Below are 70130 nucleotides of genomic sequence, written 5' to 3' on the forward strand. Positions count from 1 at the left end.
GAAAAGGAAACTCCAGTGGGAGTGCCGGTAAATATTTTTGTGATAAGAATATATGAAGCTTCCCTCCTTCCCCCGTTTTTAGTACTAACATGTAAAATGTTCAGGCTTTTGTGAAATACCTTATATTTTTTAAGAAAAAGGTTTCTATCATGTCCTGTTTGCTTTTGTGCAAATTATTTTTGTTTAATGTATTTTATATCTTCGTTGCATTCTAATTTTGCCCTTCTTTAAACTGCTGGAGTCTCTTCTCACTGCTTGTACATTTCATCAACTTGTATAAAAACTCTCCAGACTAAAAGATTGCCCCTAATGTAAATAATAAATATTTATGAAGTAGTTATTTTTTAAATTTTTATCGTGTTTAATTCTGGCTTTCTCTGAAATCCACTGTGATTTCAGCCAGGTCTGTAATGACGCTGGACAGAAACAAAGAAGGCTAGAGAAAAAGCCATCATTCGAAGAAATTTCCCTTGAGCTCAACCTGTGCAGTGCCCGAAAATATCATGGGGGAAAGGGCCCAAGCAGTTGGAAGGAAAACAAGGCAATTTAAATTTAGAGTTTATGATTTGAAGTTGTTTTGTTTGTTGTCTATTTTGTTTTTGTAAATTTCTTTGACAGACTTTTACTAAAAGGACATGTAGTTTCCGTGAAAGTAAAAAAAAAAAAAAACAAAAAACAACCCACATATACTGTAGCATTTTGTCTTTATATTGTTTTATTTCTACAAATCTGTTCATTAATATTGTGCTTTAAGGCTGAAATGAAGTATATTATGAATTTTTTTTAAGAAAACTCATCAAATTTCAGGGTATCACAAAACTTTATTATATTATTATACTGCCCACTATTTATTATATGTTATAGATGTCTGAGAGGTAAACCAAATATTTTATTTTTAATGTTAAAAAAACATCAAATTTAACTTTATTAGCATATTTTAGCAACTTTGGGATAAATATGGACTTTTACTTGATTTGGAAATAATCCCAGTGTAGGCCCATGTGCTGGATCTCTTGGATGCTAGAATATGGGCTTTGAACCTAATACAAATATATTACTAGAAAATGCGATTTTTTTAAATGCCAAGTAAATTGATATTAGTGTATGAATTAGTCGTATTTTAAAACATTATGTGGTTAGAGAAATGCAGTTTCCTGCCATGAATGTTAAGTTGCAAATCAGTGGAAATGGAGTCGACCTCTTCGGAGTGCAGGGTATCATTGCCCTCCTTGTTCAAGAGGCCAGAATTTTTCTATCCCTGCAAAGAAACAAAGCATCTATGTTGAGATATGTGTTTTTTTGTTTTATTAATTTGAGATCATTCTAAATACTTTATACAATATTTTCACATGCACAAAAATGCGCGTTAGTGGTTTTTGGAGAGGGGTGAGGGGAGGGGGAAGTGCAAAATAAAGATTATTGGCTATTTCATAGTTTGCTTTTCCATTTTCTTTATTTAGGATTTAGTTCCTTGAGGCATGGTCCGTGATCTGAAGTTGCCACGTTTAAGTGAGCAGGTCGCACTACTGAAATCAGAATGGAGGTGCCTATATATCACTTTCCCCCCAATCTTACTGTCTGAGAGACTTCAGCCCATGCTACATTTAAGGAATTTCAATCAGTTTGTTGTCCCTTGCTATTTCATGGTTGCTTTCCTAAATCCAGTTCATGATTTTATAAATGGTCTTTGCAATAATAAAACCAAAGAATCATTTTCAGGGGGCTGGAGAGCTCGAGGGATTAGTAATGGAATACAGAGCCTTTCACCTCTAGGTCAGTGAGTCGGATCCAGTCCAGGTCACTAGAGACCAAAAGTTGTCACCATCTTATGACTGTTCAGTGGCCTGTGTGAAATGAACTGGTGGTCTCAGTCTCTACTGGGTGGCTGGCTGTGACACCAACCAAAGGAAGTCCAAGAAACTGCAAAAAGAAATGTGGATTAGAAAATAAAACATCCACGTTACAAAGAAAAAGTTAGGAAGTTGGGCATAGTCATTCTCCAGAAAGTAATACTGAAGAAAAAAGAGCAACTTACAAATACCACAGACAAACGGAGATTAATTTACTTTCCTTAATGGAGTCAAGCAAAACCAGAAAAGAAAAGCCTATATTGGGTGAGAGGGGAGAGGGTTAAGTGGGGAGGATGAGCTGATCAGAAGAAAAAGTTTAGGGACCCAAACATTAGGAAAAAATGGGTTTTGACTTTTGAGGGAGAAGGAAATCCCAACAGCAGCAATTTGAGGAATTACTGTAGCAGAATTAGACACAAAGGAATGAAAAGTATTTCCCTTTAGAGGGTTTGCAGTTTTCCAGTTGGAAGCAAAATCCTGACCAGTTTTAATTTAGCCCAGCACTATCATTTGAATTGCATCAATACTTTGTAAACAGAAGTAATAGGGGCAGGGGGGGATTGTCCTGACTAGTGATGTTATTGAGGGAGATGGTATTTGAGAAACAGACCCTCACCTCATGAAACCGAGACGCTCTTCTGGTGTGATAATCTGCCGTCAGAGCCAGATGGAACTGGCAGAGCTTAATTTCTGTGGCTGACAAGGTGTTTCTCTTCCTAAGGTGTCTACAGTGAGGCACAGTGGGGATCTTTATCCCCTGACTGATTTGTGGTTCCAAATGTCCTGGAGAAAACCAGAGGCTATCAGAGTATTCTGACTTTGTCGGGCTTTTTTCAGAGATAAAATACAGTGCATTACTCTCCTGTATCACCTAAACCGCCTTTGTTCTCCTTTCAATGGGATGATTAAACAAAGACCTACTAACCAAATTAAAGTATAAAATGAACACTGAGATATGGGAACCTTGCCACTAAGAATGCTAATGAAGAAAGTTCACTAAAGCCACGCTGGCTACGTTTTCAATACAAATAGTTTTATGGCCAATCTCTTTAGATCATAGCTGTTTTCTTTAGAAGTGTAAGTCTAAAAGTAGATGAGTTACCTTGACCAAAGAATGAAACAGATAATGTCCTGAATAATGTCTCTTTCCACAATGGTATCAGTCATTCTGTTAGGAAACTATTTCTTTGAGAATCTTGCATTCGTTGCAGCCTAAAAAGTATAAAGTAACTATTAATCCATGTGTGCAGGCCAGTAGGTGACATCGAAATGAGATATTTAGGTGGACGGCTTGTTCATTTAATCTACATATGAGTTATTAAAATGGCTACTGGTTTTTTTTCATTCTGGGCAACTCAGTTTTAAATTTAGTTTGAAGAACATTGTTAAATGGTTTCATTCATTTCGTCCACATTTGCTAGGCGCATTTTATGGAAATGGCAATGATGTATCAGAACCAAGTTCATTTCCAGTTGTCTGGTTTCTGAGCTGCTCTAGCCCTTCCTCTGGCTCCATGATTTTGGAATCGTTCCCAAAGTTACTATGTATTAAAGTGTATTACATCAAATTCTAAGCATATTCCATATTACTTTTTTCCCATTTTTCCATACATAATCTTTCTATCCACCTTAGACTGCAACTATTTTTTAATGTTACTAGAGCTTCATGCTTTTAAATTTTACATTCATAACAAAATAAGAGCTTAGTAAATGTTTGCATTAATTATCCTAGGAATTAGCAGAGTAGACATGATATGAGAAAATATATGTAGATAGATATATACCACAAAGTTTGTGTTGGGCTTTCAGAACAGAAGTTCATTTTAGGTACATAGCCCTAAGCAATCATTTCCTACCATATCCTTAGAACCTAGTCAGTATTTTCACCTGTTGAAGTTTCTTGGGTTTTTTTTTTTTTTGGTTTGGTCTTGTTTTTGATTAATGAAACGTTCAGAATAGGACTATCTTTTAAAAAAAAAAAAAAAGCCACAAATCTGAAGAATGTCATTGTTATTATCCTTAATGAGTTAACTATTGCCAAGTTAAATGGTTTGAAGAAAATGTTTGTTCTCATCTAGTTAACTCATTTAGTGCATCAGAAGTGCTTGCCAGAAGAAGTTCAAATCATCCAAAAACATTGTCAAGTTATAGTCTGATTGTTTCTTATTATACTGTTTGGGATGTTGATTAAACTTTTTTCTGCTAGCTTTTAGAAAGTGAATATTTATTTATTTATCTATTGATTTATGAGACAGGGTCTTACTCTGTCACCCAGGCTGGAATGCAGTGGTGTAATCACAGCTCACTGCGGCCTTGACCTCCTGAGCAGCTGGGACCAAAGGCATGTGCCACATGTCTTGCTAATTTTTTATTTTTTTGTCGAGACAGGGTTGCCCAGATTCGCGTCGAACTCCTAGGCTCAAGTGATCCTCCTGCCTCCACCCAAAGTACTGGGATTATAGGCATGAGCCACTGCACCAGGCCAAAAAGTGAATTTTTTTTTTCTTTGGAGACGAGGTCTCTCTCTGTCGCCCAGGCTGGATGGAAGTCAGTGGCGTGATCTCGGCTCACTGCAACCTCCGTCTCCTGAGTTCAAGTGATTCTCCTGCCTCAGCCTCCCGAGTAGCTGGGATTACAGGCACCTGCCACCACACCCAGCTAATTTTTTGTATTTTAGTAGAGATGAGGTTTCACCATGTTGTCCAGGGTGGTCTCGAACTCCTGAGCTCAGGCAATCCACCCGCCTCAGCCTCCCAAAGTGCTGGGATTACAGGCATGCACCACTGCGCCCAGCCAAAAAGTGAACTATTTACAGCTGATTTCTTGATAGCCAATTCTTCATCTTTCCTTTATTTTATTTATTTTGACATTGTTATTTACAACATTCACAAAAACAAATATTAGGCCCAAGATGTCCCACACTTAGCCATATTCATACATTTCTCTTTTTTTAAATTTTTTTTTTATTTTTGAGACAGTCTCGCTCTGTCCCCCAGGCTGGAGTGCAGTGGCGCGATCTCGGCTCACTGCAAGCTCCACCTCCCGGGTTCACATCATTCTCCTGCCTCAGCCTCCCGAGTAGCTGGGTCTACAGGCGACCGCCACCACGCCCAGCTAATTTTTTGTATTTTTAGGAGAGATGGGGTTTCACCGTGTTAGCCAGGATGGTCTCGATCTCCTGACCTCGTGATCTGCCCACCTCGGCCTCCCAAAGTGCTGGGATTACAGGCGTGAGCCACCGCGCCCGGCCCATATTCATACATTTCTCTAAAAAATGTTCATCAGTCATTGCTCTGAGCAAGAAACATTGTGTACTGTGGGGATACAGCGGTGGAGGAGACAGCCTGCCCTGGGGCTGCAGAGAGCTGTCACAGGCTACGTACCCAAAGGCAGGACACACCTCAGAAGTGGGTGCAAACCAGAAGTGCATTGAAAGGCGATTGTTTCTCCCTTCAGTTTGACCAATGTTCAGCTGTAGGTCAATGAGACTAAGGAGATAGCACAAAATGTAAAGCAACATTGAACACAAGGATACATAGGATTCCGGCTGGGCACGGTGGCTCAAGCCTGTAATCCCAGCACTTTGGGAAGCTGAGGCAGGTGGATCACCTGAGGTCAGGAGTTCAAGATCAGCCTGACCAACATGGTGAAACCCTATCTCTACTAAAAATACAAAAATTAGCCAGGCATGGTGGCGGGCGCCTGTAGTCCCAGCTACTCGGGAGGCTGAGGCAGGAGAATCGCTTGAACCCAGGAGGTGGAAGTTGCAGTGAGCTGAGATTGTGCCACTGCACTCCAGCCTGGGTAACGAGCAAAACTCCATCTCGAGAATAAAAAGAATACCTAGGATTCCCTGTACAGAAAGTTTTTAAACAGACTGAACCACACTGTCTTGTTTAGGGATGCGTGCAAAGATAGGAAAACAAGAGTTCCTAATAAAAGTGAGGGTGGCGGCTGCCTCTGGGAAGAAAGGGAGTTTTGATGGGAAAGGAGTGAGCAAGCTCAGGGCAGCTTCCCGGGGACAGGGAACATCTTGCCCCTTGACCTGGGCAGTGTTATACAAGATTCTCTTTATATCTGTTTGTTAAAACTGTGTATATCAGTTTTAGCCATTTTTCTGCTTGCTGTTTTACAATTAAAACAATCTAGCCAGGCGTGGTGGCTCATGCCTGTAATCTCAACACTTTGGGAGTCGGGAGGGATTACTTGAGCTCAGGAGTTTGACAGCAGCCTGGGCAACATAACAAGACCCCATCTCTACAAAAAAAATTGTAAAAGTAAAAACCAGCTGGGCAAGATGGCACATGCCTGTGGTCCCAGCTCGTCTGGAGGCTGAGGTGGGAGGATGGCTTGAGCCCAGGAGGTTGAAGGTACGGTGAGCCATGATCATACTACTGCATTCCAGCCTGGGTGACAGGGCGAGATCCTGTCTCTAAATAAATAAATAAATAAATAAATAAATAAATAAATAAATATGGCCAGCAATCCCAGCACTTTGGGAGGCCAAGGTGGGTGGATCATGAGGTCAGGAGATCAAGACCATCCTGGCCAACATGGTGAAACCCCATCTGTACTAAAAATACAAAAAACTAGCTGGATGTGGTGGCACACACCTGTAGTCACATCTTGGGAGGCTGAGACAGGGGAATCGCTTGAATCCAAGAGGCAGAGATTGCAGTGAGCTAAGATCACGCCACTGCACTCCAACCTGGGTGACAGAGCAAGACTCCATCACAGAAAAAAAAAAAAAAAAAAAAAAAAAAGCTTTGGTCATATAAAACCCCCCCCCTTTTTTTTTAGTAGAGATGCGGTTTCACCATGTTGGCCAGGCTGATCTTGAACTCCTGACCTCAAGTGATTGGCCTGCCTTGGCCTCCCAAAGTGCTGGGATTACAGGCATGAGCCCCCATGCCTGCCATATAAAAAGCATTTCACATGTGGTAAAAACTCGATAAATGGTATTAATCGCTATAGTATCTATTGTGGCTTTTTTCCCCATGTTTTCCTGAATTCCGGGTTTTCCATGAGTCTCCAATTCTAGATTTCAACATTTCATACAAATAAGTGATCTTAATATTAACAATCAAGGATTGGGAAGCTGGACAAGATGTTCATTCACTAGGCAGTTTGTGTGAACAAATGACTGATTGGATACAGGAGATGGCCAGAAGAAAGAGGCTTTCTCCCAGTGCACTTCTGAGTGGGCAACCAGTTGGATGTGACACATGTCAGTGTGGTACCGAGGTGAAGAGCAGAGGGATAGACACGACACAGCCCCACTCCTAGGAAATGCAGCCAATAGCAGGACTCATGACCAATGTGAACAGGCAGCAGGTTGATGTGGAATGGATTTGGCTATGGTGTTTTGGAAGCACTGCACTCAACAATCTCTGAGGACTCAACGGAATAATAAATCATGGAGAAAAGGCCAGGGGTAGGCCTCCCCTACATTCTGCAGGTCCATACTTGTATTTCCATTCTCAAACAACCCACACAGTAAACGCATCAGATAAAGTAAGAACCCAACTTACGCTTAAAATGAGGAGAGATTTTCAAAGCATTTTCGATGTAGGCCAGTTGTAGGGATGCATTCACTTATAGAGTAGAGGAGATATCATGGCACTCCTTCTCCCTGACTGATATTTAGGGATCTGTTCAGTATACAAATGTTTGTATTATATATTTTTTAAACGGAGTCTCACTCTGTCATCAGGCTGGAGTGCAGTGGTGTGATCTTGGCTCACTGCAATCTCCGCCTCCCGGGTTCAAGCAATTCCCCTGCCTCAGCTTCCCGAGTAGCTGGAACTACAGGCATGCACCACCATGCTTGACTAATTTTTTGTATTTTAATAGAGACGGGGTTTCACCTTGTTGGCCAGGATGGTCTCGATCACCTGACCTTGTAATCCGCCCCCCTTGGCCTCCCAAAGGTGTGAGCCACCGTGCCCGGCCCAAATCTTTGCGTTTGAATCATTGTGCTCAATGCAGGGGCTCAGGCTGTCAACACAGTTTTCTGTGACTATGGAAGTGCTCTACAATTTCTATGCCTTCCCATCAGCAGCCACTGCTACAGGTGATGATTGGAGCCTTTGAAATGTGGCTACTGCCACTGAGAGACTGGTTTTTAATTTTTTAAATTTAAATTTGTTATTTATTTATCCTTTTTTAAAAAATTTATTTTGAGACAAGCTCTCAGCCTGTTGCCTATGCTGGAGTACAGAGGTGTGATCATGGGTCACCACAACTTCAACCTCCTGGGTTCAAGCAATCCTCCCACTTCAGCCTACAGGTGTGCACCACCAAGCCCACCTGATTTAACTTTTTTGTTTGTTTGTAGAGACAGGGTTTCTCTATGTTGTCCAGAATGATCTCAAACTCCTGAGCTCAAGCAAACCACCCACCGTAGTCTCCAAAAGTGCTGGGAGTACAGACATGAGCCACCGCACCAGGCCTAACTTTAATTTTGACAGCCACTGGTGGCTAGGAGCTGCCATACTGCACAGTGCACTACTAGAGCAGCCACAAAAGTAGATACACCTTGCTCCTTCATTGTCATCCTAATCTTTCCCATGGCCAGGAAGGAGGCTGGTCCAGGAAGCACTCATATCGCAGCCACACTTCCTCACCAACTGCATGGCCTCACTCTCCCAATGGCCTCAGCACTTACATTCTGAAACCAAGAGGTCACATGAGATCTCCATGCTCTTGTAGCTGTAACATTCAGTGTTTGAGATTTGAAAACTTATAAATAAATCAGTTCTGTGTCAGAGCTAGTGACTCCAATGCCTGTCACAACTGGAATCAAGAGCTGAAGGGATAAGTGTGTGGTGTGAATGGAACCACAGAATCGACTTACCTGAAGTTTTTCAAATGTGAATTTGGTTGAATTAAAGAATAGGCTTAAAGTCAAAAAGAAATAAGGGGCCAGGCACAGTGGCTCACGCCTGTAATCCCAGCACTTTGGGAGGCCAAGGCAGGCAGATCACAAGGTCAAGAGATCAAGACCATCCTCGCTAACACAGTGAAACCCCGTCTCTACTAAAAATACAAAAAAATTAGCCAGGCGTGGTGGTGGGTGCCTGTAGTCCCAGCTACTTGGGAGGCTGAGACAGGAGAATGGCGTGAACCCGGGAGATGGAGCTTGCAGTGAGCCAAGATTGCACCACTGCTCTCCAGCCTGGGCGACAGAGCGAGACTCCGTCTCAAAAAAAAAAAAAAAAAGAAAAAGAAATAAGGGCCGGGTGCAGTGGCTCACACCTATAATCCCAGGACTTGGAGAGGCCAAGGTGGGAGGATCACTTGAGCCCAAGAGTTCAAGACCAGCCTGGGCAACATGGCGAAACCCTGTCTCTACAAAAAAAAAAAAAAAAAAATTACCCAGCATGGTGATGCACACCTGTAGTCCCAGCTGGAGAGGTTGAGGAAGGAGGGGCATTTGAGCCCAAGAGTTTAGGGCTGCAGTGAGCTGTGATCATACCACTGCACTCTAGCCTGGGGCCACAGAACAAGACGCTGTCTCAAGAAAGAAAGAAAGAGGGGGCAAGTGGTGAGAGAGAGAGAGAGAGAGGAAAATGAGGTTCTAAAAAGGGGGCACATACGCCATCCTTCCCGGGTTGGTTACCTCTTGCAAGAGCAGAAGGTAAAAACAGGAGCAGGAGAAGGAAATATCTCCAGCTGTAGAAATGGCTGTCTTGGGGGTGGAAGTGGAATGACAGAGCTGCTGAGGGAGTGAGAGCGTTTAAAAAAATTCCTCCACCGCGGCATGTCTAATTACAAAAGGCTGGGCAAAACAGGACAGAGGCATTTCTGTTGGTTTATTGTCAATAAAATGAAAGATGGGAAATGGACAGAGAGTTTGACATTTTCAACTTACTAACAACTTTTCATTAAGTGTGTATTTTATGTATCCAGGAGCCTGAACTTATATACAAAATATCAGTTGTCAGTGGTTTGTATCCAATGGTAGTGAAAATTCTCTATTTTATGTATCCAGGAGCCTGCACTTATATACAAAATATCAGTTGTCAATGATTTGTATCCAATGGTAGTGAAAATTCTCTATAGCCTTGATTTAACTATTAATGTGAACATAGATTGACTTGTTCCTATACGAACACTGAAGCTACGGGCATCTCAACTGCTTCCGTGCTGTTTCTAGCATTTAGGAAGTAATTTAGCCATTTTTCAACATCTACTCCATTTCTTGAATGGCTAGTTATTTTCCCAAATGTTTTTATGTGCAAATCATTGTCAATAAACTTTGTTTCAAATCACTAAAAACAATAAAGAAGGTTTGCCTTTGGATTACAAAATAGCAAAACCTGCTTGAGAGCTTCAAATTACCAGACTGCCCGAACAAAGGGAGCCCCGTGTTTCAGTGTATAGTCACAGACAATACAGTAATTTAATGCAGTAGGAATTCTGGCTGAATTCAGAAGATAGTATTTGTGCCATAAGGGGTTATTCAGCCCCTTTCCCAAGTAACAGTGATGTCTGACACTTGCCCATGTGGTCTTGCAGAAGCATACCTACGTTTGTGTGTATGGATTCATGTGAAGGATGTTTGTGTTAAAATGCAGAATGTAATCACTCAATATAGCTGACATCACTTCGTATTCTATACACTTATGGGAAGTTTTTGCAGTTGTGTAGTTTCCAGATACAGAAGTCACATGACATGGCAATAATTTTTTTTTTTTTTTTTTTTTGAGACAGAGTCTCTGGCTCTGTTACCCAGGCTGGAGTGCAATGGCACGATCTCAGCTCACTGCAACCTCCACCTCCCAGGTTCTAGCAATTCTCCTGCCTCAGCCTCCTGAGTAGCTGGGCTTATAGGTGTGTGCCACAAGGCCTGGCTAATTTTTATGTTTTTAGTAGAGATGTGGTTTCACCATGTTGGCCAGGCTGGTCTCAAACTTCTGACCTCAGGTGATCTGCCCACCTCAGCCTCCCAAAGTGCTGGGATTACAGGTGTGAGCCACTATGCCCAGCCGACGTGTCTGTAATTTCCAGTATGTATAATGCACTCAGAAACAGGCGTGTGGTTGATGAGAGTGTGCTCAGAATTTTCATTAAGTTCTTCATCGTGTTTCGTTAGTGCTCAAACATTGGAGGAAAAATTAAAGTTTTGGAGCAAAACTCAGGAAAGGCCCAGATGAGTCCCTCCCCTCTACCCTTCAGTCACTGCTCTGGTGTGGGGACAGCGCACGTCACTAAAGCAAACACACCTTTACACAGCTGTCTGCTTGTCTTTACTGGCATTGTCTGATTTTTTTTTTCACAAGAAAAGCTGATCTTTCATATTAAGAGGAGTGATGTCAAAATTAGGCAAACGGTGTGTGAAGGCAACTGGAAACAGTTTTATGCAAAGAAACAGCACAAGGTTTCAAAAAGCATGCTAGAATTTCAGCAATTTTTAGACTCAGGCTAGGACGACAGATCTTTGAGCCAAAAAAACAAAACCAAAACCAAAAATCAAACACCAAAATAAGCCATTAATCGTGTTCTACCCGAGCCAACCCACGAACTAGGGATAGAAAACAGAGAGTGCTAAGATAGGAAGGTACTATAGAAATACCGCCCTATCCTGGCCGTGAAAGTCAACATTCCAAATTCCCCGACTCTCTCACACCTAATCTGATGGAGCCACCCAATGGCTTTACACAAGGTAAGTGGAGCCGGCTCCCCTCGGCAGTCTAGCGCGGCCTTTTAAATGGACTTCTATTAAAAAGCCGAGTTGAGCTATCTCTTGGGATCAGTGTGGCATTTAGTTGCTGCCCGGCCCCAGTAGTTCCAACCACCCCTACAGCAAACTCCCACTGTGATGGGAAGCTCCACGTGGTCACTAAGGTCCGCCCTCCTCTCTGTTTTCAAGGTCTTTCCTGAAAGTTGGCCACAGAGATAACCTGGTTTCCATGCTATTATTGCATAGGAAGAAGGAAGGGTTGAGCCCAGCCCCTTTGAGAGGTGAACTTGTGGTTCCAGGGAGTCTAGGAAGTCAAACCTGATGCTTTTAGGATGAAGCTGCCCCACAGAATGACTCAAATTGGAGTTTTCTCTGAGAACCAAAAAGGGAACTGAATTACAATAGCTCTTTCTTATTTGTGACCCTTTTTTTTTTTTTTTTTGGAGACGGAGTCTCGCTCTGTCACTCAGGCTGGAGTGCAGTGGTGCAATCTCGGCTCGCTGCAGCCTCCGCCTCCCGGGTTCAAGCAATTCTCCTGCCTCAGCCTCCCAAGTAGCTGAGATTACAGGTGTGTGCTACCACACCCTGCTAATTTGTGGCACATTTAAACACACACATACACACACACACACACCCTTTTCCTAGTACTTTAGAACATATTTAACCTGTGGCTTTTGGGAATACAAATTTTTCAACATAAAGAATGAATTTATTGGCCGGGCGTGGTAATCCCAGCACTTTGGGAAGCCAAGGTGGGCGGATCACAAGGTCAGGAGTTTGAGACCAGCCTGGCCAACATGGTGAAACCCCATCTCTACTAAAAATACAAAAATTAGCTGGGCGTGGTGGCAGGCGCCTGTAATCCCAGCTACTTGGGAGGCTGAGGCAGGAGAATCGCTTGAACCTGGGAGGTGGAGGTTGCAGTGAGCCAAGATTGCACCACTGCACTCCAGTCTGGGTAACAAGAGTGAAACTCCGTCTCAAAAAAAAAAAAAAAGAAAAAAAAAAGAATGAATTTATTTTAATATTCTTTTTATTAACTCAAACAGCATTTCATCCAGGACCTCCATTTACTGGTGGCAGATCTGGTTAACTTCGGAGGCCCAATATCACTTCTTCCATCAAAATTGATTAGTCTGCAGGTTCAGGAAGATTATAAGGTCGGGTCAAACCCCTCCCTCCTCCCGAGTGTTTTAGCAAAGATAAAATTCAAACGATGTTTTTAGTAAAAATGATTGCCTTCTTTTAAAAGATGGCATTAAAGATAACAGTATAATAATACTTTTTTCAACAGCACAAAAGTTTGCTCTCTTTGTAACTGGATTCGTGAAACAGCTGGCTCCACTGTGCTTTGAGACTTTTGTTTTGGGTAGGTTCTGGGCCTAGCAGGCCTTACTCTGTCACTCTATCTCATTAAAGGAATGACATGCCTCAGTAGACAAGACATCACTTTCAAACAGCAACAACAAAATAAACAAACAACTTACCTCCTCAACCTTTTTTTTTTTTTTTTTTTTTTTTGACAGAGTCTGGCTCTGTTGCCCAGGCTGGAGTGTGGTGGTGCAACCTTGGCTCCTTGCAACCTCTGCCTCTCAGGTTCAAGCAATTCTCCTGCCTCAGCCTCCTGAGAAACTGGGATTACATGTGTGCACCACCATACCCAGCTAATTTTGTATTTTTAGTAGAAATGAGGTCCCACCATGTTGGCCAGGCTGGTTTCGAACTCCTGACCTCAAGTGATCTGCCCACCTCAGCCTCCCAAAGTGCTCAGATTACAGGTGGGAGCCATCATGCCCTGCCCCTCCTCAGCTTTTAAAAATCAGTCCTTAATCAGCAATTGGGGCTGGGCATGCTGGCTCATGCCTGTAATCCCAGCACTTTGGGAGGCTGAGGTGGGTGGATCACTTGAGGTCAGGAGTTCAAGACCAGCCTGACCAATATGGTGAAACCCTGACTCTACCAAAAATACAAAAATTGGGCCGGGTGCAGTGGCTCACACCTGTAATCCTAGCACTTTGGGAGGCTGAGGCCGGCAGATCATGAGGTCAGTTGTTCGAGACCAGCCTGGCCAGCATGGTGAAACCCCGTCTCTACTAAAAATACAAAAAATTAGCCAGGCATGATGGTGCCTGCCTGTAATCCCAGCCTCTCGGGAGGCTGGGGCAGGAGAATCGCCTGAACCCAGGAGGCGGAGGTTGCAGTGAGCTGAGATCATGTGTCTCAAAAAAACAAAAAACAAAAAACAAAAATTAGCCAGGCGTGGTGGCGCATGCCTGTAGTCCCAGCTACTCGGAAGGCTGAGGCAAGAGAATGGCATGAACCCAGGAGATGGAGGTTGCAGTGAGCCAAGATCGTGCCACTGCACTCCAACCTGGGTGACAAAGCAAGACTCCATCTCAAAAAAAAAAAAAGAAAGAAAGAAAATCAGCAATCAGTTTGGTGTAAGACTTCACTTCCCACATTGCAGGGACAAGTACCTCTGGCTCTCATATGCCTCACAAATGTTAAAAAAGCATATTTTTATATTTGTACCTGTTTCTAGTTGCTAGAAAAACATTTGCATCAATTTCTCAAGGTTCTGCCAATCTTTTGAAGACTTGTTTATAAAATGCCATTCTTAGACTGGCTCAGGTTCCATGTGATGGGAACATAGCATACCCTGTAAAAGTATCAAGGGCCAATCTGGTTCAGAGGTTCAGCTGATGGTTTAAAATTATTAAGAGAGGCTGGATGCGGTGGCTCACACCTGTAATCCCAGCAATTTGGGAGGCCAAGGCAGGAGGATCCCTTGAACCCATGAGTTCAAGACCAGCCTAAGCAATGTAGAAAGACTGTCTCTACAAAAAAATTAAAAATTAGCCAGGCATGGTGGCAAATGCCTTTAGTCCCCGCTACTCAGGAGGCTGAGGTGGGAGGATGGCTTGAGCCTGGGAGACCGAGGCTGCAGTGAGCAGTGATCACGCCACTACACTCCAGATTGGGTGACACAAAGAGATCCTGTTTCAAAACAAAATGAAAAATAAAAGTATTAACAGAAAAGCAGATGTTGGTGTACAAGGACATGTATAGATAGTCACACTCAGAAAATACTTCTTCCTCATTCAGAAAAGCTAAAAATGTAGGCCCCCTTTCTAGCCCTTTAAATAAAGTTCGCCATTCCAGGAGTATTTATCATGGTTAGTGGTTGCCATCAGTCATGGAAAGTTAACAAAGACCTATTGGGTTTATCTATAGGCAGCTAAACAAACATATCTTGCTGTTCTGTTATCTTCTTGTTAACAAAGCCCTATCAGGATGTTCTAAACATCAGCGTTTACTGCACAGTGGCCCTTTATCTAGGATGACATATAGAGAGCTCATCAATTAGCAGGAGGGTTTGTAGATACCTGCCATATATTCATGAGAGCGCGCTGCCCTCTTTTCTCTCTCCCATCACGGACAGGTGCACGGTGATGTGGTTTCCCAGGTGGCGTCTCTGCTCACCTTCTGGGCTTTGCTTTGTCCCCTTTGCCTTAGGGAAACTGTCAGGGTACATTTGGTCCAGGCAAGGCTGTGACTTTGAAACAAAGTCAGTGAACAGGGCTGTTCTTCTCATCACACATGCACAACCCCGTAGGACCACGCGGTCTTCTTGAAAAAACAGAAACACAGCCCTTGGTGTCATTAAGCATTTTGCAAAAACAATGTCACCACCCATTATTTTACAAAATTTGAAGCACCAAGACAAACACTGGGTGTGTGGATGAGGGAAGGGGAGACGCTAGTTCCCAGAATGGCATCGAGAATGTATAAGTTCTTTTTCAGAAACAGGGTCTCGTGCTGTTGCCCAGGCCGTGGTACAGTGGCACGATCATAGCTCACTGCAGCCTCAGACGTCTGGACTCAAGGAATCCTCCCACCTCATCCTGCCAAGTAGCTAGTAGTACAGGCACATGCCATGTACCTGACTAATTTTTAAATTTTTCATAGCGATGGGATCTTGCTGTGTTGCCCAGGCTGGTCTCAAACTCCTGGGCTCAAGCAATCCTCCCTGCTTGGCCTCCCAAAACACTGGGATTACAGGTGTGAGCCACCGCTCCTGGCCTAGAATCTCTACCTCTTTAACTCTTTCTGAGCATGCTGCTGTTCTGTATAAAGCCCATCCCTGGGTCCCCACAGCCCGCAGGATAAAGGCACTTAGCTTGACTTATGAAGTCAAGTCACTGTGGCATGGATCTGCCTCCCTCATTTGTCCCCTACTGAGGACACACCACATTCTTAGGGTCTGCCGCATTCTCCCTTTCTCTGTCTGCCTGTGCCACTGCTTCTTTCTTTTCCCTCCTGGAACCTCTTTGTCCCTGCTCTGCTCTGTAAGCTCCTTGGCCTCCTCTGTGGGCCAAACTACACTTGCCCCTTTGGTGGAACATTTGTGGGCACCTCTTGGCACTCTCCCTCTGGGCTCACACATCATTGGGCCAGACTTTTCACATAGTTATTGCATCAAAAATGATCTATTTGTCTTTCTTGCCACTCTACCTGGGGGACATCTTGAGGACAGAGAAAGTTGCCTACTTGATAGTCTCAGAGCTTGGCAGGGGGCCTATTCAACACCATGATGAAGGGAGGAAAGGATCACGGATGAATAGATACCAGCACTCTTGAATCAACTTATATGCCCAGGTGTACACTGAGATCTGCTGGAAGGAAAGAAGGAAATCCAAGGAGTGGTGGTGAGAGCTGGGGCTGTGGACAGAGAGACTGTGTCACTTACAAATAAAAAGAAACCAGTGGGGGGGGGGGGGGGTGGGGGGTGAGATCCACCTATCTTAGAGGATGTTCCTGGTATTGGGTGAGATGATTCTTGTAACCTACTTAGTTTATGATGAATGCAATTACTGTCATTCTATAATAATATGATTGGCCAAGCACGGTGGCTCACGCCTGTAATCCCAGCACATATATATATATATATATATATATATATATATATATATATATAAAAAAATCATATATATATATAAAATCATATATATAATCACATATATATAAAATCATATATATATAATCTCATATATATATAAAATCATATATATATAAAATCATATATATATAAAATCATATATATAATCATATATATAATCATATACATATATATATGATTATGCCTTTTGGTGCAAGTGCCTAAGCTTCCAGTAATTTGAGTGGTCTTTTCTTGTAAGACAGAATATCCATCAGTTTGGTTTCCCCTGAGATTATAACTCAGTTTGATGAAGGATCATGTGGCATATGGTGCCTTAACACACAACGCAAGCCTGGCACAGTGGCTCACACTGTAATCTCAGAACTTTGCTATTTTCTTTGGTGCACATGGGAGGAGAGAGAGCTGAAATCTTCTCATTTAGCCAAAAGCCAGACATGTTTTCTGTCATGAATATATTAACAGAGGAGAGACCTGTATTTAAGACATTTGGCTCCGGCCGAGCTTGGTGGGTCATGCCTGTAATCCCAGCACTTTGGTAGGCTGAGGCCAGGAGTTCAAGATGAGTGGGCAACATAGCAAGATCCCATCACTGCAAAAAATGTTAAAAATAAAAAAATTAGCCGGGCCGTGGTGGTGTGTATACCTGTAAGTCCCAGCTACTCAAGAAGCTGAGGTGGGAGAATTGCTTGAGCCTAGGAAGTTGAGGCTGCAGTGAGCCATGATTGTGCCACTGGACTCCAGCCTGAGCGACAGAGCAAGACCCTGTTTCAAACAAAACAAAACAAGACAAACTAACAACAACAACAACAACAAAATCTCACAAAATGCAGATTGATCAGATCTAAAGCTGACAGGAAGGACTCCAGGGGACCAGAGTCCTAATATTTCTATTTTAGCCAGGCACGGTGACTCACACCTGTAATCCCAGCACTTTGGGAGGCCGAGGTAGGCAGATCACCTGAGGTCAGGAGTTCGAGACCAGCCTGACCAATATGATGAAACCCCCGTCCCTACTAAAAATACAAAAATTAGCTAGGCGTGGTGGCATGCACCTGTAATCCCAGCTACTCAGGAGGCTGAGACGGGACAATTGCTTGAACCTGGGAAGCGGATGTTGCGGTGAGCCAAGATTGAACCATTGCACTCCAGCCTGTCTCAAAAAAAAAAAAAAATTCTAGCTTTACCTCCATTCACCTATAAACTTAAATTCCATTGGACAGCATGGTGGGGACACCCCTAACACCCTTCTAGATCTATGGCTTCTCTCCAAAGGCCACACTCACCCAGACCCAGGTCTCCAGACCCTCTGTCTTAGACCTTGTCAACAGCAGTTAGGAACTTGACATTGCTCTGACCCTCCGAACCCCAGCAGCCAACTTTTTCTGCTTCCTCCTGGTCCTACATCCAGCTCTCAACCTGCACTCCCGGGGCTTAGGGGCTTCTTTTAAAAAAACTGAGTCAGACACCAACACACCCCACTAGTCCCTGCGCCCACCAGTGCAGCCAGCACCACCCATCTGCCCTCTCTGCCTGGTCCTGACTGATCTGGAGGCTCTAGACACCGGCACCCCAAGGCGATGCGTTGTTTTCTGGTTTATTTTCACGGGAACGGTTGTAGATGTGGGAGGGAGAGCAGCCGGCTGCCTCCCAGGGCAAGGCTCGCCGCCTCCCTTTCCCTCCCCACTCCCCTGGTTTAGGCCACTGCCTCTGGGGTGGGGCGCCGAGAAGGAGGCCCTGGGGACAGACCCCCGGCTCTTCTGAGCCAAGCGAGTTCCCAACTGGCAGGCAACTTCGTTTCTATGGCGGAACTCAGGGTTCCCACGCTTTTGGGGTAGGACCAGGATGGGATCGCCCCGGGCACGTGGCATCCCCTCCGCCTGCGGGGTCACGACAGCCTAGGTGACGGACAGTCCCGGGCTTAGGGAGGGAGGCTGATCCCGGGAGCTCTCAGGATTCCTTCCACCTGCCACCTAGGAGCCCAGTTCGCATCTCTACAGCGCCACACATCTAGGCCAGCCCAGCTCCGGTCCCAGTCGGTGTCTGCGGAGCCCCAGCCAGCTCCGCGGCTTGGTCCTGGCTTGCGGGTGGCACACAGAGAAGCGACCGGGGTGGCCCGGAGAGGTCGTGCCCCTGGCTGCGAGACGACGCGACAGCAGGGCGCTCCGGGGGCTGCAGCGGCGTCGAAGGCGGTCCCTGGGGGCGGGGGTCTGGCACGAGGGGGACCCTCCCGGGTCAAGTTCGCAGAGGCGGAGGGGCCTGGGCTGCGCCCCAGAGCCCCAGGGGGTCCTCTGCTCCCATAAAAAACAAAGACGGGGGCGGAGGAGGGTGTGGAAGGAAGGAATTTGAAAAGGGAGTGCGGGCGACTGAGGAAAGCTGGAGGGGAAATAGGGCCCTCGGCCACCAGTGGCCTTTGTCCATAACTGCCCTTTGGTTTTGGTGGCCTTGCAGGTCGGGAATCGAGTCTGCCATGTTCGCTTTCAGACTGACCTCTTGGCAAGCTCTTGGTTGACTGTCCCCAGATGTTCCGGGAACCCACCCCTCCCCCACACCCTCCAGCCCCAATCCTCCGCAGAGAAGCCGAGGAGCACATCCATCCGCTTCCCAGGAACCCGCCCCCACCAGCAGGCCCTGTTTCCTGGACAAACTGGGGAAAGAAACCTAAGAACCGCGCGACCCCGGCAGGTGGCTTTCTGCAGAGCCAGGGCTGCCAGCGCGGCCGGACGGCGCCTCGGGACCCGGACTGGCGTCCGCGGGCGCCCGGGGAGGGCCTTGGCGTCGGCGGGGGTGGGGCTGGGCGGCAGATCCGAAGCAGGGGAGGGGAAAAACGGCGTTGCGGTAGGGTTGGTGGGGGGACCTCCGAGGAAGTGGGACAAAAGGCTTTATTTCAGAAGGTACGCCAGGAAAGGGGCGTGGGTCACCAAGTCCCGCGCAGCAGAGGTGGCGCGGCCTGGGAGCCGGGGTCCCTTCTGACCACAGACGTGGCCACCGCCTCTTCACATCCCGAAGGTCCCAGCCATCCCGAGGTGGTCAGAGAAGACCCCGACGGGCGGATCGGGCAGTGGAGAGACCCGTGGCCCTCGCGCCTGCCGTGTCGCTGTGTCAATGACCGTGACACTCAGGGCAATCCTTACCAACACAGAGCAGGACAACGAAACCTCGCACCACCCCCCCAGTACAAGTGCAAACTAGTTTCTGTGTTGGGGAAAAAAAAGGGAATAAAAGTTTAATAAACGTGTGCTGTGTTGTGGATGACTTTGTGACGACCTCTGTTGCAAATGGCCTATGCATGCGGAATAATGGTCTCCTTGCAGAGAGGGAAATAGCTTAGTGCTATCATCGTTGCCTCGGTAACCATCAGAGTCCCCATCTAGCAAGAGAGAAATGAGTTATGAAAAGGCTTGAGTGAAGAAGGGATTAACACATGATCCCAGGGACAGTGTGTCAATCAAAATCAACTGAGAAATTACACTGCTCTATTTGAGAATTTCTCCGGAACCCGCATGGTAGTGGAGTTGGGTGCGTATTTTTTTTCTCTCTCTCTTTTTTTAATTTGAGAAAGAAGGGGAAAGTATCATCGTGATTATTCTTCATGACTATCGTTGAGAATTACACTGAGGGAGGGAAGGGATCACAAAAATGAGGGGTATTTAAGGAGACAGGAGCCCCCACCCCAGCCCAGCACGTCTGGGCACCTCGCTCTGGCGCCCCTCTCGGTCCCTCCCTGCGGTCCCTCCCTGCGGTCCCTCCTGCCTCCCGGGGGGACCCCTGTTCCGCAGCCCGTGTCCTCCCCGGCACCCAACTGCGGGGCACGCGCCCGTTGCTTGGCCCTAAAGGGACCCAGAGCTGCGCCCTGGGGGCGTGGAAGGTGAGGGGAGAGGGGGTGAGGAAGGACAAAGAGGGGCCGGTCCTGGGCCCGGAGGACTCAGCAGCCGCCTTGGCAGCAAACCCTGTAGGCTGTCCCCTGCCTTGGTTGTCTCGATGTTCCGCTCAGCGCTGGGGAAATAAATCGAACCTGGTGCACACCCCTCCTCCAGGTTGTAACACAACCGCCCACCCCAACACACACGCCCAAGCACGCAGACCTTGCACACGTGACATGGGGGTCTCAACAATAAAGAAAAAAAGACCTTCCAGCGCGAAGAAGCGGGCTTTAGTTAATCGATTTCAAACACGCCTGTGGCGCGGCTCAGTGACCCCCTCCGCGCAGAGGCTGAGTCCGCTTGGACTTCCGCTCTGGCGCTTGAGTCAAGAATTTTGACATAAACCTCAATCCGCTTCCCACCCCCACCCACCCCAAGAGAGGTTCTCCCCTTTTTCCAGCCCCCCAAAAAGAGAGAGATGGTTCTCTTGGAAATACTTCAGAAGCACAAGACCCTGGAAGGGACGCATAAGTACCTGGGTCTGCTGGAATAGGGGAAAGGGGGCCTCCCTGGGGGGTGACCCCGGGATAATCACTGGATCCTAGCTGCTGAGCACTGGGGTTCAGCTGGAGATGGGAAAGCTCAGCGGCTCTCTCTGCCCGGGTTTCTCGCCAGCCCCGGAGGGCCAGGCTGGGGGTGGCACCAGGTGCCCGGGGTGACAGGGGTTGGGGCAGCAGAACCCGCACTCCCTATTTCCTGCCAAAGCCCACAGCCTGCTGTTTTTCCCAACAGGAAGAGACCTCGCCATCTTCTTGTCCAATTCTCTCCATTAGCAGATGGGGAAACTGAGGCCTGGAGATGATGAAATTACTAAACACCCATCGACAAGGACGAGGTTAGAGCCCAATTTTCTAAACTTCGGTTGGGAAAATTGGCCCTATTTTAAAGACAGCAAAAAAAGTTTTAAGGAAACTTTTCTCAGACTGAGAGCCTTAAGTTTGCCCGGGGAGGGGCCAGGACTGGAGGAGGGGGCTGGCTCGTGGCTTAGGCCAGCTTAGTCTGGGCCCTCTTCTCCGGGGGTCCAGCGCTCCCCTCTGCCACTGTATTCATTCATTCATTTATTCCTTCGCCCTCCCTCCGCCGCCTCCCCTTCCCCAAGGAGTCACACAGGTTTCCAGTCTTGAGGCCCCAGTGGTTAACTCAATCGCCCTGACCCCGGCGCTATTTGATATTTGCCTCCTTGACACTCATTTAGGAGCTCGCAGCGGTAACGTAGACATTGGACAAGTCCAGCCTGAAACCGAAGACTCTTGAAAGGGGGGAGACGGGGAGAACCTGATAGCTGGAAACTCGTTTTCTCCAAAGGCTTTCGGGACATTTTAGCCCGGCTCCGGGTCCGCGGAGCGCCAGGGCGCCGCCAGTGCGGGTGTAAACGTTAAATGTTAGCTATTTGTTCCAATGATTGGCATGAAAATCGACTCTTTCTCGTCTTCTTTTTTTCCTCCTTCTCCCTCTTTCCTTTCCTTTCTCCCTCTCCCCCTCCGGATTCCCACAAATACTAATCCAACCAGTGGCTCCTCCAATGCGCCTTCCCCTCCTACGAGGCGCCACCTAAGTCCGAAAAACTCCCGATCTGGAGAAAAATAAGAAAACAACAACGGCAATCCGGCCGGGGCCGGGGCCGCGGGGAGGGGCAACGGGGGGAACCTCTTCTGGTTTTGCTCCACTCCTGGAGGCGACACCATTCATCTGCCACCGACTCACTGCCTCCTCTTCTTCAGTTCCTTGTATCATTTTTCTTTTTCTCTTCTCCTACTTTTTTTTGGGGTGGGGGGTGGTTATTTCTTTTAACTGGGCTAGAGAGAATGAAAAGTGTCCATAGCATATTAGGAATTCAGGAGTGCTGTGCTCTCTATTAACGAGAGAAAAACAGATGAGCAGATAAGGTAGTCACCTGGTTTCAAAAGTTCCAGTTTCTGCTTAAAGGAAGCAAAGGACAGAGACGTCTCACTCAGAGCGTGGCAGTTCTGCTGCTCCAGAAAGGGAGGCTGGCCCCGCAGTTGAGGCTGGCCACAAACCCCACTTCCCACACCCTCATCTCTCCACTGTCCAGTCCCTGCTCCCAATCGCCCCTAACCCCACTCCCGCAGTCTCTAAATAATAACATGTTTATCCCAGGCTCTCTCATTCCAAAAGGCTGGTCCAGTCTCTCCCAGCCCCACTCCACCCTCCTTTTCATTTATCTTATTTGTTCTGTCACTCCCCATAGCTTCTTCAATGTAACCTTTCCAAACTCTGATTAGTAGAAGCTTCATTCTCTTCACTCACGCTTTCCCCCCAAGTCCCCTCTCTCCCTTTCTCTCTCCTTCTTAAAAGATTTTGGAGCCGGGAAGATAAGATATGCAATCCTCTATCGGGAATCCTGTGATATTAAAGATCAAACGTAGCATCAATGGAAGACCAAATGCAGGGGGAAACAAAAGGGGGAGGCTGGGAGATGCTCATCAGCTAATTACAGCTGCAAATATTATGCAAATTTATCTTGGCACAGAAATGGAGAAAGCGAGTTTAAGTGCGGAGATAATGCCGGAAAATTGAATGTTCATCTGGGCATGGGAAACGGCCCAGTAGGCTCCACTGGTCTGTTTCATCTAGGGAAGCACCGTTTTTATGCTCCTATCAGATCATCCGCACTTCACTGGTTGGGGCTGAGAAATTAATATTACTTATAATTGATACTTGAAATTCTTGGAGTGATGTGTCATAAAGAGACGGAAGAGAGGAATGGGGGAAAAGGGAGAGGGGAAAGGGAGAAAAGAAGAGAGAGGAAGAAGAAGGAGGGTAACACATTATTGAATACAGAATTGGAATCTGAAGTCTGAAGTCCACTACGCTGAGGCCAGAACGAACTAGAAGACAAAGGAAAAAATATCCCAGAAAATCTGGGATATTTTCTGGGTCTCCCTCTACCACCACCTAAAACCTGAAATATCTTTATGATCAAGATTCAAGCTTTAAAAAAAATAAATCGATAACTATTTGGCTGCCTACTTAGCTTGAGAGTGTAGGACAGGGTCGGGAATTGAGATTTGAACTCAACTCATGGGTTACTTATATGAGAAACCTGGGTTACCCCAGGGGAGGAAAACAGCGTGGCTGACGGGTGTGACCACTCCAGGCTGCTCTTTTGGATCCAAGCAGAGGGAGGGCAGGGTGTTTTGCTCTATGGAACCTCACTCCTGCCTCTGCCCCAACCAGACCCATTTCCTCCATCTTTACTGACCCATGTCAACCTTCTTCACACTACTCAAGAACTATCTGGGAAATGACACTCCCAGGAAATAAACTCCAGATCCTCACACTTCAGGAATAAATGTTCTTAAGTATAGGGGAGAAGGGAGACAATGGGAACTACAGTGAACAGAAAATAATTCTTAAAAAAAAAAGTCCTCCTCCCATCTCCCAGTACAAAATCTGCTGCAACCTAGGGAAACGTGGAGAATTTCAGACGAGCATTAGTCGGTGCAAACCATCCAATTACCAGGAAATTATGATCTGACGTCAGGAGGAACAATTGGAGAACGAATATGTATGAATCACCTCTCACTGCTTTGCATATTCGCAAGGATTGTTTAATCCAAGCAACCAGAAAGTAATCAACAGGCACAAAAAGCTTAAAAAGCAAATTACCAGTGACTCCTGCCCCTTCCACTTCCTGAAGCCGGGAGATTCTGGTGCTGTCAGTGGTTGGGAGGGGACTCCCCGTACAGCCTTGGATTCTGAAATCCATCCTGCAAGAGGCAGGGAATAAAGCCTGTTGCGTTGAGGTGGCTTTTGTTCCTTTGGCGTTAGGGTAAAAGACAAAAGAAACAAAAATGCCAATTATAGGACCTAATTAACCATTAAATGAGATGTGTAGCCTCTTCTCTCTTAACTCTAAAATGGAGGGAAGTTGATGAGGGTAGGTGTGGAGTGGGGTCTAGGAGCACCCTCCCACCCTTGTGATCTAATTAGAGGAAACCTATGCATATTCTGCCTGTGTTAATAGACAAAGCCAGGAGATATATATATATATATATAAAATATATATATACACACATATATTTACACACACACACACATATGCATACTTTTATAAAAAAGAGCAATAAACATGGAGAGGAACCAGAAATTGATATTTTTTTCTTGTTTACTTGGAATAGGGCTGGAGTGGGCAGCAGTTACGGTGGGAGTTGTTGGGGGGGGCAAGCTCTCGTGAGGAGAGAGAAAATCTCAGAAAAATTAACATTATTGGTGTCTTTCTATATAAAGATGCAAATAGCATTTTATCTTAACTTGGCCCTGTGCTTTAGTCAGTGTTTATGATTAATTATCTCCTTTTTCATAAAAATAAATCATGTTAAAAATTAGGATCTCCACGCTGGGGAGAAACTAAGCACTAGTTTCAGGTCGATCTTGTTAATTTCAGCCTGAAATTGACACACTAATTAAAGAGCAGCGTGGTAAAACACGAGCAGGCAAGATTATACCCAGCTCTCTCTCTCTTTTTTTTTTTTTTTTTTATCAGATCTACCTTATATTTTCCCAATTAAAAACTGCAAAAAGCAGTTTCATTGCCCCAGGATAAAAAATAAGGGCCCCCTTTTCACAACATGGGCCATCACTTTCTACCATCAGATTCATTGTGATGTATTAGATGCAATAAATTATCCCATGTAACAAAACATTGGGAGCTGAAAGGCAGATAATCTGGAAAGCAGAGATAAGGATTCATTATTCCAAATCATTATGAATCCAACGTTGCCTCTGACTTCTTTCTTAATCAGCTCCTCTGATCCTGGATATGTGAGCAGCACAGATAAGGAAAGAGTCGTTTATAATTCTCCACCTCGTCTAATATTTTAAAATAAAGTCAGAGGCAAGAAAACGCCATAAAACACTGGTGAGCAGGCAAGCGCCGAATGAAAAATCACTTCCATGTTATTATATCCACAGTAAGATTTAATTAAAATTCTCCACGTCCATGTGCTTTATTTTCAGATAGGATTTTTTCCCATCACGTAATAATTGATAGGAATTTGCAAACGGGGCTATTTGTTTAGGGCGCCTGGGTGGAATAGGTCTGATTTTTTTTTTTTTAATTTCCAGTCATTGCTTTTGAAACTTTCATTTGCGATGTCCATAGTTTCAGACCACCTAGGCCCCCACCACCCACCCGCCCCACCCGGGCTGCAGTTCTTGGTCCCGGAAATGTAGTCGCAGTCACGGTCCTGAAAGTTGAGTTAAACAAAAATGTTCTTTTATAAGAAGAAACAGAAAACTGGGTTGTTCCCATGTGATACCTCCTTTATGCCCTCTCAATTCCTACCCCCACGCATATTTATAATAAAATAAATCTCAATGAGTGGAATTGGAAGATTAGAACTTTCAAACCCGGTGGTGTGTGTTGTTGTGTGGCAGAGTGCACTTTAAGGAACTAAAGCAATCTGAGTATTTGTAGGAAGGTAGAACAATTGAAAAGGGAGGGTGACACTGAACACTGATGGACAGAAAGAAAAATATTATGCGTTTTAGGGAAAAGAAATCAGATGTTGGAAACCTGGATGAATAAATATGTTGGTTCTGCAGCTCTACACAGAGCTACTCTATGTGGCCACACGTTCTTAGAAAGACTGGAGATTCTGCCACTGATTACCTCTTCCTAGAGGATCTCCTTTTTCTTTATCCAACAGGTGAACTTCATATCTATGTGGCCATCGTGGAGATCTGGACACACTGTTTCTATTATCTGTCAGTCATTTACCGATCCATCTTCTACCTCCACATGTCCGGTGACTTCCCTTTATATTTAAAATCCAATCAAATGCCTTAGCTTCTAGAAATGTGGTCTCATAAAACTCTCAGGATGTACCACAGGATTGAAAGTGGCTGGTGCCGGTGCCAATTAGGATGAGGCGTTTGCCTTCAGGAAGAGTCCCAAAGCCAAGCTGACTCTAGGACCAGGGTTCTGGTCTGTCTGTCTGGCTGGTTCAGCTCTGAATCCACACCTGAGAAGCATGAACGCCCACCCAGGGACAAACGGCTAAAAGGCTGGTGGTAGGTGCTTCAGGGAGGGTAAATGGAGCCAGGGAGGCCCGAAGCAGGGTGCAGCATCATGGGGTGCAAGGAAGAGGTGACCAGCAGTGGGTGTTCGTGTCTGTGTGTGGCTGTGAGTGGGTCCGTGCCTGGGCTGGGACTCTAGGCATGCACCTCACTCAGAAACTTTTCAATGAAAAGATTCCCTCCAGAAAGTCCTAAAACTTCGGAGCAAAGCCACCCCTGTCCCCTTAGGCATGTTAGGTTAGGGCGGGTTCTGAGCAACTGGGCTCCGTTGCTCCTTAGTGTGTAAGCTATAGACAGTTGTCTCTGCATCAGAATGTCATTTACTCTCTCTTCTCTTCTCTTCTCGCCCTCTGTCACCCCCAAGTATATTTACATGCACAGAAACCTGAACCATGAATCAGTGAGCCAGAGTGGTAGCTTTTAAAATTCAGGAAGCGATTAGAGCAGCATCTTTGCCTTGTGCCTGGTCCAATGTCCACTCGTCAGAAATAAATCTTCAGCCCTACTGCCCAGGAAGTCCGACCAAGCTACTGACTGGAGGATTTTTCTCACTTTGCTTCCTTCTCTGAATAAATTCTCTCCTTCCTCCCCCACTTCCTCCCCACCCTCAAACCTGCCCCAACTCTCCTGGAATACCTCGCCCTGATCGGCAGGATTTCCACCCCTAAGCCCGTCAAGACAGCAAGAAATGTCCACCTGGAAGCATTTGCCCCTGTCTGACCATTAAATTGGAAAACAGCTGTATTTTTATTAAGCCCTTTGGATTTTCTTTTTAAAACCTGAGTCTCTTTGGCAGCCAAATTTCCTTCCATCAAGGCATCTTCCCTTAAAGGTAGAATTGAGGTGATGGGGAGATGTGTGTAGGCCATCAGATTTCACAACCCCTCACCAAGGAGTCACTTTAGACCCGAGAAAAGCAAGTGCCCGCGTCAGCAGACAAGGAACGGGGAGCGAGGCCGCCAGACCGACGGGAAACAGGCGGAGAGAGGGTCGCCGGCGCTCAGGGCCCGGGTGGCCCGGGGGACGCAGGAGGGACAGGAGAGCCCGCCCTGGGTCTCAGAGGGGGCTGTTGCGGGCTCCAGGTTCTAAGGGAAAAGGGCTTTCCCCTGGGAGGCGAGCCAAAGGGAGAGGCAGGAGAATGAGGACGAGAAGCCGGAGAGGGGAGCTTGGAAGAAGACGCAAGTGGCCCCTCCGGCCTAGTGGACAGCGAGTTGAGGTACAGTTAATGCCGGGGCCAAGGAGACAACTGTCGCCGCCTTGGTGACCGATGCCCCCTCCCTGGGCCCCCGCCTTAGTCCCCACGGGGGAGCAGCGCGTGAGAAGGGAGGAGGCGGTGTTGGGACCCTCCGGGGGTCCCAAGAAAACGCCATAAAACACTTCTCTTCCCAGCAGCAGGGACCTTCCCCGGGGGACAGGCCAGGTAGCCCCCATCTCTCCGACCCCGTTCGTCAGGGCAACAGGTTGGGTGCAAGCTGTCAAGAGATGGCCTTCTCCCTGCGTCCTCGAAACGCGCCAAGAACGTGGCTCTGCCACTTGGTGGCGGAAGGCGGGAGGGAAAGGGCAGGAAGGTGGAGGAGGGGCTGCGTTCGTGATGACGGGGGGCAGCGGGGTAAGGACTTCGGGACTCCCCAGGAGGCAGACAGACCTGGCCAGCTTGACAAATCATAAATCCCTCTCCCGGGACCCTCGGCCTAAACCTGCCCCCAGGGTGTGCAGCGGAGGCGCACACGGGTTGGCTGACGGGCTGGGGTGCGCCTGAGTGGAGGCTGGTTTGGGGTTCTGCAGGCTGGAGGCAGGCCATGGAACCGAAGGAGAGGGCAGGAGGGCCCACCGCGCAGAGCTGCGGCCCGGCTCCTAGCGTGGCGCGCCCAGCCTGGGCATCCCTCTCAACTGCTCTCTGAACCCCATGTCCACGAGGGTTCGCCCTCAAACCACCTCCACCTCTGTCCACACCCCAGTTCTCCCGACTCTAGGAACCAAGTGCCTCGGCCTCCCCGCCACGAAATGGCCACCCCCAAACTCTTTGCCCGATGAAAATAGCAACTCCTTCCTACCCAACCGGTTGGAGCACAAGAAACTTCTTAACTTCCTGGCCCAGCCACAGACAAATTTTGTTTTATTTCTCCCCAAAGATTTATTTATTTTTAAAGTCAGTCTCCATAATCTTATTGTATAAATATTGTGAAGGGAAAACTCTACCTGTCAAAACAAATGGACTCTGGCCTTTCTACCCCAATGTTTATGGAGTTTCATTTTACTCTTGCCGAAATTTATTCATGACAGATTCTCTCTCCTTGGATTATTTTGATCTCCTCACCAGCAGGGGTAGGGATGGTACCGGAGAGAGGTGGTTTTGCAGGGAAGGCTGGAGTTTACATGGCCCTATGGGTGGCCTAACGGGATCATTTTCTTTCTGACATTTTATCTCCAGCGCGACCTCTGATTCCTGCTTTCTTATCTCCCTCTCCTAGAAGGCAGATTTTCCCTAGAAGTCTTCTTAAAAAGAATTCAGACCCCTAGAGAGTGCCCCCAACCTCTACTATGTGTGCCCAAGGATACCCCATCTCCAGATATTCTTATGTCTACTCCGAGGAGGATCAGGGGGTAGCAGCCAGTCACCCAGTATCCTGCACCTCCTAACTTTTACGGGGCAACTACAGCTCAGGAGGGATGAAAGTAGAATGGGGGCGTTTTGGAGGCGTCAGCATAGACAGAAACAGGAGAAATAGTCGGAAGGGGAGAGGGAGAGCCCTGGAAGGCAGAGACCCTAGCTCCTTCGACCTGCTACTGGATGCCACTGGCCGGACCAAGACAAGCTCCCCCTGGGTCCCCACTGCTCCCAAAAGTGGAAGGAAAATGCCACGCATGGGTTTATGCCTGTGGTAATGACCTAGTCCACACTTCTGATGACATGTATAGTGTTAATTCCAACCCTGCCAGAAGACAGCGGGCTGTGCAGGCGCCAGGGGCCGGTCACATTTCAGGCCGCCTTTCCCCACCCTCGCCAGCTCTGTCAGTTTCACACACCCCTGATGTGCGGTTTGCCTGTTTGCAAAAGGGGGTGAAATCCATTCCCTCGCTCTTGCTCCTTCCCTCCCTCCCTTTCCCTCTTCGCAACCCGGAAGAGCTCCGCTCTCTGCAGTGAGCAGGAGAAGGCAGAGGGGAGGGGGCTCCCAGGAAGAACGCACATCGCCCAGGTTTTACCTCTCGCTGGAAGCCCGCCTGAGATGCGGTGAGCAGTTCCAGCGGCCAAGACGGCAGCGGCGGCCACAGTGGCGAACTCTGCCTGTCATTTCTGCCTTCAGATCTCCGGGCGAGTCAGGAAAAAAAAATAAAAAACAGCTGGCCCTCGGGAGCGAGCTGCCCAGGTCAGTGACTATCACTCTCTTCCCTCTCTAACTCCGCACTCCCTCTGCCCGCTCCACGTGGAGAGAATAAGGAGGAGGCCTCCTCTCCAAAGGGCAGACTGCCTCTGAAAGAAACTAAACTGGAACCCAGTTCTTATTGTTCTTTTTGGTCACTGGAAATCTCTGGGTTTCTGTGGTGACCTTGGGCGGGCACGGTGTGTGAGTGTGTGGATGTCCTCGTTTGCAGGAAAGAGCTGGTAGAAGTAGGGATGTGAAGAAACACCCAACGGAAGAAAGAGAGCCCGTGGGAATGCTTGGAAACGGCCGGAGACAGGTTTCCCACTGCAAGGAGGGCAGAGGATTGGGGAAAACAACCCCTGTGCCCAGGAGCCTTCTCCTAAAGGTGGCTTCAGTGTCAATTTCATGTTTATTTTCCTCTGTTTAAAAGTGTGTGTTGAGGTTCATTGTCTCTGCATATAATTAAAGAAACAGCTGTGCGCTGTGAGATAAAGTTGGAACCCAGATGTGTCTGCATCTGGCATACCCCCGGGAAGCTAGGGGTCCGGAGGCTTCTTTGCTTCCAGGAGCACCCTGAGGTGGGTGAGAAAACCGCAGCCTCCCCAGAGGGTGCCCAGGGGCATCCGAGGCGGAAGGGGCAGAGAGGGCAAGATTTGGACTTAACTCCTGGGACATCAGACCAACAGACCTCCAAAAAGTCACTCAGAGGCAGTTACCCCTGAAGACAGATAATATTAAAATGTCAAGGAAATGGAGTGAATCTGGGCAGGGCAGCTGCTATACACGCCCTTTCTTTCTCTAGGATACCAACAGGGTGCCTGAGGAAAGTGACACGGGTGATTCTGGCAAGGGCAGGGGGGAAAGTGAGTCCAATGGCATGGCATCTCCCTCAGCTTGGTTCCCGTATTTCCTGGTGCTTCTCTACTCCCCATTGTCCGTGCTCACCACGATGCTGGGGTCGCAGACGGGAGATTAAGAACTTTAAAGGGATCCACGATGAAGTAGCATTTCCGAAGCCTCGTCTGCTTAGCGGCTGCTGCCAAGAAGGTAGTGGTAGTGGCAGTGGGTGGGCTGGGGGTCTAGCCAGGCAGGTTGAGTCCGTGCAGGCATCTGTAAATGAGATGCTTGGGGGCCCAAATGGCTGGTTTTGTGTGTGTGTGTGTGTGTGTGTGTGTGTGTGTGTGTGTGTGTGTCAGGGGCTTACCATGACATGTTTGTGCCATTCAGAAGAACGGAATTGTTTTCTACCCATTTGAACCCAGCCGGGGCGTGGTGTCAGTTCAGACCAAGACCTCATTGGGTGTCGGGTCGCATGGGGGTCTGATTATGGAGTCTCTCGGTGGGATCAAGCAGGAGGCCCTGCTTGCAGCTTCCAGCCAGCTGCCCCGTAAAGCCCAAAGTCCCTGGCCCAAGAAGCCGCAGGGCTTAGAAAATGCGGAGCGGCTGCAATCCACGGGCCCATCCTCCACTCTGCACAAGAGATCTCTGCCAGCCCCAGCACTGGGGCTATTCTGTCCCCACCAAAAGCAAGGAGACCTGGCAAGCTGCATTTTTCTTTATTTGACATTTGCACCCTGCCTTCTTGCAGAAGATAAACGAGGTGGGGACAGTCAGGGATGCAGAGAAGGGATGGGAGTGGGAAGCCCTGAGCATTCTTTGGTAGGGGCTTTCTGTTGGGTTTTCCAGCTGCCCCGGGCCACACAGAGTGCCTGGGGAACCGGCAGGTAGGTGGGAGCCAGGTGGCTGAAAACCCCTTTTCTGGAGGTTAAAGCAGTTTGTGTCCTGGAACCATAGGAGGTGGCAGGGAATTAGGGATCCTGATAAGGTGTGTGGGGGCAGATCCCAAAACCACTTCTGCCCTCTAGCAGTCGGTTATTTTTAACTATTTCTAGGCTGCACTGAAGTGATGTCTCATTCTTGGTGCCTGAGCCATTTTACACATAAATGTGCATTCTTCTCCTGGTATATCTTTGTGTGCAGACCAAATGTTTCCAATCACCTCTTTTTTACTTAATGGTTGGAATAACCAGAGAGAGGCTTTGTAGCCTCCAAGGGAGCAAATTGAGGAATCCCCCCTTTGTTTGGCTGCTGGGCTGACCCGAGCTGGGGTGCAGAGGTGGGTGAGGCAGCGAGCAAGAAGCTGCTGCCCAAGGAGTCCCGGCTGAGGTCCACCGGGTGTCTGTCGCTGCCGGTCTGCTGGAGTTAGTGAAGAACAGGCACATGCGTCTGGTTGCTGTTTTGTTTTATATAACAAATTGCTTAGGGGCCGTGAGGTGGAAGGCAGCCTAGAGCTGAGCTGCCCGGAGGGAGAGGCTGCGGGTAGGGGGCAGTCCGGGACCAAGGGAGGTCGGGAGAAGGGTGCGCATGCCAAATCTCCTCCTTTGCACCTCTGAGTCAGGCACAAACATGGATTTTTTTTTTTTTTTTTACCGGAGGGTCTCTGGCATGTCCAAAGGAAGACAAGAACGGTTTGTGCTTTTAAAAGCGCGCCTCTACTGTCTCCAGGATCTGAACGGAGTCCCCCTCCCCCTCTTTTCCTATCCCTGCTGTGAACACACCCCCTGCCAGATTGTCCCGCTACAATCACACTCCAGTTCCTAGGCTAATCTAGATGAGTCAAAACACAATAGTCCCCAGATAAAGCCCTCCTTCTCCTCCTAAAAGGCCAGACTGAAGCAGACGGAGGAGACTCGGCTGAGGCCAGCGCTGGGGCTGGGGCTGTCGTTGGCCAGGGGGCTCAGGAGCTGGGTGGCTGTGAGGATGTGAGTGACCAGGCCGGGGGAGTGGAGCAGGTGACTCCGACTGGCCGGCCTGAGCACCGTGTGCACCCCACCTCACCCGGCAACGCTAAGGCCTGGTGGGCCAAGCCTTGAAATGGGTGAATTTCTGCCAGGCTGGAGCCTTTCCTTGGTGCGGGGGCCGGAGTCCTGGGTGCTATAGCGGTGTGGCTGAGAGGCCCCCTGGGAGGGAGGAGAGGTCCGGTCTAGAAGTAGCAAGCCCCTGGCTAAGAGTCACTGATACCGCTCCGGGCAGGGTAAGAGGTCCAAAGCCCGGGAGACCCAGGGCCGCCGGCTGGGCTGCCTCCATCCCTTCTTTTTCTCCCGTGGCACCCACCTGTCCCCCCACGTGCCAAGGCCAAGAGGGAGAGAGAGAGCTGAAAAGGGCACTTTTCCTCCAGGGTGACTCCAATTCCTTTCCACTCACCCTCAAGGCGAGTTCCTTCTGTCCCACCCAACCCAGGGCTCCCCCCCATCTGCCACCCGCCTCACGTGTGCATTGTCAAACCCGAAAGCAGAAATCCCCTGCCTTCTCCCTTCCTGTCTCCCCCTTTCCGCTGCACCCCTATCTACCCAATTTTTATCTCGCTACAATCAGGGGTTTTCTCAACCGGGGAAAAGGTGGTAGTGGCGGTGGGAGGGTCAGGATCCCCCGAAGTGGAGGCCGGGGCCGGGCTGGGGGCGGAGTGCGGGGACGGGGGGAATCTCCCAGTGCATCTCCTGTTTTTTTGACTCTCCCCACGGCTCGCGGCTCCTCCTGGCCTGGGCGGGTTTCCTTCCGAGTTTTAAACGGTGATAGATGAATAAGCAAAACAAACAGAGAAAAAGAAAAAGAAAAAAGAAATAAAGGAAGGAAAAGAAAAAAGGGTAAATCAAATCATACCATCCCCAAAACGATGGCTCATTTCACGGGGAGGGTAGACTCGCGGCCCGGGGCGCGTGGGCGTGGGAGCCGCGAGGAGAGTTGCCCCTTGGACGCACCCGCCTCCATCAGCTTCTCGTTGCCAGTGAGTTTTAGGGTCCCTGTTTCTCTGCTTTCCCCCAAGTTCCCTGCTCGCTGGGTTTTGTTTGAAAAGAGCCAGCCTTGCTGGGCCAGGATCCTCAACCAGCATTGCCCACTGCCCGGCTGCCGTCTCCTCCCGTTTAGATCTTGCTCCCCGCTCTCCGCATTTCAGCTCTCAAGGGAAAGAAAACGGGGGCCCGAGTGGCAGATGCAGAGATAATATGTATTTAACCTGTACGGTCCGGAGCGCCCTGCCGCAGCGGGCTCCCCACGGTGTGGCCCGCGCAGCCGGGGCCAGCGGTGGCGCCTGGAGCCGTGTCCCCGGCATAACCCTCCCGCCCGGCAGCCGGCGAGCTGTTTATACAGCTTTACCTGTGCTATGGTCCTATCCAGTAAAAACCCTCGCTCGGCCAGGGTAACCTAATCCAGGGGCCGAGGCGGAGGAGGGGGCGGTGAGGCTGGCTGGGTTGGAGAGGGAGGTGTGCGCGCGCCACTACCCGGGATCTCTCCTTTGCCCCTCCTCCCACCATAGGGAAGGAAATATGGACATGGTTCGGGTGACCGAAATGGGGACCCGGGGCTAAGGAGGAAGGAGGCCAGTTTTCACGGCCGGGTCCTCCGGCTTCTCTCCTTTGAACAGGCGCTGGGGACCTGCTCGGCGGCCACAGCTGGACGCGCGCAGCGAAAGGCGCGGCGGTCCCGGGGGCGCCCAGCGTGGGCTAGCGAGGCCGGCCCTGGCCTGGCTCAGGTCGCCCTCGCCCCGCTTTCATCTTGCCCCAGTCGCCCTTTACAATTCCCACACCGAAGGCAAAGCGAGCAAGGAAAGACGCCGGCGCCTCCCCAAGCGGACCCTCCCTTCCACGCAGCCTCGGCCACTCTTCCAGAGCGCCCCGGTGAGGACTGCGGCGGGCGCAGGGAATCGAATTAAACGCCTCTGGGCGGTTATTGTCTTTCGCTAATTGCTCGAACAATGGCCTCTATTAAAACGGAGACACCCAATTAAAGGTCCTGCTGGGCCGCTCGCGGCTCCCGGCAAAGCTCTGGCCCCCGGCCTGCGGCGTGCAGACCGCGGGGCCGCGGACCCGGCTGGTGCAGGGCGCTGGCGCCGGCCTCGACACCTTTGGCCTCCACTTCCTCCCCAGACTCATAGCGACAGCGGCCGCTTCACACCGTTTTTATTGACCGATCGCAGCCCAGCGAGATTGATCGCGCTGGAATGGGAAGGGACTTCTCCTCCCCCAGGCCCGGCTCGCCAGGGCCTCGGGCCGTGCTGCAGTTTCTGGCCTTTGGTGTCGCTCCCCGCCCCCCAGCTCCGCAGATTCCCGGCTTCTTTTCTGTCTTTAACTGCGCGGCCGGGACCGCCCAGGCCGGCGCCGGGGCTCCGGGGGGAGGGACTCGGCGGCTCGGCTCGGCTCCGCTTCTTTCTCCTGCCTGCAAATATTTGCTGCCTCGCTGGAAATTCGACGATTTCGCGCGCGCTCTGCTTGCAAAGTCTTTAAGTAAACACGCTCAAATGACCGCCCCGGGCGGCCCGAGGCACGCTTTCTCCCCCTGCGCGGGATTAGTAACTTTAGGACTTCGACCCCGGGGCTCTGCTTTGCCGGTTACCGCTTCTCCTGGCACCTCGGCCCCGCGGAGCTCGCCTGGAAGCGCCGGTTGCCTGGCTCGGGTGGGTGGCGCCGGCCGCGAGCATCTCCGCGCCCTGGGTCTGTAGCCCTAGGGCTGAGCCCTGGAAAGCCGCGCGTCCTCTCTGCGCCATGGCCTCTGCTTTCTGTACCCGACTGGGTTTCCCCACTTCCACTCGGACAGGGTCTCTTCGCCCCTGGGAGGTCGGGTGGGAGGGACTTGCACGTGGGCATGTGTTTGGGGGTGTGTGTGGGTCCCAGCTTAACCCCTACCGAGCGGAGAAAGTCCGGCTCCATTTCTCACCTTTTCCCCAAGAGGACACACATACCCCGCTCAACTTGACGCCTAAAGCAGCCGCGTTCAGGCCTGGGGTTTCGGATAGGCCAAGCCGGCTGCCGCCTGCCCGCACGCCACACCTGGCCCCGGCTCCTCTCCAGGCGGTGGCCGCTCCGTCGCCTGCTCGGCTGCGGGATGCTTGCTCCCAGAGTCCCAGGCGTCCAGGTTGATCGCCAGCCCCTTACCCTGGTGAGGGAGGCCTTTCTCCCTACGGAAGCCCCGGGCCCTGCAGCGGCTGCGGCGGCGGCGGCGGCGGCATCCTCCTGGTCTCCTCCTCGGTTTCCTCCACCCGAGCTCCGCCGGCTGCTCCTTGGGAGGAAGGGGATTCGCTAGACCAGGCCGAGGCCCAGGTACCTGGGGAGGGGTCGCGTCAGGTCTGCGGGAAGGCTCTTAGGCTTCTCCGCAGGAGGCCAGGGTCAGCTTTGTGGCGGTGGCACAGGGAGAATCAGGACCACCTTTCCCCCCTTACCCCCGGCCAGAAGCCCCCTTTCCCTCCCCCGCCCGCCAAGGGAGGAGGAAGCCCGGCCTGCTCTTGCCGGCGAGGCGGGTCAGGCCGGCGCCTGGCCTGGCCCGGACCCCCGCAGCCCGGTTCTCCGCCTCAGGCCCCGCGCCGCAGCCTCTCCAGCCTCGCTCCCTTCCCCCTTCCTTCCCCGTGGGTCCCGAGGCCGACCTCGGCCCTCCCTCCTCGGTATCCCCCTCCCATCCTTTTCCCTCCCCCGCTGCCCTGTGCTCCGAGCTCCGGGGCTGGGCCCGTGACGTCAAACCCAGTGTGGCGTCGGCGAGACTGGCCGGCGCGGGCCATCAAAAGAGCAACGTCCTCTCTCCCAATTACCCACTGTCAGTCCGGGAACAGGGGCCGACCGGTTGGGAATTAAATGTTAAATACCCCCTACCGGCTGGCTCCATTACCCGGGGCATCCAGCCCCAGGCCCCCTACCCCTCTCTGCCAGCCTCAAATCACCCAGACCAAGAAGGGCCTTCGAGATCTTTTATTTTTCTAAAGGTGGGGGTTGCCCTTCTCCATCCCCGGCCAGTCCGACTTGGTGCTGGCGATTGAATTTAAACGAATAATCTCCACTTTCCCAACCAAAATTAGCGGATAGGCGCCCCTGCACCGGAAGGCCTCCTCACCAGTCTTTTCTTTTTGTCTTTGAAATAATTCTTAGCCTCAGAAGTTAGCATTTTCAAGACCTGGCATCCGCAGCGTTTCTGTCGCGGGGACTTCTCTCTTCGGCTCTGAGGCCTCAGCGCGCAGGGCTGCTCTTGCTCTCACGCGTGGCTGTGAGCTGGGATCACGCTGCGTGGCGCATCTATCCCCCGATTGACGCGCGGAGAAGCATTTTTCATTTTTTCTTTCAGCTTCTATCCTTAATCTTAATCCCGGGCTTCTTAGCAAAAATGCGTGTGCGTTCATTTCTCCTTGTTTATGGAGAGGTTTCCGGTGAATGTTAGACAGCAACTAAATAATTAAAAGGTTTAGAGAGCACTGTGAGCAGAAGATGCGGGCAGCTTGGCTGGCCCAGGAGAGACGAGTGGTCAGAGAACGAAAGGAAAATCGATGCCTCTTAACTGGGCCGCCTAATAATGGGAGACCAAGTGGGCTCAGGAGAAACGTAGGGGGAGAGCTTTCTTTAAAAAATTGGGGTTCTTTCTTTCTGTCCTATATATGGAAATTCAGCCCTGATTTCAAACAAACAACAGATTTAAGAAGGTGAGGACTCCAAAGAAGATCCAAACGCAAGACCAGGAAGATTCACGTTTTCACTACTTCTTCCAATACATTTCACTAATCTTTCTACAGGGATAGTGTTTTAAAACACGACAACCCTCACACACCAAGTTGAAGTTGAATATTGATGTTGTTCCTTCACCGCATGAAAGGAATCCTTCAGAACTTACTTTCAGGGACGGCTTCTTCTATCTCGAATTTTTGCATTTGTAGGGAATTTTATGGGGTAGAGGAGCGAAGAGGGAACAATGTCTCCAGTTCAAATAAAACCCCAAATTAAGCTTTCAGCCCCATCGGTGGTATAGCCTGCGGGGGAACCCACTCCCTCTTCTCGCAGCATTGCCCTGCCGTGAGCAGAGAGTGGATTTGGAGTCTTCTTTTCCCGCCTGACCCCTGCTCGCCCGAGCAGCATTTTCGGGCCAGCGGCTGCAGCCACCCGGGCGCCGCTAGGGGATGCAGTGGCTCAAAGGACCGAGCGGGCCGTGCAGGTTGGAGCCCGCGGGGCGGGCCAATCGCGGCTCGGCCGCAGCCTCGCCCGCTGATTGGCCCCTCCCGGCCCCGCCCCCGCTCTCCCCGCCCCTCTCGCTGGGGCGACTCGGAACCGCGTGCCCTCCGCCCGGGGGTGCCCATTGCGCAGAGCGTGGCCTGGAAACCCGCGAGCCGGGGAAGATCGCCGTGGAGTCCCGACCAGAGGCCGGGGTTGGGGTCGGTGCAGACCGAGGGCTGGTTTCCTCGACTGGGGGAGAAACGCCTGGAGCCGGAGTAAGTAGGGCTCCGGGCGGGGCGAAAGGAAAAGTTGGGCCCCTGGAGTGAAGACCGAGTTCTTTCTGTCCGTCTACACTGAGCGTACTCGGGGAATGAGTTAGAGCCAGTTTCTTCCTCCCCTCCCCTCTCCTCATCCCTCACTGTTGCCATTCAAGTCAAAAGCACACATTGATTACAAATATTAGGTCTGGAAAGGGCAGCTGCAACAGCTGAAGCGTGTTCACTCTGGGGTCTCGAGAGCGCAAAAGGCTCAGGAAAGAGGTGACAATGACAACAAAATTGACGCGGACGTTCCACTCGAAGGCATCTCCCCTTTACCCGATGCCTCACCCTCTTAGGAAAGTCGGCCCGAGAGGCAAATCTCAAAGTACCTTGACACGAAACATTTTGTTTTTCCGATCAATTTAACGCGCACGTTTCCCCACATCGATGCGCTCTCCCAAACACCCTGCATTGGATCCTAATAATGATCCATGCGTGCCTATTTTTTAAAAGTCTGAAAAAGAAAAGTCTGCCCATCGAAATGAACTTCATGAATGGGGCAGGCTGGCTGCACCGGGACGGAATCGTCCACCCGACCCGAATGAATCGGCAGGAGCCGCGGCCACATTTAAAGGGCCAGAGCGCGCGTTCCCTCCCGTCCGCCCCCAAGCCCCGCGGGCCTCGCCCACCCAGCCCGCCGCCCCTCCGCCCACGGCCGCCCTCTGCGGCGCCCCTTTCCGGTCAGTGGAGGGGCGGGAGGAGGGGCGCGGGTGCGCGGGGCGGGGGGAGAAGTCCTGGAGCGGGTTTGGGTTGCAGTTTCCTTGTGCCGGGGATCCTGTCCCCTACTCGCCAGCGCCAGGCTCCTCCCCCCTCGGCGCGGATGACACTAGAACCTCCTTAAGTTGCGTCGCGCCACAGCTGTCTGCGAACACTGAGCTGCCTGGCGCCGTCTTGATACTTTCAGAAAGAATGCATTCCCTGTAAAAAAAAAAAAAAAAAAAAAAAAAAACTGAGAGAGGGAGAGAGAGAGAAAAGAAGAGAGAGAGACGGAGGGAGAGCGAGACAGAGCGAGCAACGCAATCTGACCGAGCAGGTCGTACGCCGCCGCCTCCTCCTCCTCTCTGCTCTTCGCTACCCAGGTTGGTTACTGGTGACTTTTTTTTTTAAGTTTGATTTTTTGCCCCCAACCACTTGGGAGGACCTAAATCAATTTTAAAAACTCAACTCTCCTCTTTTGGAGGTTTTCTAGGGGCTGGGAGGACGGTCCCGGGACCGGTGTCCCCGAGGGAGGGACTTGTCCTCCAAGTTGCAACAGTCGGCCCTGGGACTTGCCCTCCAAGTTGCTCAGCCAGCTCCGGCTCCCGCGAGCCGGGCTGCAGGGACGTCCCCGAGAGCCCTGCGGGCTCCCCGGCCGTGTCCCCGCGCTCCTGTGCGGGTCTCGGGTGCGCTGGGCGGGCGGGCGGCGCGAGGGGAGGTGGTGCCACTCCAGCAACTCAGGGGCTCATCCAGGTCTCTCCTTCTCTCCGTTGCAGGTGACCCGAGGAGGGACTCCGCCTCCGAGCGGCTGAGGACCCCGGTGCAGAGGAGCCTGGCTCGCAGAATTGCAGAGTCGTCGCCCCTTTTTACGACCTGGTCCTATTTTATCCTGCCGTACCCAGTTTTTGGATTTTTGTCTTCCCCTTCTTCTCTTTGCTAAACGACCCCTCCAAGATTATTTTTAAAAAACCTTCTCCTTTGCTCACCTTTGCTTCCCAGCCTTCCCATCCCCCCACCGAAAGCAAATCATTCAACGACCCCCGACCCTCCGACTGCAGGAGCCCCCCGACCTCCCAGGCGGACCGCCCTCCCTCCCCGCTCGCGGGTTCCGGGCCCGGCGAGAGGGCGCGAGCGCAGCCGAGGCCATGGAGGTGACGGCGGACCAGCCGCGCTGGGTGAGCCACCACCACCCCGCCGTGCTCAACGGGCAGCACCCGGACGCGCACCACCCGGGCCTCGGCCACTCCTACATGGACGCGGCGCAGTATCCGCTGCCGGAGGAGGTGGATGTGCTTTTTAACATCGACGGTCAAGGCAACCACGTCCCGCCTTACTACGGAAACTCTGTCAGGGCCACGGTGCAGAGGTACCCTCCGACCCACCACGGTGAGTGCGCCCGGGGTGCGGGGGCTCCTGCCGGCCGCGTCAGCCGTCCCGGCTCGGGGAGGTCGGGAGGGACCTGAGGGCGGGGAGAGGTCAAGCGAAAGCCCCCATCTGCCGTTCCTGGTTCATTTACAAAAAAATTGGGGCCCGGAAATGGGCGAGGAAGGCCTCTGGCTCGTCGCGAGAGTGTGTTTTGAAAGAGTCGCAGCAGGCGCCTCTCCCGGCTGGTGGCCCTGGGGCCTGGCGCTCACTTGGCGGGCGCCAGGCTGCAGCCCTCCGTCCCTGCGCGGCTGCAGATTTTGGGCGGGGGGGTCTCGGGATGTCCCCAGGCGCGGGGTGCCCTGGCTCTTCCTCCGCGGGTCCGGGTTCTCTGGGCCCGGTAGCCGGCGCCGGCCAAGCCCGGCTGGAACCCGGCTCTTCCAAAAAACCTGGGGTTCCCTGTTACCCGCTAGTTCTTTCTAGGCGGGTGGGGGGGGGCCCTCTGCCAGCGTCCCTCAATTCGCACATTTTCAGAAAGGCCCCAGAGACCTATTTATTCACACCCTTCTCTTTGACCTTTTCCCAAAGCTAGTGCCTTTGGTTTTTAGACAGGTCTCCTACCTCCTGGCTTCAGGAATGGAATCCTGATGCTGAAGGGGTTTGGGGGGGAAGACCCCTGTCTTAAGTTTGAGGGATCTGTGGTTTCCCAGATTCCCGGCTGCACAGAATTTCCCTGCGTCTTTGCTTTCAAGTTGCCTCCTTGCCTGCAACTCTTGCCTTACTCGGTCTCTGGGTACTGCCCTCCCTTAGCCTCCCACCTAAGATGTAGGATCCACCCGCGTTTAAATAAAGGCAATTCCAGTACCACCTCCTTCCCCCTTTCACTTGGAGAAGTTTAGGAGAGTTCTGAAACGTAAAAAAAGAAGACCAGGCCTGTGTAGTTTGAGGAAAAAAGATCGAACACTTTCCAGCTCTAAGTTTGTTCCTAAAGAAGAAACAAGGGTAAAACACTGGGCAGAAAAAGTGTGGGGTTTCTGAGTCCAGCCAGACCGAATTCTGCCCTGATCCCCCTACTCAGAGCCTGCCTTGGCACCGATGACATAGCCCCTCCGGCAGCAGGCGTCCTCTACCCTGCTGTCGCCAGGTTTTAAGCAATCGTTTCTGCGGATGGGGCGCTCTTTGCCCGTGTTCTGTGCAGATCAACAGTTAAGTGGAAGTGCGGTAGAGGCAGACTTAATATTATTTACTATACTACTTCCTGCATAATATGAATCTTGACCCTTGGTGTTCAGAGAACTCTCTTTCCCTCTCCACTCCCCTCCCCTTCCTCTCTCTTAAGATTTTAGTTTCAGTATTGCTCTTAATGGTTGAATCAAATGTCAAATGCTGAGGCAGGTACCGGATTTAAAGATCAAGAAGTGTGTGGATTTGCACTTGCTTTTTAAACGTACCCCTCAGAGTGTACGAGTTACAGCTACCTTAAGACTGTGTGTTTTAAATGAAGGCTAAACAGACTCTGTGTCTGAGTCATCTTTCATTTAAAATATACACATCAACTGGAATTTTGTGTCTTAGGGGCTCAGGTGAAAATTCACCTATCGCACTGGTGGGATCATAGCTTTATTGAGGGTGCATGGGGCTTACGTTATCTCCTTCTCCTTTAGGATTTGGGAGGGTGAGAAAAGCAGAGAAAATGGCCATCCCAGGGTCCAGCCTTGGGAACTTTCTCCAACAGCCCTGTCAATGAAAATGTCCCTGCAAATCCCATTTCAGGCCTTTTGCGGGCAGCCCGGCCGATTCTGAGCAAGCACTGGGTTGGGGTTAGGGCACTAACCCTGAAAGTCTCCTGACTTCTGTCCCAAGGGCCTCTCCTTCCTGCATTTGGGGCTGGGAGCTGGGCCTGACTCCAGGGTCGTTCTCTGGTGTGGAGCAGTTGTGTGGCCGGGCTCCATCCTTCAGGCCTCGTCACTCACAGCCGGCTCTCTTATCAGGCTGGCTGGAATTAAGTCCGAGTCAGGGAACTCAGGGCCATTGAAGGAAATCCATAAATCAAGTCAGGTTCTAGAGAGAGACCTTGGGGAATGTGATTTAGGCGCTGTATCTGGAGAGGCCAAATAAGCAAAGGGGCCCATCTCCCCTCGGCAGCAACCTCTCGGGTGTCAGCCGCAGGCCCTTCGTTCTGCTGGATTTGATGGGACAATCCTGTGGAGAGAGGGGTGAAGGATTCTGTCCCCAGCCTGACCCCCAGGTGTGCCCGGCACGTACTCCGGGGACCGCTGGGATGAGACAGTGGGCTGAACCCGGGCTTTTGCTGAAAGGGAGGCCGGTGCGAGGTAGAGAGTCCCCAGGTGTCCCTGACGGCCTCCCAGGGTCACACTTACCCTCCTTCTCTCTCCTGCCCTTTCCCCGTTGCCCCACAGGGGGCCAGGTGTGCCGCCCGCCTCTGCTTCATGGATCCCTGCCCTGGCTGGACGGCGGCAAAGCCCTGGGCAGCCACCACACCGCCTCCCCCTGGAATCTCAGCCCCTTCTCCAAGACGTCCATCCACCACGGCTCCCCGGGGCCCCTCTCCGTCTACCCCCCGGCCTCGTCCTCGTCCCTGTCGGGGGGCCACGCCAGCCCGCACCTCTTCACCTTCCCGCCCACCCCACCGAAGGACGTCTCCCCGGACCCGTCGCTGTCCACCCCGGGCTCGGCCGGCTCGGCCCGGCAGGACGAGAAAGAGTGCCTCAAGTACCAGGTGCCGCTGCCCGACAGCATGAAGCTGGAGTCATCCCACTCCCGTGGCAGCATGACCGCCCTGGGTGGGGCCTCCTCGTCGGCCCACCACCCCATCACCACCTACCCGCCCTACGTGCCCGAGTACAGCTCCGGACTCTTCCCCCCCAGCAGCCTGCTGGGCGGCTCCCCCACTGGCTTCGGATGCAAGTCCAGGCCCAAGGCCCGGTCCAGCACAGGTAGGAGCCAGCTCTCTCCTGGAGCCTTTTCTCCTCCCTCCTCCCCTTTTCCTCAATCCAGGGCCGCACCCAGAGGGACCCCTGAGGGGAGCCGGGGTGTCCCAAAGCCTGCTGAGTTGCCATTCTTCCCATTCTTCCTGCCGGGAAGGCACCGCATGTCCTCCCATCCTAGCTCACGCCTGGCCTCGGAAGCAGAGGGGAAGTGGGATCTGATTTAAAACCCCCCAGTGAGCGGGGAAAGGAAAAAAGACAAACAAAAACAAAGTCATACCCTCTTCTGCCTGTCGCAGGACTTCTGGATTCGGCTGGTAACCTTTAGTCAGTTTCCAAGACCAAATGGAAGGCCGAGGGAATAAATCTTGAGTGTTTCATGCTAAAACGAAACCTCCTCAAGCCTAAACAAACACAGGTCCCTCTATGACCCCTTTGGCCTCTGTCATTCTGACTGTTCCTCTCGCTCAGCTCAAAGGGGACCACGCAGTGAGGACAATCCTTTATTAGACATGTAGACACAAAGTGTGTGTGCATGAGCCTGGCCAAAGCTGCACGCATATTCTCTGCGTGGAAAAGGGGGCTCTCAGCTGAACTGGGAGAAAGCGGTGGCTTTGCATTGGGGAAGCAGAGTTGGATGAAAATCAAATGTCGCCTGGCCCGGTTAGTTACCTGCAGCGTCTCCTAGAGCTCTCAGTGCAGTCAGGGGCAGGAAGCCGTATTAGGACATATTGCTTGGCTGAGCTGCAGCCAGGGAGGTAGAAAGGAACGGAAGAGCGCTCCAGGTGTGGATCTCAGCTTCCTGTGCTCTGTTCCTTTCCAAAATGCAAACGCTGCCTAGCAGCACGCTGAGTTTTTATTCAATTGGTGTCATTACTTGCATGAAAAAAAAAAACCCCACACAAAATACTTCGGCTTTAAAAATAAACGAATCCATCACCCATTCCATTTCTAAACAAAGTCATTGAGTCAAAAGAGAGCTAGGGATTCTCTGATATTGATTTAACTGTATTTTTAGACAGGGTTTGGTGAAGATTTCGATGTCTCCTTAGGCGTGTCCATTTCAGAGTGGGCATCTCTTCTCTGATCGGCTCCAGGTATCTTGCCTCCGCGCTCTCTCTGTATAGATTCTACATAGAAAGCAATCGTGAAAATCACTTGTCTTTTAGGGATGAGATGAGCAGCCTTGAAACCGAGCTCCCAAAGCTCCGGTTTGAAAAACTTCAGAGGGAGTACGCTGGGAGCCCAGTGACCATGAGATCAGTTTTCAGGGTTTTTTTCCAGGGTGACATTCACTCCGACTGCCTGAACAGGACTGTCTCTATTTAGTTGATATGTTTTAGCTAATCCAATTATTTTCAGACTGCTGCACGCGACAGTTGCATTGTTTATCCCGAGCCAGGAACTTTAATAGAGTCCGGATGCGGTTAGGCTGACAGAAGAACTCAGACCTGCATGTTCAGTACATGAAAGTAGGCAGGAGGGAGAGGGAGGCAGGCTAGCTGGTGGAGTCAAAAAGAAAGCAAGAGGCCGGGAGAGCTGGAGGCACAAAGTGGCCGCGGTGCCTGGCAGGGGCTGGGCTTGGGGGTGGAGGGAAGGATTAAGGAGAAGTGGGGTGCAGCTTGACTCAGAAACACAGGCCGGGGCGCTGAATCTAAAGAGAGCAGACCTGTGCATTTTGAGGTCGTGATGGGATTTCTTTTCTTTTTCTTTCTTTCTTTTTTTAAAGTTCTCTCTTCTGGTAAAGCTATGAGGTTGGGGAGAGCTCGTGGTATCTGAGGCCGGGGTAGTGGTTTGTGCGGGGGGAGGGGACAGAGTGACTTTTCCAAGATACTCTGGTTTCTTTACCCTCATTTCCGTGTTTGGTTTCTCCCCCTCTTGTGCACATTTTCTGCCTTAAGTTTAGTCTTTTCTTTCCTCTCATTTCTTTCCGTAAGACTCTGAACATGGAGGGGAGAAAGAGAGGGCCGTGGTTTCCTTAAGCCAGAGCTAGGAATACCGATACACCGATTTTGGTTTTTTTGGCGAGGAGGAGAGGAGGCCATTTCAATTTGGCCTTTTTACTTCCTCCTTCTTAATTCCTTTCTCACAGTCATGAAAACCAAGAACAGCACACCTGGCGGGGGTGGCGAGTGAGCTGGGACTTTTGGGAGTGTGGAGGGGAAGTTTCGAGAAGCCCCTCTTTGTGCAGAGCGTGGAGGTGATGGGAATTCTAGAGGAGGGGATTCTCTTGGTTTTAGTGGTTGCGCGCGCTCTCTCTCTCTCTATTATTTTTTTCCCCTTTAACCTCTTCTTTGCAAATGCATTTGCTGAAGGAGGACACAGAGAAGAGAGAGTTTTTGGGGTTGTCGCTGGAAACGGTTGAAGTTGTGGTTAGGGCACCTATTGCTGTCTTAACGCCTGGGCTTTCGGGGCTGGGACGAAGCTTTTGCAAACAAAAGACAGAGTCTTTGTGTCCAGGGCCGCTTCTTAGCTCCCCTGCCACCTTTCCAGTTGGGCATCTCCCTCCACTGTCCTCTGATCGAGCTCCTACCCTGCTCCCTACCCCCTCCCACAGCCTGGTTGCAGGGTTTCAGGCCAAGGCGGAGCAAGAGGCATTTGCCAGCAGCTGTTGAATGTCAAGAGGCCTCGCCGCTCTGTGGTTCTTGTCACCTAAGAGAGAGGTGTCTGCCTGAGCAGCTCACAACAGGCAGGGGTGAGGAGAGGGGAGGAAAGAAGGCAGGAGAGAGTCAGGGCCTCCATTAGGAAAATTGGCTGTTTGCTGAAGTCACAGACCAGAGGCAGCAAGGAAAAAAGAAGAAGAAAAGCCCATAGGAGGCAATGGCAAACTTGCCGAGTGAATCAAGACAGAAAATTACCCTAGTGTGCAGAACCTTGTTGAAGAGGGAACCGTTGCTAGCTTTCAAGGTGTTTCTGAAAAGGAAGCTGTCACCCTCCCCACCACCCTGCAAATGAAAGGAAATCAGACTGATCATGTCAGGCTGGGAGGTCCCCCAGTGCCAGGGTACCCAGGAGCCGGGTGGCAACCACGCTCCTTGCCTCCAACCACAGTGGCCTGTCCTCACACTGCCCTCTGCCCAGTGCCCAAGTAGGGGAGGAGCCCGAGGGGGTCCCCTGTCTGGGCAGGGTGGGGAGTGGGCCTGAAGTCCTAGCTGGGACAGGGCCAGTGCTGCCCCAGAAGGGGCTGACCCAGCAGCCACCGGGGACACAAAAAGGCAGGCCTGTGGCCTCCTGGCTTGGGCTGCAGCCGGTTACTCGCCCACTCACCCTTCACTCTTTCCTCCCAGCCTCCCCCACATCCAGTCTGCCACATCCCTCAGGCTGTTGACCCCAACTGAAAGGTGTCTGGGTGTGATTCAGGCCTGAGTCTTTTTCAAGAACTGAGAAGAGCCGTTGGGTACTTAGGAAGGCGCCTTTGGCATGCACTGCAGCGTTGTTTGTGTTTAATCTCAGGGGTTCCGGGGCACAGTGAAGGCTCTCTGGGGACTCTAGGCTAAGAATCTTTCGGAATGTGGAGCAAAAACAAACCCTCTCTTACGTCCTCATTTTTTTTTTTTTTTTTGAAAAAGCAAAGTAGACAAAAACTAGTGGGCACCATTGCTGACTTTCATGGAAAAGGGTGCAAGACCCTCTTCCATTTGCAAAAGTCTTTAACTTTCCTGAAGAACTTATCCCTGGAGAGGATCACAGGCCCCCAAGTGTGAACCCCTCTAGTTCCCTCCTACTCGGTCTGGGGCTTTCCAAAGCCCCAATAGGTCCCATATCTGCTAAGGCAGATTTTTCCTCCTTTTAGGGGAATCAAAATTCTCAAGCACCCTTCTGGGTTCTCTTCTTCCACCCCAGTGGTCCAGGCAGGTTGGAGGTCATTAATTACTCTCTTAAAACAGTCTTCAGGGCTCATTTTTCTTCCCTACCCACCCTCCGGGGTCCTCCTCTGGGCCTCCCCTCTCTGGGAGACCAACTTGAGTTGAGCCTTCTGTTCCTGCAGGGAAGGGGAGTCCTGGCTTTCTTTGGGCACCGGGAGAACTGGGCACTAGAGACCCGTGTGTCCCTGGATCCCCCAAAACCAAGGAGATTCTCCTAGAAAGCATCTTTCTCTTCCTCTTGCAGAAGTTGAAATCAGTTAGCCAACTCCCCTAAGTCTTGAAATGGTAATTTAAGGGATTCTTCCAAGGAGCTTTCTGGGTGGGTCTGGGTCCGTTTCCAGCCTAGGCTGAGGGAGTGAATGCTGCTCAAACTTCCTACCGGCCTGGCCGGTTTTTCATTTATTTTGTTTGTTTGTGTTTTTGGGAAAAAAGAAACTGTAGGCAGGCCTTGGTTAATGAGCAGCCACCCCACTTTGTTAACTCGCCTCTTCTCCTGATCTTCCTCTGATCGGCTTCACTTTGTCCTCCCAAACCTTCCCTTTTCCTTTTTCCCTCCCTCCCCCTCTTCCAGGTTCCCTGCCTAAAGTTTGCATTTCCCCCTTGCACCCCCTGGCTGGGGTCATACTTTAACTTCAGTCTCTGTAACAGCGGCTGGAAAGCTATGGAAACCCCTGCTGGGTCCTAATCGCTTCCTTTCCAGCCAGGGACATTTACAGTTTGATTGGAAGTAAAATCTAAAACCCTAGCTAGTGAAATCAATCAGCCGATTGATCAATCTATACATCTATTTACTATCTGTTCACCTATCTAGCCATTGATGAATCCTTCCTTTCCTCCTATCCTAATCTTCATTATTTAATCAATCTCTATAGACAGACCCATGATGATAATGGGTCACCTTTGTCTTCCTTTTTTTCCTTTGAGGGAAATGAATGGAATGTTTGCCTTTTGCCACCATCCAGGGCTCAGGATTTTCTCAGGGAAGTATTTGTAGCTGGAATCTGCATTCCTCCTTGGTCCTGCCCGATCTTCTCCATCAAGTCGGGCAAGCCAAGAACAGGGTTCTGTTGCAACGATGCATCTGCCCCTTCTGCGGGCGCCTCCATGTGTGTCAGGGGAATGGTCATGCCAGGACAGCATTCCCCAGCTCAACTTTGGAGAATCTTGGAAAGAGGTGGGGGTGGACACGCTCCCCAAAAGAGGAGGGAGAAGGAAAAAAGTTCTTCATTTTACTTTTCTCCCCCAATTCCGAATGCTGTCAGCTTTCCTGCATGTTTTCCTTCCCTAAGTGTCTTATCTGTGCTTTTGTTTCCAGAAGGCAGGGAGTGTGTGAACTGCGGGGCAACCTCGACCCCACTGTGGCGGCGAGATGGCACGGGACACTACCTGTGCAATGCCTGCGGGCTCTACCACAAAATGAACGGACAGAACCGGCCCCTCATTAAGCCCAAGCGAAGGCTGGTAAGTTCTCGGGAAGGGATGGATTCCACGCTGACCATTCCGGGTTTCTCATTTCCTCTCTTCCTGCAATTTCTGCAGGAAATTGACAGGATAGCCTCCGATCATGTCAGCTGGCTTGGGACAGTTTTTTTTTTTTTTCTTTTTCTTTCTTTCTTTCTTTTCTTTTCTTTTTTCTTTTTTTTTCAAATTTGATACACAGAACAGCTCTTTTCCCCTCTTTTTCCCCATCCATGTTTCTTAAGTCACTTGTGAACATTTTAAGGAGACTGAATTCTTGGTTATCAAATCTGCAGTGTATTCCCGAATAGAATAAAGGTATGAACAGGACCAGAGCAGCTGGTTTAAGTGCATTGATGAGCACTGTTTGACAGATGGAGACATTTAGTATGAGGATGGAATGTTCCAGAAACCATCCAGAATGGGTTCCTGAAGTTGTGGCGTGTGGCTTCCCAGGAAGGATCACAGACTCAGTGCAGTGGATGGATTTGTTATGCTAATGCTTCAAAATGGTTGGAGCTGATTAAATAAATTTCAGAGGCTTCACCAGCAACCAGTGAGCCTAATGCCACTTTCCTCCTCTCTTGGTCTCAGCATTTGAGAACTTCCCACAGGCAATTCCTATGGGAAACGTCGTGTGTGTCCTCTCATACCTGGCATTTGGTCTTATTTTCTCTTTGAACTACGACCAGTAGGGTGATAGTTTTTTCTCTCCTCTCTCATTATTCTTTTAAAAACTTTTTAAGCATGAGGGATCCTTGAGAAAACCTGGCTCTGTCAAGCATTTATAAGGAAGGCTCATAGGGGTCATTCATTTGCAAGCTCCTCTTTGGAAGTTTGAATAGTAAATGTATGTGACAGACAAATAACAACTCTAGCCACAGCTAAGAGATCAAAATGCTTTATGTGGTACTGACATTGACCAAGTCGAGATGGGAGGAGGGGAATTTCCCCATACAGATTAATGGATAAATTAGCATCCATCAATTTCTAAGGAAGGAAAAAGAACACCTCTGTATTCTTTTTAAAGAATTATTTGCCCTTCCCATCAGATTGTAGTGCAACTCAACACCTTTCACATCCTATTTTGAAGAAGGAAAAACTTTCTTTCTTTTTTTTTTTGGAGACAGTCTCACTCTGTCACCCAGGCTGGAATGCAGTGGCATGATCCTGGCTCACTGCAACTTCCACCTCCCGGGTTCAAGCAATTCTCCTGTCTCAGCCTCCTGAATAGCTGGGACTAGGGACACCCACCCCCACACCTGGCAAATTTTTGTATTTTCAGTAGAGACAGGGTTTCGCCTTGTTGGCCAGGCTGGTCTCAAACTCCTGACCTCAGGTGATCCACCCGCCTCGCCCTCCCAGAGTGCTGGGATTACAGGCATGAGCCACCGCTCCCGGCTAAAGAAGGAAAACTTTCTAGGGATGGAAATGTCCACATGACTTTAATCTTTGACAATTCTGGATAACGAGGCTTTATTCTTTCTGATCTTTGCCCCCTTCTCCAACTTTCTCAACCTTCCCCCACCTCTCCTCCTGCAGTTTGGTTTTTTTTTTTTTTTTTTCCTTTCTCTCATGTGCAAAGCTGACTTCCTAGGAAAAAGCTGCCGGATATCTGAGCACTGGAGATAACTCATAAACAACAACTCAGCTTCCCCAACCTAAACACCAAGATGTTTGAACGTATCAGAACAAGAAGTGTTTAAAAAAAAAAAAAAAGGCTAGAGGTGTTAGTGCAGAATGAATATGATCACACCACAAAAGAATGTTTTGAATCACTCAAAAACCTGGCCTTAGTAAAAAAAAAAAAAAAAAAAAAAAAAAAGAGAGAGAGAGAGGAAAAAAAACAACAACAAACAAAAACCTTCTTGTTAAAATGTGTCCTGGTACCATTATAGTTGTTGTTTTTTTTCTTCTAATAAAAGTAAAGAAGGAAAAAGAGGGATTAAAAGTCTCAAGGCGTGGACTGATTGGTGAGCAAAAGTTTATTTGACATTTTCTTGGGTCTTCTTCTTCTGTCTGGTCAGATTGCAGACGAGGATCGTAATTCCATTTTATAAAATTTTGTCTCCACTCACCTTTCATAGGAAATCTCTAGAACTCTGAGTAATAATTGCTTTGAATTTTAGAGTTCAATGACTGTCACATTTTCATCTGTCTTTTCTTTCTTAATCATCTGCCTTGGGTGGTTTGATGTTTTTAGTTCTATAGAATTCATAAGCTACAGGGAGATAGAACACAGGACACATTCAGATTCAGATTTCTTTTTCTTTCTCTCTCTCTCCTTTTTTTTTTTCAGCCCTGAGATGTATTTGACTTCTGAACACCTAGAACCCTTTGTTTTCTTCTTTCCTGTATTCCCTGACCCTTTGTTCCAGTTCCAGCTTGCTATTTTTGTTTGATACATTTGCAGATTCACTGAAGACCACCCAGCCCATATATAGCTAGCTCCTCCGTGAGATGCGTATTTAACCCTGAATAAACTAATGCAGGAAATAGGAGAGATGACTGAAGGGAAGACTCATAGATTCTTTTCTCCCTGGCATTGCCAGGATTTTCATACATCTCACCACTAGCAAGAGGCTGAGCTGCTTGCCTTAATATACTGTACCTCCTGCTAGTGACCCAAGCAGTGTGGCTTTGAGAGACCCTGAGTTCCCATAAAGTTTGTAGTACTGGAAGCATCTTCCTTTGCTTTTATTTAGGTTGCTGTCAATAGACTGCAAAAGATTACATGCTGCACCTTGTCATCTGGAGCTCTGACTTTACCAGTTGGCATTATATGCTTGTACTGTGTACATTCAGAATTGCTGGGCTAGGAAATTCAGGTGCCTGAGTGATATGAATCTGCTATATCTGAGTAGCTCTTCTAAAAAAAAAAACACTATAAGAAGACAATAATGACATATAATTTAATTGTCAAAATCATTAAGCCCTGATTTTATGTAGTACTTTCTCCCAAAAAGTACACAAATGAAAGTTGTTTAAGCATTAAATTATCACGTTTCATAAAGGCAGTCGGGCAGAGGCATATGGGGTTAGATCGACACTCATGGACAATGTGAATTACGTTCAAGATGGACGGCAAAGGACTCCCATCTTCTCCCTTATGATAGGTCAGGGCAGTTTTTAGTTTCCAGTTTCTTAGAATACAGGAAAGAAAGAATTTGTTTGAAAAGGTTATAATATACTCTGTTATTTACATCTCACAGGAGCATATCTGTGAAACAATTTAGCAACTTTGAAAGAAAAAGGGTCACTCAGGTTAATTCAAAATTGTCACTGGGTTCTCCATCTCTGGCGGCTTCGGGTGTTGGCTTCAACTTTTTGCTTGACAAAATATTGATATAAAACTGTACCAGGATCCCAGGCCGGGTGCGGTGGCTCACGCCTGTAATCATTCCCAGCACTTTGGGAGGCCGAGGCAGGCAGATCACGAGGTCAGGAGATGGAGACCATCCTGGCTAACACAGGTGAAACCCCGTCTCTACTAAAAATACAAAAAATTAGCCGGGCGTGGTGGCGGCGCCTGTAGTCCCAGCTACTTGGAGAGGCTGAGGCAGGAGAATGGCGTGAACCCGGGAGGCGGAGCTTGCAGTGAGCCGAGATTGCGCCACTGCACTCCAGCCTGGGTGACAGAGCGAGACTCCGTCTCAAAAACAAAACAAAACAAAACAAAACAAAACAAAACAAAACAAAACAAAACACAAAAAACAAAACTGTACCAGGATCCCTAGAGTTCCTGTTCTGTGTTCTTAGAACCATACCAGAATTTTCTTCATCACAGACAGACACTAAACTCTTTCTTCTCTTACCTTTCCTTTGATAATATTTTTGATCCAGGAACGGGGATAATTTTGCAGTTAAAATTTTCTTTTTATGATGGAAGGTGAGGCGGAGAGAGAGGTTTATATTAGAATTGACCCAGCTCCATTTTCTTCCAATGGTTTTTTTCAGTTTTTTTTTTTTTTTTTTAAAGCGTGAACAGAGAATAATCACCTGATCAATTTAAATATGTCAAAAAGTGAAAGAAAAGAAAAATCTCTCTTTTAAAGGAAATGAGGGCAGTAACACAACCAAGGAATCAAAATTCAAGTTGAGGCTGACCTTTGACCTGCAACTATGCTACTCCATGAACAGCAAATAGGAAATGCCTGATTTCATGAAGGTGAACTGGTATCAGAGGAGGCGAGGGATCCAGGGTTCCTGATGAGTGGCAACATTCCTTGGTCTTTTGAGTTTGCTTGATTGGTGGATCGAATTTAGGTGACAGCCAGCTAAAGAGAGTGGAGGGTGGCTGTCTTGTGAATGGGAAGTGACCAAGCTTGAATGCACAGGCTGTGGTGGCTCATGCCTGTAATACCAGCACTTTGGGAGGCCGAGGCAGGCAGATCACTTGAGGTCAGGAGTTCAAGACCAGCCTGGCTAACATAGTCAAACCCTGTTTTTACTAAAAATAGAAAAATTAGCCGGGCGTGGTGGCAGGTGCCTATAAATCCCAGCTACTCGGGAGTCTGAGGCAGGAGAATTGTTTCAACCTGCAAGGCGGAGGTTGCGGTGAGCTGAGATCCCACCACAGCACTCCAGCCTGGGTGACAGAGAGAGACTCCATCTCAAAACGAGAAAAAAAGAAAGTGCAGGCTGTATAAATTTAGGAGGTCTTGTCGACCTAGGATGTCCTACTTGGTGCTTCCTCAGGTGTGTCACCCATGTGTGCGTGCCACACACTTGCACAGACATTCTTTGCAGAATTTGCTGTTGTGTGCACCCTGTTCTCTTTATAACTCAGCATTTCTTTATTTGGGATCCAGAGTGTTTTTGGTGCTTGGCTTTGTGCCTCGTTTGCTGTGAGTGCATCCTGATGGCTGGAGCCTATTTGAGGATGGATATTCTTGGGAGTTGTGTTTGAAAACGACCTCTCGTGACCCTGGACTTGGTGAAAAAGGCAACTGAAAGCCCAGTTCCAAAATTAGGCTGGCTAATTCAAAATTACCACCCATAAAAATTAACCCTCTGGTGTACTTTGTGGGATGAGGGTAGGAGGATGAGACTGCCAGGGAGGGGGCCCCGGCTTCCTGCTCTTACCAGGGAGTGGCAGGTGAAATTCTGACCACGTTACTGCAATCCTGACATGCTCCAGTGGAGTGGCGACATTTTTCTTCTCCAGGCAGCTTTTGGGGATCTATATTACTTTCATGTGGGCCACTTGCTAGTTTTGATTTCAATGATAATTTCTTCCTTCCTTTTTTTTTTTTTTCAAGCCTGTCTTCATAGTGATGACAACACATTTAACATTTGTTTTGGTTTTACCCTTTCTTCTCTCCCCACTCTCAGTCTGCAGCCAGGAGAGCAGGGACGTCCTGTGCGAACTGTCAGACCACCACAACCACACTCTGGAGGAGGAACGCCAATGGGGACCCTGTCTGCAATGCCTGTGGGCTCTACTACAAGCTTCACAATGTAAGTGGACTGGGACCAGCAAGAACAGGGCTCGCTTCCTGATGGTGACCAGCAAACAGCGTCACCACCACCCTCTCCAAGTGAATCGCCCACCATGGGGGCACATGACAGGCTGCAAATAATTGATGCAATAGGACCTAGCTTGGAAAACTACCTTGTCTAGCATAGCCGTGCTGAGGCCAAGGGGGCTCACAGCCTGGCAGCCACATGACCCCCTTGGTATGCACTGGACACTCCACATACCATGCAGCAATCCGATGTGCTGAGTGGGCCTGTCTGGTTTATAAGGAAAAAAAAAACTTCCTTTTGGAAAACAAAAAAAGCCACCGGTCCTATTTTGTTGTTTCCTTACATTTTAAACTCTTTGCAGAAAGAGAGAGTGAAAGAGAAAGGTAAATAGAATTGTAATGTGTGGCAGGCACTCTGGAAACAAAGAGGACCCATTTGGTTACTGAGAGGTAAAAAGTCTTGGCTAAATCTGTGCTATAAATTTGAAATGGATCCTCTGTATAAAAGACATGGAAAAAAATGTCTGAGAGATTTCATCTGATGTCTTTGTCTGAACCAACTTTCACGTGCAGAGAGCTAGCTCCTGAGGAAGGTGGCTGGCCTGGAGGAAGTTATCATACCAGGGAAAAGAAACTGTCATTTTCTCCTTTTATATCATGTTAGCAGAACGGTAACTGCCGGTCACCTGAGTTTAGCTGTGTCATTTCTAATCTTTCCATTTGGGGTCCTCTCATTTTCTAATATATCTTAATCTTAAAATTTTTTTTTTCAGTTTTTTTTTTCCTGAAATCATTCTGGCTCACAGGCCATGATTCTAGTGAGGCTTCAAGTTTACATTAATTCTAAAGACAAAAATGGTCATTTTGGTCTCTCTCTGTCTTGCTCTCTCTCTCTCCTTTCTTTTTAGCTCTTTCTGATTCTCCTAAATTCTCTTGGCCAACCTGACTTTGGCAAAGTCTGGGGCTGAACAGGGAGGAGACAGGGACTTTTGCTTGCGGCGGTTCTGGCAATGAACTCATCTTACTCAGGAATACCTGGGAATTGGGGAGGAAGCTTTTCTGGTTGGATTTTTTGAGTCATAGAGAACTTCTCAGGGTGACCCCAGCACCCTGCTTCTTTTTTACTTCTTGGGAACAAGTTGCTGTGATTCCGAGGAGCCCTATACACTCATTTCCCTGCCTGTGCCATCTCTCTCACTGTGGTCCTGGTGCAGTGAATGAAACTAGAGTCTTACTACGATCCCTTATTCTCCCTTAGGTCCTGGGACTGTGGTCTATATACATTTATCAGCAATTAAATCCAAGTTCTGTTTTCACTTTGGGGAATTTACTTGCTGACTGTAGTAGAGATAGAGATTCGTGATGAAAATCTGGAAGACTTGGGCTTATAAGCTATTAGGTTATTAGCATGAGGGCTTATTAGCTATCCAGTCATCAGCACTGCCTACAAAGTTATTTTTGGGCTGTAATTTATGGATTTCAAAGAACTTTCATGTTACTTGATTACATTTGAGCCTGAGATAGTCCCATGATGTAGACAGGGCAGAAGTTATTTTTATTTCAGTTTTACTTGAAGGAATTATGACTCAGAAAAGCAAGTCGCTTGCACAAGGTAACGTGGCTGAGAAAGTAGAAGAATCAGGGCCCATTTCAGAGTCAGGAGGCTTTCCTGGGAGGTTGGCAGTGTCAGAACTAAGAGGAGAACCAGGGGAAAGGGAATGCTCTGTTTTTTTAGAGTACAACAAAATTATAACAAATTGTGTGTGTACATATATTTCATCCCTATATCCGTGGAAGTATAGGAATTACAGGTGATTAACTAGTTATCTGTTTTTTTGAATAGTTAGCTGGGATGAGATATGATCTCACTTGTGTCTGATCATATATATATATATTTCTGAAGAATATGAATTTCTCAAATCAAAGCAAAGCTGAGGAATCCTCTCCATGGCTCACTTCGACCTCCTCAATCTTAATGAGCTTGGTCTTCGTGGCTGGGCTCCAGTGAGTGGGAGACAGAGACTTCCTCATCCTCAAGAGTGGTTTTTCTGTCTTCTCTGGTTTACCAGGAATTTGTAAAAGGAGGCGATTGATGTGTATTGAACAATAAGAGATAATAATCTATTAACATTGTCATCATGTTGCATTTTGCTCTGCCCTTCCAGACATCTCTACATGGATGCCATAAGCTCTTTCTTCTTATCTAGGTGTTGAGATAACTGCCTACCTTGGTATCAGCATCTCTCAGTGGTGTTGTGACTGGTTATCTGGGGTTGTGTGGCTGCTGGTGTAACTACATATTATATTTAGATACCTGGCTATGTATAGCTAGATATCGGCATCCAGAGCTGTGTATCTGGACATTATCTTGGTGAAGATTTGATGTGGGAGTAGATTCCTGTCATCTCTGTAGGCTGCATCTTTATCTTGATGATAACTTTGAAGAAGGAACCCAGAGATGTTCCTCTGGCAGTGACCTTTCTGGGCTCTCCTGCCATTGGTCATGTTGCCTTCCTGGGCTTGGGGGAAATAAGGTCTCAGCTCCAGTGTGGGGCTTTGTCTCCTTCTCCAGGTGATCTCTCCCAGCTCAGCTTCAGGAAGCTGAGTGTTGGCTGCTCTCAGCAGGTTGGCCATTTGAATTCTCCCTTTCTTAGCTGTGATTTTCTGGCTTTGGGAACAGACAGGTAAAACCCAGAGCCAAAGGTTCTCTACCTTTGAGAACTGTGGTGGAAGGCGATGCTTTCAGCCCGGGAAGTCAGGAGCGGCCGGGACACTGACATTCACTCCGAGTCTGTTTGCTACCCTCCCCAGGGAACATGGCCAGATGTGGAGTTTGCTCTTCTGGGCAGATGTCTGCTGTTGGGGTTAATCTGCTTCTGCCTCCCTGTGGGGAGTAGCTTCTGTTTACTTTGCAAAGTTTCCTTTCTTGATCTGGGCCCCCAAAGCAAATGTATTTTTGAAAGGCAAATGAGGTTTATCAAGAAGAGAGAAATGGTAGCTGTCTCCGAGACTGAAGTCTCTTGATCTTGAGAGTAGGGTCTGGTCTCTGTCTCTTTCCTCTAGCACATTCTTGGTCTTTCCTCTTTAAGATGAGTGCCCTTTTGTGCTTTGCACCCCGTAGGTGGTTATTAAATACTTGTTGATTGGTTGGTTGGCTGTTTGTCTGGTTAGAAGTGGAGAGTCAGAGCTAGGTGGAAATAGCACTTGCAACCATTGCAGCTGCTGTTGGAGTGATACAGGCAAGAGATCACTTTTGGGCCGGCTGCAATGGCTCACGCCTGTAATCCCAGCACTTTGGGAGGCCGAGGTGGGTAGATCACAATGTCAGGAGTTCGAGACCAGCCTGCCCAATATGGTGAAACCCCGTCTTTACTAAAAATACAAAAATTAGCCAGGTGTGGTGGCAGGCGCCTCTAGTCCCAGCTATTCAGGAGGCTGAAGCAGGAGAATTGCTTGAACCTGGGAGGCAGAGGTTGCAGTGAGCCGAGATCGCGCCACTGCACTCCAGCCTGGGCGACAGAGCGAGACTTCGTCTCAGAAAAAAAAGATCACCTTTAAGAAAGGCATGGTTCCATAAAATACAACCCGGCTACATATAAATTCTAGGGGAAGATTTTATGGCACCTCTTAAAGGCCAGGTAGAAGAGAGGCAACGGAAAGTTACTCAGTGGAGCAGTACGGTCCTCATTTCTTCAAGGCAGACAGCCTTAACCACCTAGAGGCTGATGACCTGGGGAGCGCTTTTCAAGTTCTGAAGCAGATTTGTCAGGGTAGACAAAATGGTATTTCCCTCCTGAAGATTCTTCACTACCTCGATTCTTATGAAATAGTCTAAGGAAGTTCTAAAGAAATAAGACAAGTGAATTCTATTTTCGTTACCAGAGAAATACAATCGTACTAGATGGGGCTCTAATCTGGTAACTTATGTATTTTAGTTCTTCAGTCCCTGGGAAGGAGACAGGAGAAGGTGGGAGGGAGGAAGGGGCCGGCTGAAATGGAAACAGATCCCTGATCCGGGGCGGTCGGTGGAACCCTTGTTGGAGTGCGAGAGCCTGTGCATTTCAGAGGCAGCAAAAAAGTAAAAAAAAAAAAAAAAATTGATCTTTGTTTAGATTAACAGACCCCTGACTATGAAGAAGGAAGGCATCCAGACCAGAAACCGAAAAATGTCTAGCAAATCCAAAAAGTGCAAAAAAGTGCATGACTCACTGGAGGACTTCCCCAAGAACAGCTCGTTTAACCCGGCTGCCCTCTCCAGACATATGTCCTCCCTGAGCCACATCTCGCCCTTCAGCCACTCCAGCCACATGCTGACCACGCCCACGCCGATGCACCCGCCATCCAGCCTGTCCTTTGGACCGCACCACCCCTCCAGCATGGTCACCGCCATGGGTTAGAGCCCTGCTCGATGCTCACAGGGCCCCCAGCGAGAGTCCCTGCAGGCCCCTTCGACTTGCATTTTTGCAGGAGCTGTATCATGAAGCCTAAACGCGATGGATCTATGTTTTTGAAGGCAGAAAGCAAAATTATGTTTGCCACTTTGCAAAGGAGCTCACTGTGGTGTCTGTGTTCCCACCACTGAATCTGGACCCCATCTGTGAATAAGCCATTCTGACTCATATCCCCTATTTAACAGGGTCTCTAGTGCTGTGAAAAAAAAAATGCTGAACATTGCATATAACTTATATTGTAAGAAATACTGTACAATGACTTTATTGCATCTGGGTAGCTGTAAGGCATGAAGGATGCCAAGAAGTTTAAGGAATATGGGAGAAATAGAGTGTGGAAATTAAGAAGAAACTAGGTCTGATATTCAAATGGACAAACTGCCAGTTTTGTTTCCTTTCACTGGCCGCAGTTGTTTGATGCATTAAAAGAAAAAAAAAAAAGAAAAAAGAGAAAAGAAAAAAAAGAAAAAAGTTGTAGGCGAATCATTCGTTCAAAGCTGTTGGCCTCTGCAAAGGAAATACCAGTTCTGGGCAATCAGTGTTACCATTCACCAGTTGCCACTGAGGGTTTCAGAGAGCCTTTTTCTAGGCCTACATGCTTTGTGAACAAGTCCCTGTAATTGTTGTTCGTATGTATAATTCAAAGCACCAAAATAAGAAAAGATGTAGATTTATTTCATCATATTATACAGACCGAATTGTTGTATAAATTTATTTACTGCTAGTCTTAAGAACTGCTTTCTTTCGTTTGTTTGTTTCAATATTTTCCTTCTCTCTCAATTTTTGGTTGAATAAACTAGATTATATTCAGTTGGCCTAAGGTGGTTGTGCTCGGAGGGTTTCTTGCTTCTTTTCCATTTTGTTTTTGGATGATATTTATTAAATAGCTTCTGAGAGTCCGGCGGCATCTGTCTTGTCCCTGTTCCTGCAGCCTGTGCTGAGGGTAGCAGTGTATGAGCTACCAGTGTGCATGTCAGCAACCCTGGCCCGACAGGCCACGTCCTGCAAGCGGCCCAGCTGCCTCTTCGCCCTGTCGTGTTCTGTGTTAGTGATCACTGCCTTTAATACAGTCTGTTGGAATAATATTATAAGCATAATAATAAAGTGAAAATATTTTAAAACTACAAAATGACATCGTATCCACGTGGTGGCCGAGCTCTTCTAGAATCTGGTAGCTCTAGCTAATTTCAGAGAAAGGAGTTAAAAGAAACAACAACCAGACATGTTAAGTTATTCACCAGGAGCCAGTGCTAACCCCAGCGAGTCAACGTCTATTTTGGGGGGACCTGGGAGTATTTGGAGTTCTACATGCGGCCTGGAGGAATTTATCCTGGGGCCGGGGTGACATCTGGGGTCCCCTAGTGAGCTTCAGTGTGTCTTCCCGCTCTCCTCCTGCCCTCGAAGGAGGACTGGGAAGATTTCCACGCTGAGATTCCCAGACGCAAACTGCAGTTGATGCGTTCCTCGTTCCTCGAGGTTCTCTTTGAGATGGAAACGAGCCGGCTGCTCTTGTGTTCATTTCTGTTTTGCTTTTCTGCTGTCGAATGAATAACACCACAGTGAAGGGATTATTGGAATGTTTTCGAAACACAAAATAACCATTTTGTAGCTTCTGCTGTATAGTTTTCTTTTCCTGTGGACGGAGTGTGTAACTATAGCGCACATTTAAAAGAAATGTCTGTTAATCGCCTCTGCACTATCTTAGCAAATATTTTAAACCTAAAGCTAAATGTTGAAATAAAGGTGTAGAGCATGACTGAGATGCAGATGGAGCTCTCTCTGGCCCCTAATTAATGACGTACAACTCGAATGTTGTTTCCAATTACTTTTGAAACACCCAAAGAAAGAATCACTGCTGGCCGTGGTAAACTTGGGAGGTTTTGTCATATAGTTCCAATGTCTTAAAGTTTGCCACCGCTTTGCTTCATGAACAGATTTGAGTTAATGCCCTTTCACCTTAAGAACAGGGAGTTCAAATTCTTGACATTCTTAGGGCTGGACAAGGGGCGGGGAACACGTGGAAAAATCCCAAACTCAGTATCCAACTAAGTTTTGTTTTAGGTACATTTCATCCCATTCCTTCTTCAAAGAAATGTCATCTCATTGTTGTGGGCATTGATTGAACCTTCCAAGGTGTTTCTAGCAGATGATGCAACAGCTGTAAAATATAAATATATATATAATAACAGTGATTCAGATCCTTTTTCTTTTTTTCTTTTTTGAGACAGAGTCTGGTTCTGTCACCCAGGCTGGAGTGCAGTGGCACAATCTCGGCTCCCCGCAACCTCTGCCTCCTGGGTTCAAGCGATTCTCCTGCCTCAGCCTCCCAAGTAGCTGGGACTACAGGCGCCCACCACCACGCCCAGCTAATTTTTGTATTTTTAGTAAACATAGAGTTTCACCATGTTGGCCAGGCTGGTCTCGACTTCCTGACCTCAAATGATCCACCCACCTCAGCCTCCCAAAGGGCTGGGATTAGGGGCGTGAGCCACCGTGCCTGGCCGATTCAGTTTCTTCTTTGGAATATTATCATATATTTTAATGGCCAGAATGGTTTGGTTCTTTTTTCTTTTTTCAAAAATATAAGACACAGTAGAGGCGCAATACTAAAGAGGGTTTAATCTAGAAAAGTAGAACAAGATTGCAGATCTAAAATATTGCTAAAAAATTTTTGAGTAAATTGTACTCCTAATTTCCAATCTGTTTCACCTCACTTTTGAAGTTGTTGTATTCGCACATCTATAGGAGAATATGGGTTTTTTTTTTGGAAAATATCTGATGATTTGGGTTATTTCTTTAAAACATTTAAAAAGCCAACATAATAGAAAAAATTACATACGAATTGAACAGTTTTGCTATTTGTAAACTCCTCTATAGGAGTTTTTCATTTTATTCAACAAATACCCAAGTGTGTAAGTTGACCTTTTTTTTAAAAAATTTTTTAAAAGACAGATCAGGAAATAGAGAAATCAAGATTCCAGTGATGTCATTCTTACTTTGTGACATTTACATTGTTGTTCCACTTTAAAATGAACTGTGTGAACTGTGGTGAGCTTCTCACTGGGCCTCTGGGTTAGTCCCTAAGCAGACAGGTTGTGATGGAACTAGGGTTACCCAGAGCTTGCTTTCTGAGATCAGCGTCTGCTTTCTAAACCTTTCTTTTCTTTTCTTTTCTTTTCTTTTTTTGAGATGGAGTCTCGCTCTGTTGCCCAGGCTGGAGCGCAATGGTGCAATCTCGGCTCACTGCAACCTCCGCCTCCCAGGTTCAAGTGATTCTCTTGCCTCAGCCTCCTGAGTAGCTGGGATAACAGGCATGCGCCACCGCGCCCAGCTAATTTTTGTATTTTTAGTAAAGATGGGGTTTCTTCATGTTGACCAGGCTGGTCTTGAACTCCTGACCTCAGGTGATCCACCCATCTTGGCCTCCCAAAGTGCTGGGATTATAGGCGTGAACCACCGCACCTGGCCTTTGCTTTCTAAAGCTTTCTAAGGTCTTAAAGTTGTTTTTAAAGCGTACTCCTCATCACAAGACTTCATTTTGGTATTTCATAAGTTTAAAAGTGTGTGAAGGGTGCAGATTCTTTCCAGATATTGCATACGTGACTCGAGTTTAGTGAAACACCTGTTCCCCAAATTCAAGCCCACAAAGTCCAGTGCAATCCATTGCCTGCCTTGGATGTTTTCCTCCTCATGGTAAATTGTCCTATCTACATTTTGGAGATGTAGAGATATTATTACTCCATTTTCTCTTGTTCCATTCCCCTGTCCACAAATCAACCCCAAATCCACCCCTAGAGCCATTTTTGTGATCTGCCTGGACAGAGGACATTGGTGAGCCCTCTGCAACTTCCAAGCTAAGGAGAGATTAAAAGACCAAAAGAAAACGTCTGAACAATGGCATATAATCTTACCCATAGAACAAAAATGCTAGCCATTATCTAAATCAGCAGAGCGACACACCAACACATTTTGGCCTTCAAAATGAAGCAAACTTCTGGAAAACATCTTCGTTTTTCTTCGTACCCTCTAGCTCAAGCAGATTTGACATCATCAGGTTTGACTTGTCCATATGCAAAGAGCCCAGGAAGGGGAAAACCCTGGAATTCTGAGACATTCACTGATCATTTGAAGGTGCTGTGACTATTGTCCTAGGAGTGCGGAAACTAGGGCTTCATTCTTGGCTGTGCTGCCAATTAACAGATGATGTGAGGCTCTCTGATTTCTCTGGGAGCATGCTTCTTATCTATGTAATTAGATGAGATACTCTCTAAGACCTATTGGAGATTTTTTTTTTTTTTAAGAACAACTTTTCTGAGGAAAAGATTCTTCGCACCCCCAGCCATGCTTTTATTTATTTATTTTTTTGAGATGGAGTCTCACTGTGTTGCCCAGGCTGGAGTGCAGTGGCACAATCTCGGCTCACTGCAACCTCTGCCTCCTGGGTTCAAGCAATTCTCATGCCTCAGTCTCCGGAATAGCTGGGATTACAGGCGCCCAGCACCATGCCCGGTTAATTTTTGTATCTTTAGTAGAGATGGAGTTTCACCATATTGGCCAGGCTGGTCTCAAACTCCTGGCCTCAAGTGATCCACTCATCTTGACCTCCCAAAGTGCTTGGGATTACAGGCATGAGCCACGATGCCTGGCCCGTAATTTTGACCGGGGTATTTGAAAAGCTTGAAGGGAGAGTGGCCCATTAAAGATTCCAGATGGAGGCCAGGCACGGTGGCTCACGCCTGTAATTCTAACATTTTGGGAGGCTGAGACGGGTGGATCACCTGAGGTCAGGGGTTCGAGACAAGCCTTGCCAACATGGTGAAACGCTGTCTCTACTAAAGATACAAAAATTAGCCAGGTATGGTGGTGCATGCCTGTAATTCCAGCTACTCGGGAGGCTGAGGCAGGAGAATCACTTGAAACCAGGAGGTGGAGGTTGCAGTGAGCAAGATCCTGCCACTGCACTTCAGCCTGGGAGACAAAGTGAGACTCAGTCTAAAAATAAATAAATAAATAAAATAAAATAAAAGATTCCAGATGGGTTGGGGGAATTTCACTTCTATCTGCCCTTAGTGCTATCTTGTGAACTGCAAATTAACTTGTATTTTATGACTGTCAACCCGGGATAGGAGTCAGCGCCTCAGTCTTAGGAGTCTGCTCTTTCTGAAATGTGTCCAGGCCCCTCTCGAGCTGAATACACAGGACTTGCTTGTCCTGCTGATTTTGGCAGCCTGGTTCATATTTCTCTCATCCATTGTGTAAAGAAATTCTGCCTGAATTGCTTACAGGCTATTCTAGGGCTATAGCCAGAGTCCAGTCTTTTTTTTTTTTTTTTTCCTTGTGCTGCCTGTCTCTCTTTCTCTTTGGAGAAGGGGATCAACGGAGGAAGTGGACCAGTGCTCAGAAAAGTGGTTCCTTTTAGGATGCTCTGTTCGGATCCTGGTGTCCCCGAGTCACTTCCTGACACGCCCTTGAGCTCCGGTGCAGGGGACCCTGGTCCATTAGCTACATTGTCTGTGGTGCATTTTTACAATCCCCTGTCATGTCTGTGTGCAGTTCGGCAGGCTGCACATTGGAGCAGGGATTTAGAGAGTGGGCCCTCTCCCCTCGCCCTTCCCTACCCCCACAGGTCTCAAGCTAAACAAAAGCCATGCCGTATAAAGCACTCATCTCATCCCTGCCTTTGGTGGCAGGGCTGGGTCCCCAGCAAGAGTCTGAAAGATGTGTAAACACCTGGAGGAGCCTTTGTGCTTGGGCTTGGGATTGTGTAACTCAGGGATGTTGTGTGGGGAATTGAGGTTCCCAGGACCAGGTCCTCATTCAGAGAACAGGTCTGAAGAGGACCCTGCTGCAGAGATGCAGGCTGCACAATGCCCAGACTACCGCGTGCTCTGCAAGGAAACCAGCCAATCTGGTTTTGTTTTTTTGTTTTGAGGGGATTGGGTGTGGGCTGCCTGTGGGCATAAGAAACTTCCCAAAAATTAAAGTTTTGTTTTCTTTCCTTTTTTAACAACATTACAAAATTAGTTAATAATTTATTGACCAAACTTGTAAAGTACCAAACTGTTTTTTAAAAGAAGCAGAAGGGTCGAGCCTGGTGGCTCTCACCTGTAATCCCAGCACTTTGAGAGACCAAGGTGGGAGGATCCCCTGAGGCCAGGAGTTCAAGACCAGCCTGGCTAACATAGTGAAACCCTGTCTCTACTAAAAATATGAAAATTAGCCGGGCATGGTGGTGCACGCCTGCAATCCCAGCTACTCGGGAGGCTGAGGCACAAGAATCGCTTGAACTCAGGAGGTGGAGGTTGGAGTGAGCAGAAATTGCACCACTGCACTCCAACCTGGGCGACAGAGCCAAAGTCTGTCTCTAAATAAATAAATAAATGAAAGAAGCAGAAGCTGCAGAGTTTGCCTCCTTGCTGTTGAATTGGCCACGTGCAGTGCAGTCTTAGGAAGAGTTTATCCTGAATGCTGTCTTGAACCTGATGGCCTCTAGGGGCGGGGTTGGGGGAAGCTTACGTATAGCATTTGTTTTTTTGAGGGTCATTAAAAGTTCATCTCATGAACTGAAAGGAGTCGTTAAGTAAAAGCCACCTTGTAAACTGTGGCCACCCTCTCTCTTCTTACTGTTGAGGAGTCTCTGTTCCTCTTTATTGGGTCTACTAGGCTACAACCATGCCAAGGATAGCACAGGGACTGCTTGAGCAGTGACAACAAGTGGCCCACACTGCCCCACAACCATCCGCAGCTTCCGAGACAGCCTTCACCCACAGTCACAGCCAACGCTGAGCAGACGCTGCCTGGCTTTCCCGCCATCACCAACCTGATGATCCCGAGCCAGGAGCTCTGTGACTTTCCTCCACTCCAGGTAGACTGTTCCCAGGCCAGGCACACAAGCTGGCCCATCTTTGATAAATTCGAGACCCAAGTGTGTGAAACCACCCTATTCTTCACTTTGAACATCTTTGGGCTCCCTTGTGCCAGAGTGACCTGAAGTGCCTTGACGCAAGATGGACCTCCAGTGGCAAATTCTCCATTTCCCAGATTGGACTCACTCTTCTGAAAACCAGACCTCCAGACTCCTGACCACTGTGTAGACCCATGGGGCCATCCTAGAAAGACAAGGGAATGGATTTGTTCAGTGCAACCGTTGGGACTCACTCAGCCTGGACGATGAGAGGAATCCACCTGAGAAAATGGGCTGGGAGGCTGGCCTCACACAGTGCACAGAGGCTGACAAACCAAGCTTGTAACACATCAAACCCCCAGCAAATGACAGCGGGCGTTTCCATTGAGCACCTGCTCAGTGCTGAACTCTTTGGAGAGATTTTCTTACTTGACTCAGAAAAGCTCTGGAATGTGGGAAGATTACTCCCCTTATTTTATGCGTAGGAAAATCATGGGATAGAAAGGGTAAATAACTTGCCTCCAACAGGAGCTCAACATAAGGAGGGGCGCCAGGTCCCTTTTGCTTCTCCCAGAATCCTGCTAGGAGCACAGTGGCTGGCAGGCAAGACCCACTCAGTAGGTTTGGTTGAATACATGAATGCCAGTGTTATGCTGCTTTGAACACAAATAGGTCCCTTTCTCAGAGGAGAAACTGAAATCACCCATCAGAAAGAGTGGCTTCCAGTCTCCCCCCATTCTTGTTAGATAGCAGGTCCTGGGAAGCTGCGAGGCAGACAGGATGTCTGAAGACCCTCAGAGGCCTGGGGATAGACCCACAGAACACTGAGATCTTCAACTTCTAGGCACACTCCTCTGGAATGTCCAGTCCCAGGCCTCAATGCAGTCAGCATCTGTGTTAGTTGCCTGTAGCTGCTGTAACAAATGGTTATTTGTTATTTCCAAATAACAAATATTATTTGTAAATAACATTTAAATAACATGTTAACATGTAAATAACACTTGTCATTCACAAATGGTTATTTGAACTTGGTTGCATCCAACAGCACCCACATATTCCCTTGCAGCTCTGGAGGTCAGAAGCCCGCAATCAGTGTCATTGGGCTAAAGTCGTGGTGTTGGCAGGGCTGGTTCCTTTAGGAGGCTCCAGGGGGAGAATCTGCTTCCTCGCCTTCTCTCGCCTGGAGTCAGCCTGGATTCCTCAGTGCATGGCCCTTTCCTGCCGACACGCCAACCTCTTGCTTCTGTCATCACATCTGCTCATCTTTTGTCAAAAAAGAGGAGCTGGCTGTCCTTCGCTCTGGAGAAAGACACAGCTTAGAGGTTACAGCAGGGGAAGGGCTCTTGGGGTCAGATGAGATAGGTGAAGTTGGGGAGTTTTTCTCCTCTGCAGAGTTCACTAGTGAGCCCCAGCTGGAGATGGGGCCCTCAACCTTGGCTTTATTTGCTGAGAGCATTCATCAACTGAACTTGGCCTCACTGACTGTGGGTGTACCTGATATCAGAGTATTGGTTTAAGACATAAGAAACTGAAGAAATTCAGCCAGGCGCGGTGGCTCATGCCTGTAATCCCAGCACTTTGGGAGGCTGAGGTGGGCGGATCACGAGGTCAGGAGATGGAGACCATCCTGGCTAACACGGTGAAACCCAGTCTGTAATAAAAATGCAAAAAAAAAATTAGCCGGGCGTGGTGGCAGGCGCCTGTAGTCCCAGCTACTTGGGAGGCTGAGGCAGGAGAATGGCGTGAACCCAGGAGGCGGAGCTTGCAGTGAGCTGACATCGTGCCACTGCACTCCAGCCTGGGCAACAGAGCGAGACTCCGTCTCGAAAAAAAAAAAAAAAAAAAGAAACTGAAGAAACTCCTTAATTCCTTTACCTAAGCCCAGGGCAGTTTTATACATGTCTTCTAATCTCAGAGTCAGGATGACTCTGGTCCGGTGGACCCCAAGGTGAGGTGAGAGTGTGATCTTTGTCATTGTGGGATGAATGTCCTGAGACGCATTGGGGAGAGGGCTTCATGCAAGATCTCGCAGCAGGGCAGGGAGGAAAGCCCTCTTTCTATATTGCTTCTTGCTACATGGGGACTCTCTGTAATGGTGGAGTGTAGTAAAATGACAGGGACTTCTGCTATTCTGCCCCTTTTAATTATAAAATTATAAATGAAGGCATTTTCATGACAGCATTTCTACCCAATGAAAGGCTCTTTTAAGAGTGAAACTTCAGGCCGGGCGCGGTGGCTCACACCTGTAATCCCAGCACTTTGGGAGCCTGAGGCAGGAGGATCATGAGGTCAGGAGATCGAGACCATCCTGGCTAACCTGGTGAAATCCCGTCTCTACTAAAAACACAAAAAATTATCTGGGCATAGTGGCGGGCCCCTGAAGTCCCAGCTACTCGAGAGGCTGAGGCAGGAGAATGGCATGAACCCGGGAGGTGGAGCTTGCAGTGAGCCAAGATCGCGCCACTGCACTCCAGCCTCGGCGACAGAGCGAGACTCCGTCTCCAAAAAAAAAAAAAAAAAAAAAAAAATGAAACTTCAGAGACTATGGTGGGTGAGTAGCAGGAAACAGCTTTCTCTCAGCTCCCAATAAATTATACCAAGTAAGTGAGCAACTAATCCAGCTATGTGTGAAGTCAACCCTTCCCTTAAGAGGTTTACAATCTCCTTGGGGTGACAAGATGTGCCTGAGAACAATTAAGTCATGAATGTGGCTCTGGCTCACTGGTTGAGGAAGTGGGGACACTCAATCCCTTTCTTCTAACAGAAGACAGGAGGGCTGTGCCTCTTAATTGGATCGGGGGCTTGGAGCTGCCACTTGGGCTCTCGAAATGTGATTGTGGGTGGCATGAAGGGATGGAACTTCGAGCTTAATTCACTTTGCTGCTGCTCTGGCCAGCACCCCACACCGTCAGTTCCATCCGAGGCTGGCTGTCCAGGCTGTTCGTGACACCGGCCCTGTTGCAGTTTCCTTATAGAGTCCAGAGTCAGCTCACTCCTCCATTACATCACACATCCATGAAGGAGGGGAAGGAGAGGCAGCGGCATCGCTGCCCGCTGCATGGACAGATCGCCAGCAGCTCCGATGAAGGCAGAGGTTTTAAACTACAGTTGTGTCTAAGATGAAGTTTGGGGATTAGGTGTCTCTGCTTTCCATTACCCCAGATAGAAGTGTGCTGGCAGAATGTCTGCCCTTGGAGCCAGCTGGCTGGCCAAAGGTGAAAGGAGAGGAGGAGAAAAAGAGGCGTCTATCAATCCACTTTTTCCACCAGCACGGTCCTCTAAGGTAGACTGCTGGCCTCTCTGTCACGCCCCTGGAAACTGAAGCTCTGGGATGTGTCGGAGTTACCCAAGGACACAGAAAGCCTTGTCCCCAAGGGCCTGTCCTAGATTGTGAGACTGTTGGTATATCTGCTCTCAGCACTAACAATAAAAAATAGAAAAGAAAAGCCCACAGTGAAAGTCTTAAATTTGAGGGAAATGCTGTATTGGCTTAGGACTGAGAAATAGATGTTTGACATCTAGATAGAAATATCCCAAATAAAAGTTGTCACCTTGATTTGTCATTTTAAAAAGTTTCATTTTTTTTTGGGCTGGGCGCGGTGGCTCACGCCACTCCAGCACTTTGGGAGGCCAAGGTGAGCAGATCACCTGAGGTCAGGAGTTCGAGACCAGCCTGGCCAACATAGTGAAACCCTGTCTCTACTAAAAATACAAAAATTAGCTGAGTGTCCTGGTACATGCCTGTAATCCCAGCTACCCAGGAGGCTGAGGCAGGAGAGTCACTGGAACCCAGGAGGCAGAGGCTGCAGTGAGCTGAGATCTTGTCCCCGCACTCCAGCCTGGGTGACAGAGCAAGACTCTGTCTCAAAAAAAAAAAAAAAAAAAAAAAAAAAAAGAAAAGAAAAAAGAAAAAGTCCCATTTTTGTCAATGGATGCCCCATTAAAAGTCTTTGAATTGTGCTTTGCACGATGGAACTTAATGCCTGTTGAAGGTGTGACCAGTAAGAGTTCCAGCTTGATCCTGGAGTCTGAATGGCAAACATGAATTTTCGCTGAAGAGAGACAGCTGTAATTTAGTAAGAAGGGATGCTCAAGTTGGGCTGAAGTTTGCAAATCAATACAATGTGTTGGCTTGCTGGGAACTTCCCTCATTTTGTTAAGGATTACATTTCTACATGGTTTGCAGACTAGATGTTAATCAGTGGCTGTTGGCCAGGGAGGCCAAACCCTACCAGCAAATAAATGCATTGAAGATGTTAGGGAGTGACCAAAGAGGAATATGTATGCAGAGACCTGGAAAATATGAAACCAGTTAAGAACTCAAAGGTCATTTTGTTCAGGGCAAAATTCTTGTGCATGGTGCTGACAGTTTGCCCTCTGGGTGTTTTCAGAGCTTAAAGGATCAAACTTGTCCACATGAAATATGAAATGTCTAATACAGAAACCCCATGTACCCCGTCAGACCAACCTTTTTGCCCTGTAATTACCATGGCTCCAGCTTCACGTTGGATCCCACCCTGTCTATTGCTCTTGCATAGGCGTGGCCTGGCTGAACATCTAGAGGACCCTTTAAAGAAGTCTTAGGTAATTAAACAAAACAGAATACCCAACAGTCTATGCAAAGGAGGGGGAGGGTTATCCTTCTCTGTATCTGAGATGGGTTCCCAGTGATAATGCAACTTTGCCACAATGCAGAAATCTCACCAAGGCTTCTGATGTCACTGTTAAATTGGACTGCCGTGCTAAGAGGGGGATGAACTACGATCTTCCCCTTCCTTCCTTCCTTCCTTCCTTCTTTTTTCCTCTTTCACTCTTTTTTTCTTTCTTTCTTCTTTCTCTCTTTCTTCTTCTTTCTTTCTTTCTTCTTTCTTTCTCTTTCTT

The 70130-nt window shown here is 48.7% G+C and overlaps 2 protein-coding genes and 1 long non-coding RNA gene across 5 annotated transcripts in view; 2 read left to right on the forward strand and 1 right to left on the reverse strand.

The window, feature by feature from the left end:
• Nucleotides 1-1431, forward strand: part of TAF3 (TATA-box binding protein associated factor 3) — a 207252-nt gene extending 205821 nt beyond the window's left edge. For both annotated transcript variants that reach the window (XM_032152317.2, XM_032152404.2), the window contains exon 7: nt 1-1431. This exon is cut by the window's left edge and continues 571 nt beyond it. The gene's annotated coding sequence lies outside the window, so the exon portion shown is untranslated.
• Nucleotides 1432-34785: 33354 nt separating this feature from the next.
• On the reverse strand, nt 34786-36790 carry LOC131381483 (uncharacterized). The gene is made up of 3 exons (XR_009210252.1): nt 36695-36790; nt 35531-35872; nt 34786-35032 (listed from the first exon to the last, which is right to left on the reverse strand). It is a non-coding gene; the product is annotated as an uncharacterized LOC131381483 (long non-coding RNA).
• A 2175-nt stretch (nt 36791-38965) lies between these two features.
• GATA3 (GATA binding protein 3) lies at nt 38966-59469 on the forward strand. Of its 2 annotated transcripts, none has more exons than XM_032152542.2 (6): nt 38966-39178; nt 39572-40181; nt 42578-43114; nt 48287-48432; nt 53764-53889; nt 58010-59469. In XM_032152542.2, the coding sequence occupies exons 2-6, from the start codon at nt 39941-39943 to the stop codon at nt 58292-58294; spliced, it is 1335 nt and encodes a 444-aa protein (XP_032008433.1). In that variant the 5' UTR covers nt 38966-39178; nt 39572-39940; the 3' UTR covers nt 58295-59469. The 2 variants fall into 2 exon arrangements, with proteins under 2 accessions (XP_032008433.1, XP_032008510.1); XM_032152619.2 differs by having other exon boundaries at nt 48290-48432.
• Nucleotides 59470-70130: the final 10661 nt, after the last annotated feature.

This window comes from Hylobates moloch, unplaced genomic scaffold, assembly GCF_009828535.3.
Source record: "Hylobates moloch isolate HMO894 unplaced genomic scaffold, HMol_V3 SCAFFOLD_2, whole genome shotgun sequence".
In the NCBI taxonomy this organism is placed as follows: domain Eukaryota; kingdom Metazoa; phylum Chordata; class Mammalia; order Primates; family Hylobatidae; genus Hylobates; species Hylobates moloch.

Bases quoted from the DNA above. Each gene is read 5' to 3' on its own strand.
- GATA3 (XM_032152542.2), top strand. From the start codon at position 39,941: ATGGAGGTGACGGCGGACCAGCCGCGCTGGGTGAGCCACCACCACCCC. The intron at 43,115-48,286 runs GTAGGAGCCAGC...TTTTGTTTCCAG, and splicing joins CAAGGCCCGGTCCAGCACAG to AAGGCAGGGAGTGTGTGAAC. The intron at 48,433-53,763 runs GTAAGTTCTCGG...CCCCACTCTCAG, and splicing joins TTAAGCCCAAGCGAAGGCTG to TCTGCAGCCAGGAGAGCAGG.